The 71,282-nt window shown below is 34.2% G+C and overlaps 9 protein-coding genes across 10 annotated transcripts; 5 read left to right on the top strand and 4 right to left on the bottom strand.

The window, feature by feature from the left end:
* The first annotated feature begins 24,845 nt into the window (after positions 1-24,845).
* On the top strand, positions 24,846-48,829 carry LOC6642848. Of its 2 annotated transcripts, XM_023175906.2 has the most exons (15): positions 24,846-24,942; positions 35,454-35,549; positions 38,571-38,685; positions 38,817-38,911; positions 41,461-41,588; positions 41,655-41,866; positions 42,370-42,622; positions 43,729-43,842; positions 43,956-44,079; positions 44,148-44,262; positions 44,370-44,484; positions 44,570-45,633; positions 45,719-46,023; positions 46,268-46,388; positions 48,172-48,223. In XM_023175906.2, the coding sequence occupies exons 1-14, from the start codon at positions 24,913-24,915 to the stop codon at positions 46,337-46,339; spliced, it is 2,838 nt and encodes a 945-aa protein (XP_023031674.1). In that variant the 5' UTR covers positions 24,846-24,912; the 3' UTR covers positions 46,340-46,388; positions 48,172-48,223. The 2 variants fall into 2 exon arrangements, with proteins under 2 accessions (XP_023031674.1, XP_023031675.1); XM_023175907.2 differs by lacking the exon at positions 46,268-46,388 and having other exon boundaries at positions 48,172-48,829.
* Positions 36,600-37,532, bottom strand: LOC6642736 (lysozyme). The gene is made up of 3 exons (XM_002065172.4): positions 37,382-37,532; positions 37,171-37,320; positions 36,600-37,109 (listed from the first exon to the last, which is right to left on the bottom strand). Exons 1-3 carry the CDS (start codon positions 37,530-37,532, stop codon positions 37,048-37,050), a joined length of 363 nt encoding a protein of 120 aa, XP_002065208.1. The 3' UTR covers positions 36,600-37,047.
* Positions 48,830-56,036: 7,207 nt separating the features above from the next.
* Positions 56,037-57,751, top strand: LOC6642847. The gene has a single exon (XM_002065170.4). It carries the CDS (start codon positions 56,098-56,100, stop codon positions 57,040-57,042), a length of 945 nt encoding a protein of 314 aa, XP_002065206.1. The 5' UTR covers positions 56,037-56,097; the 3' UTR covers positions 57,043-57,751.
* Positions 57,752-57,804: 53 nt separating this feature from the next.
* Positions 57,805-59,760, bottom strand: LOC6642846 (equilibrative nucleoside transporter 1). The gene has a single exon (XM_002065169.4). The coding sequence runs from the start codon at positions 59,361-59,363 to the stop codon at positions 58,002-58,004; it is 1,362 nt and encodes a 453-aa protein (XP_002065205.1). The 5' UTR covers positions 59,364-59,760; the 3' UTR covers positions 57,805-58,001.
* Positions 59,761-60,006: 246 nt separating this feature from the next.
* On the top strand, positions 60,007-60,885 carry LOC26529326. Its single transcript, XM_015178446.3, has 2 exons — positions 60,007-60,234; positions 60,298-60,885. The coding sequence occupies exons 1-2, from the start codon at positions 60,045-60,047 to the stop codon at positions 60,825-60,827; spliced, it is 720 nt and encodes a 239-aa protein (XP_015033932.2). The 5' UTR covers positions 60,007-60,044; the 3' UTR covers positions 60,828-60,885.
* A 272-nt stretch (positions 60,886-61,157) lies between these two features.
* Positions 61,158-62,670, top strand: LOC6642845 (tRNA (adenine(58)-N(1))-methyltransferase non-catalytic subunit TRM6). The gene is made up of 2 exons (XM_002065168.3): positions 61,158-62,182; positions 62,248-62,670. The coding sequence occupies exons 1-2, from the start codon at positions 61,198-61,200 to the stop codon at positions 62,589-62,591; spliced, it is 1,329 nt and encodes a 442-aa protein (XP_002065204.1). The 5' UTR covers positions 61,158-61,197; the 3' UTR covers positions 62,592-62,670.
* A 23-nt stretch (positions 62,671-62,693) lies between these two features.
* On the bottom strand, positions 62,694-63,497 carry LOC6642844 (cytochrome c oxidase subunit 5B, mitochondrial). Its single transcript, XM_002065167.4, has 2 exons — positions 63,206-63,497; positions 62,694-63,145 (listed from the first exon to the last, which is right to left on the bottom strand). Exons 1-2 carry the CDS (start codon positions 63,378-63,380, stop codon positions 62,865-62,867), a joined length of 456 nt encoding a protein of 151 aa, XP_002065203.1. The 5' UTR covers positions 63,381-63,497; the 3' UTR covers positions 62,694-62,864.
* A 1,026-nt stretch (positions 63,498-64,523) lies between these two features.
* LOC6642843 (cytochrome c oxidase subunit 5B, mitochondrial) lies at positions 64,524-66,061 on the bottom strand. Its single transcript, XM_002065166.3, has 3 exons — positions 65,980-66,061; positions 64,949-65,122; positions 64,524-64,885 (listed from the first exon to the last, which is right to left on the bottom strand). Exons 1-3 carry the CDS (start codon positions 66,059-66,061, stop codon positions 64,779-64,781), a joined length of 363 nt encoding a protein of 120 aa, XP_002065202.1. The 3' UTR covers positions 64,524-64,778.
* A 154-nt stretch (positions 66,062-66,215) lies between these two features.
* LOC6642842 (intraflagellar transport protein 52 homolog) lies at positions 66,216-67,880 on the top strand. Its single transcript, XM_002065165.4, has 3 exons — positions 66,216-66,462; positions 66,523-67,165; positions 67,225-67,880. Exons 1-3 carry the CDS (start codon positions 66,350-66,352, stop codon positions 67,765-67,767), a joined length of 1,299 nt encoding a protein of 432 aa, XP_002065201.4. The 5' UTR covers positions 66,216-66,349; the 3' UTR covers positions 67,768-67,880.
* The last annotated feature ends 3,402 nt before the right edge of the window (positions 67,881-71,282 follow it).

Genomic DNA, 71,282 nt, shown 5'->3' with positions numbered 1-71,282 from the left:
AAACATAATTTTATTTTACTGTGGGAATTTTTTAAGTATTCCACATTTAAATGTGAAGCGGCTTTAAAGGATACTTAATAATCCTTAATCTTAGTTAAACAAAAATAAGTAGACAAGCGTATTTATATATATCCATATTATTCATTTAAATTTAACATGATACTCATACTTTAATTTTAGAGTACTAGGTGTTAGGTATTAAACATATTCTGTATTGTAATTACTGACTCCTGAAAGTAAACAACAATTAACAAACTCCCTATTTGGTTTTGTTAGGAATACATTTTTATATATTCTGCATTCGAAGTATGAAATAATTAACTTAATAACGTAAATAGGTAAAAAATTTAACTTGTTAATTGCCTTATTGAAAGATTGTGAAGTAAAGAAGGAAAAAGAATACACTTTAAAATGGTTGGCTTGAATCGCTTTGAAACTTTCTATTCTAGTTTAGCTTGACCTTGTAATCTATTCTTTCCCTTTGCCATAATTAAAGTACATTATTAGATCTAAGCAGCTTCTTTAATAGTTTAAAATACTCTTACGGGAAGTCTGACATTTATTTTTCTACCTCCAGCCATTTTATTATACATAATCAGTAACTGTAAAGTTATTAACTCTAGTGTTTGCAAAGTGTATTCAAATATTAACCAGAATACTTGGAAACGGTGAAGATGATCGTTGTAATAAGTTGGCTTACCAATACTCAAATAGTTAACACTTTCCAGTTGCTGACCATTTGAGAAATTGACTGCTTCTCAACTTTTTCAATCTTTAGCTCATTCTATGAACGAACTAAAGAATACAATGTAATTATATAAGAATTTCAATTTAATTTTAAATTAATTCAAAGTAAATTTCAGCTGCTCAGGATTGTAAAACTTATACTTAGCGACTAGTTTTAGTAAATGTTTAGTCTTAAATACACCGAGTCTAATGACACTCTACCTTCCATCCACATTCACCCATACACAACATTGATTCTCTTTAATGACAAGTTGTTTACAATTTTAAGTTTAATATGGGAAATAATGTCTATAGACAACTGACAGAGAAACAAGTTTATGTCTATTTAATAGCATCTTATTAGATATTTAAATCAACTTACCACACCTTTTTTTTCTTTTTGTTTAAAGTGGGGGGGGAATAGCAAATTTTTTGTAGACCATTTTTATTGTTTGGCAAGCCAAAGAAATTCCCTAACCCAAACCCAAACCCAATTCAATACAAAGCTTGCTTGGTATATGACAAAGGACCCACATTTTTGGTCACCTTCTGTTTTATACGAAATTTTTACGATTATTATACACCTTCTCCCCTTTCTCCTGCTCCTGATATGTCCCAAAATCAGCGGTACGAAGAGAGAATGTAACTTACACGTGATGTATTCACAATATGTGCGCGGCAATGTTCTTTTTATGTGTTTACTGGCCTAAATTGTTGAGGTTAAATTTAAACACACAAAGGCCCATTGACTGGCCTGAACAGGCCAACAAGCAAATTTTCCCTCCAATTTTCTTTTCAAGTAGCCGTACGCAAAAAAAAAAAACATCGCGCATTAATTTCCAACAGTCCTTATCTAAGCCTTGAAAATGGCCAGCATAAAACTGAACTGAACTGAACAAAAAGCAAATGGCAATCACTAAAAAAACGAAGAAGAACAAAAAATAAAAAATGCAAATGCAGTTCAGTTCACTTCAATTCGGTTCGCGATGCCACAACAGAAACAAAAACCAAAAATCAAAACAAGAAAAAAACAACAAAGAATTTCGGACGATTTTTTCATCATGGAATTTTGCTTGGTCAATGAAATTCTTTTAGGCTTATTTCGGGTCTGGCATTGCAAGTAAGCTGAAAAAGGTATCAAAAAGCCAAAGAAAGGAAAAAAACGAGAAACAGAAATGGGAAAATGTCAAAACGAGGCACCGACGCGATTTGATGAGTGAACGAGTAAAGTGGCTTTAACATCAAGCATACGCCAGGTTGAACAGAAAGTTAAGCCAAAAAAACAAAGAGGAAACAGATAGCCAAGCCATAAATTTTTAACTAAAAGTTAAGTTGATTATTCAGACCAAGTTTTAGGCCAACAGAGGACGGATAAAAAAGACCTTGAAAAAAAAACTTTGACTTTAACCACGCAAAGCCAAAATTATCAGATAAAATCACAAAAGAAGTCTGCAATTTTTCAAAAATTTGTCGAACTTTAGCAACATGTTGGTAGACAAAATTTTATTTAAAGAGAAAAAGTTTAGCAGATAGCCCAAGATTATGCTTAGAAAATCAAAGGAAATAATAGAAGAAAAAGATCGCAAACTAGGACTTTATCAAAATTATTCTTTAGTAAGTTCATATGACTTGAATTCTTACCCATAGACTAACAATTAGCTTTCACATTTGAAAAGAGGTAACGAAAGTAGGCAATGTCCTTTGGTTTATTTAAAGAGAACCCGTCAGATGGGAATCTTCTGCAATTGAAATGTTCGGGCCATGATGGATTAAATTTAAAGCCTGCCAGCCTATGCATTGGCCAAAGAGCTGACTCTTGTCCTTGTTCGCTTGGCCTGAGCCTCGCAAGTGCCATTATTCATAGGCCCCATCTGCCCTCATTTTTGTCACATTAACCTGTTGGCGGGCAAAGCAGCAAAAGCGGATGCGAAAAAGTAGTTCACAGTTCGAAAAAGTCACATACACAAATCAAATGGATATCTCCTCCTTTTGCCTTCCGTTTTCCTGTCCCTCATTCACTCTCTCTCTTTCTATCTCTTGGGGGCGTGTCGTCTTCACGTTTATCGCAACAAGGCAATAAATTTCCACAAAAATAACAACATTTTTATGGTCTCTTCATTTTCGACAGCTGCAAATGCGAATTGTCTTTGCACAATGCACAAATTTCATGGCATCAACATTATTATCTCTGTTTGTCAGTAACGCCTCCCCACTACTCCTCCAAAAGCGTCCCCCATTCTGCTTAGCATAATTTTGCTTAAACAACTAAAAAAAAAAAAATATATACAAGAAATGTAAGAATGAAACGAAGTGGGAAAAGTAGAAGGAAAAGCAAACAAACATTTTATTTGAGGCATTTTGATTGATGGCATAAGCTTGACATTTTTTGGTATTCCTTCCTTCATTTTTGTTTTGTTGTTGTTGTGTTTTTTTTTGACTACCAAGTGCTGTGTGGCATCATTTTAATTAAAGTGCTGGTGGGCGTGGCATGTAACAAACTGATGCTTAGCTTAATCAGAGAGAATGAGAGCTGTTATAGGGAGAAAGAAAACTTTTATTGAGGCTAGAGGGAAAATTTATGTATGTTGGTGTGAAGAGTTTGTTGCTGTTGTTGATTGTTGTTGAGATTAGTTGGTCTATGTCTAGCGGATGAAGGGTATAAGGGAATATGGCAGTTAGTTATGTTTTCCCCCCATGGCTTACAATCATTAGCAAAAAGTTATGTTTTTCCTGTTTTCGTGGAGGTCGAGGAAAATGATGGATTTTGATTGTGGTGAACTTGAAAATGTCATAAATGATGGACGTAAGGTTAAGGGTCTTTAAAGTATGCACTATGTTAAAAAGTAATCCCACAAAGGTTACTACAAACAACAAGAGAACTGGACTATTATATTAACTAATGCAGCTCTAGAGTCTTATAATTGTATACATGATTTATGATTTACACGTGTAGAAAGATTCACTTTAGATGACCAAATACTTAAGCAGTATTTAATTAATAGCAAAAATTATTGAAAGAAATGCAATAGACTGTCAGAACTTCTATATTTTCTGCTGTCCTCGGTAGATGAGTTATTAAGTGGTCCAATCGAGGATTTGAATGCAATTCCATGGATTTAGTCTAAGCCGATGGCTATTGTTGCCAATCCTTGTAAACAAATGCCTACACAGGTAGACACTTTTCAACTATATGCTAAACTAATTTTAACTTATTATAATAATAAAGGAAAGCTATGTGTTTTCATTTACTCTCAAAATTAATTTGTTTCCGTTTCCCGACATACATATTGTCTTTCTAAATTCAGTTGTGAAAATGAAGCAATTGTGGACAGTGACTTTGCTATGGTAATGAAATCACAAGTATCTATGAAAGAGGAGATGAATCGTTTTCAATAAATTGGTAGCTAGGCCAACTAGCAACTAGCAAAGAAATTCACACAGTTTCCTCCTTAAGAAAATCTTTGCTTGGCCACTTTTTACCCAGACAGTTGGCGGATTTCAACAACATAAATGTCGACTCACTACTCAATTAATTCAGTGGGGAAATGGTTTTCTAATTGACAGATCTGCCAGCCAATTTCTTAACGCTGGAAAATGAAATAGATGACTTGAGAGGCTATTACTTTAAAATGTAAAAACGCTTAATGCCGGTTTAGTAAGAGAAGCATATAAAAAAGATTTTTGAGCAACGAAAAAACTCATATGCAAAAATGAAAAATAAACAATTAAAAGTTATGATTCCACTATGAAATATTGCTTATACGCTTGTAGAAATGCTTATACAAGACAAAGCACATCTCTGTAAGGAATTACTGATTCTTTTTTTTTTGTAAATTCTTCCATTTGCATTCTTTTATAAAAATTTATATATGCATCCGTCGTTAAAGGCTTAATCTCTCAAAATTGCTTTCGCAAAACCCTTAATTGACCACAATCACCGAAATATTTTTTAATAACCGGATTATGGACTAAATAAAGTTCCATTCCTTTTTTTTTTTTGGCACAAATCCCAGCATTAAAGTTTGGGACTTGTCCGGTTATATTTATTAAGGATTGCCGACCATTAGGCAGGTGTGAGTGTTCGCGAACAGGTTCTTGTTTTTTTTTTGTTGCTTTCTGTTTGTTGCCTTTGTTGCCGTTGCCGGTGCTGGCGCTGCTGTTGTCGCTATAAAATTGAAGTGCCAAAGCCAGCGGGGTGTCAACACCGCAAAACTACAACACCAACAAGGGCAACAGCAGCAGCAGCAGAAGCAGCAAGAAGACCAACAACGGCAACAGGAGCAAAAGCATGAAATGCCTTGTTTGAGTTTGTGCTCAGCACAGGACCAACACGACGACTGTCGGCGGGAGAGTGAGGGGAAATACGGGCAAACATACATACAGAGAGACAGACAGACAGGGAACAACAAAAGGCTGCCAGTCAAAGAGATGGGAGCCAAAAAGAAGGCGGAAGAGTGGCAATGCAAAGCCCGCTCGCTGGCAGACCAAATTGCTTTTTGCTTTATATGTACCCAGCAAGGAAAAGCGGCAAAAGGCAACGGCCAAAACTGTCAACGGTAGCAGCAGCAGCAGCAACAGCAGCAGGTGGTAAATTAGAGATGAGCGTGGGCCGTGACTAAAGTCCACGGTAAACAAAAATTGCATAATCCTAGTGGCTCAGGTAAAATTAATTTACTTTTCTAGCAACTCGCCTTGATATGCAAATCAAACGGGTTAAAGGCCAAAGAAGTGCTTGTCAAAATCAATCAACAAAGAACGATCAAGTTTACAAGTTAAGCAAAATAAAGAAAAGTTTGTCTTTAAGTGCCATTTAGCTTTTCGTTAGTCACTGCAAATATACATCTATTAATACAATAAATAAAAAATAAGGTGTTATAATCAGTGTGTTCACTTTAAGTAATTATTGAAAATTTATTATTAGTAGTAAAAATTTCGCAAAATATAAAAAGAAAGTGACATAGCTGAACTCTCTACAACTAATTTTTCTTATTAATAATATCAAATGGTACTGGGATTTGCTTAAAAATAGTTTTTTGTTAGAAAATTATTTTCGATTAGTACCTATTATTAGGTGATACTTTTTTTGCCGCTTAAAACTAAGAATTATATATTAATATATGTCAATCTGATTGGATTAAAATAAGAAATTTGCCAGAATTTTTTGAAACGTTTTTGCTTTTGTGAGAGTTTTGTAAATTTTAATCAAATTCAGGGTTTAAGTTATCTAGAGTCAAATGAAACTTTTCGTAGATATATCTAAACATATGTCGCCAATGATCATAAACCTAAAACAATAAAGTAAAATGTTATCACTAAAACATTTTTGCAGAGACTTATGGCTTGTATATATAAAAGCCTATTTTATTCTCAATTACCATATATAAAAGGCAAATATTAGCAGCTTTTTATGTAGCTACTAAAAAATGTTCCATTGTAGTTTTTTTTTTTAGTATTTCAAAAATTTCCCCATGGATTTCCATTGGCCATCTCTATGGCAATTAAGTAGCAAGAAGCCCAGTATCGCAGAAATATATATAAAAAAACTTATATATAGGTAACCACCTATCTATGTATAGGTATAGGTATATAGGTATATATATGAATGTACAAATTTCATTTTTGGTGCTTTGCCCACGCACACTACGTGTTTGCATTGGGCATTTTAATTAAGCTAAACAAACAGACCAAACAATTATACATATACACACACACACACACACAGACACACACACACCTAAGAGAAGCACTCATAAAAGCCAGAGTCATTGTCCAAGTCATATTTCTATGTTGAAATTTTTCTTCATCTGCTTCATGCTTCATTTAATTTCAATTTTACGTTTTCCTCTCGTTTTTTCGTTTGTTGCGCCTTTTGCTTATGCTACAGTTTTCTCTCGCATTCTTGCCTTACCTTTTTATGGCGCTGCCAATTACGCCACCAAGTTGCTTTATTATACGGTGCTCCCCCCGCTGCTCCCACTACTCCATTTCTTCAAGCAAACACCTTTATCCCGATTCACTGTAGTTGCTCTCATGCCACTTCTTTGAAATGGCTGCCATTTTTTCACGCAGTTTCTCGTCATCGTCAACATCGTCTTGGTGTTGCTTTATTAAACCTTAGCAGCGCAATCACCGAAATGAGCGCACTCACACCCACACTTAGTCACACACACGCAGGCACACACACACACACACACACACACTTGAAGAGAGGCGCATGCATATACTCAGACTAAGATGGTTCCACAGAAACACCTACGAGGGCACGTGCAGCATTTGTATTTAAATTTGAATGTCTCTCCTCCTTGGAAGCTTCACCTTGCACACCTTGAGATTCATACGAATATCCAAATATACAGACACTTACACTCATTTATACATATATATATGTGTATGTATTCATTTATATATATGAAGCTACCCAAGAAAACGTTCAGAAGACGCAACAATGTGAGTTGAGCCTGAACCTTGAACCATGGGTAAACTAAAAAGTTTGTCAACTAAAAGTTAGATGAAAAAAAAAACAATTTTATTGAAAGTCTAACAATAGTCAACAATAGCCATTATACATTTATTTCCAAATCTCACAAATTTAAATGTTTAAGTAAAATGAATATTATCATTAAGATTTTCGAAGACTTCTTTCTCTGGTCTAATAAAGGTCTATTCTTTTTGAAATTTTCTAAAGTATTTATTTATATATATAGCTGTAGATATTTTATTTTTTAAAGTATTTATTTATAAATATATATATAAATATTTTATATCTAAATATTTCACCATAAACTATCTTTATTTTAATTTTTTTTTCCAAGTAAGAAAAAGTTACGAAAAATAAATTCCATTGAAAACCTACAAAGTCCACCAATTGCAAACTACTTGGCTTTCCCTTTCTTTTCCAATGGCATGTCCGAAGTTAACTACCTGCCCCCCCACCCAACAGGTCTTCAATGATTTCTAACCTACCATTTTGGCCGAAATGCGTTCGCATCAAACTATATAACACGTTCATATTTCTTACGGTTCGTTACACATTTAATATTAAAGCAAATTGCCGACTGGCTGAGTGAGTATAGTCTGCGAGTGTGTGTGTGTCTGTGTGTGTGTGTGTGTGCAGTCAGGTAGGTAGTTTGTCGTAGGTCCCTTCTTCTTACTTTCTGTTCATTTTTGTTGTTTTTTTTTTTGGGTACTTTGGAACATTCTTCAGCAGTTACGGTGGCTAAATGATATGCAAATAAAAACGTGGCTCGATGTAAACGTGAGAACCTTGGCCATGTGTGGCAGAAAAGAAAACTTGAAGGAAGCTTGGAATCAAGGAAGGCTATTTAAATTCAAATTTAAATGGTTTGCTACATTTGAAGCGGCTCAAATTGAGCGGCCAAGCCAAAGGGCCAAAACATATGTGCGAAAAGTTTTCGGTTTAATTAACATAATTATGAAGAAAGAACTAAGGGAAACCTTTATGCATTTCCGACTCAAACTTTTGCCATGCAAAAGTTATCCCGCAGAAACTTGCACCTGGCAGTTGAGTTTTTTCAGATTTGGTTTTGCTTTTTCACTCCTATTTCTTTTTTTTATGTCTGTGGCCCGTAGCTATTTATCTTGAGCGCGGCAGATCCTTAAAGTATGCAGCATAAGCACTGCACAGAGCCCCCTTACAAACACACACACACACACAACACCAGGACACTGCTGCACTTCTTGTTGAGTGCACTTTCCACTTTCACTTTGCGCTCGCTTGTTGACTGACTGCCAAGCTGCTTTTCCACTATCTCATCCTACCCCAATCTCCCTTTTTCTCACTCATTCTCTCTCCTGTCTCTATTTCTGTCTTCCTCTCTCGTACTTTTGCTTCGCTCTAGTTTTATTATTTGCGTTTAGCTCACGCAAGTCTCACATTACAAATACACGCACACACACAAACACTTATATACCCATACACAGATACAGACACTTCTGGCTTTTTTCATTGTCATTTGCGCCTGAACGTATGCTATGCCCCCTTATGCATTTGTTCGCCGCGCTGTCTCATGTCCATGCACTAAAAATTCCATTTCATCCAGCAATTTCATCTTGTTATACTCTTTAAATGGGCATTATAGTTAAGTTCTATGGTTTAGAAATGTATGCAAAGAATTCCAAAATGATGTTTCCTGCTGATGGCAAAATAATGTTGAATAGTTTTTGCTTCTTAATGCGTTTTATATTGCATAACTGAGATTGACATTGGAAACATTTAGGGGATCAGCCAAAACAGATTTCATTAAATGCTTTCATCATTACCAAAAAAAAAAATAAAAAATTGTCTTGTGCATTCTGCTCTTATTGCTTTCTAAAGTATATTTGAACATTGAATGAAAAGTGTTGGAATTCCATTGGAGGTAATGTGTAATAGATGAAAATCATGAAAATTAAAGTGTTGTTTGGTCTAAACATTTCGTATTTATTTCCTGCTCTAATACCGTACAATTCTGTGTTTGATTTAATCGAAATTCCCCTCTCAATTCAACTTCATTTCAACCAATTCTAGTTGCCATTCACAGTTCGCTTGCTTGATTGAAATTTGTGTCGTTTGATGACAGAAATTCCACAGTTTTTGTTTTAAAAAGGAGATTTTTATGTTAGTGTATATCAAGTATTTAAATCTACAACTTTTCATTTTGCAACTAGATGCCAACTATTGTTGTTTATTCTCTTAGCCTTACAGCATTTTGCGCTTACTATAACTGGTCAACTCTCATCCCCAATGGCCTGAGACCCCTTTGCTTTTTGTCATCCTTGACCTATGACTTGTCCAGTAGTGTATGTGTGTGTTTTTTATTTGTATTTGACACTTTTTTTTGTTGTATTTTTCTTGTTTTTAGGGCGTAACAGTTTTTGTCATGTTTGTTGATTGTGAAAGTTTGTTGAAGCGCTTTTTAACAGTTTTCGTGACACTTTTGTGCTCAATCTCGCATAGATGAGTGTGTGTGTGTGTGTGTGAGTTTGTATGCACGAGGGAAGGCAGTAAAGTACAGATGAGATGACCCCAAAGAGTAGTAACCACCATGGGCTTTTTACTATCTCGTCACAAACACCTTTTAAAGGCAGTCGCTAGATATCATGATAATTAATCTGTCCATTTTAAAGGCAACCCTCGTTTGTATGCACTTGATACTCCTGCATGTTATACTTTAGCATTTTTTTGTTGTTGTTGTTGCCCTCTCCCCGGGCAACAGGAACTGACATGGCCTGACCTTAATGCATATGCGGCAAGCTACCCCAATATGCCAGAAATCATTTTACGCTTCAAATTTTCCTTCCATTTTTTGTTTTTTTTTTTTACTTTTGGACGGCATAAACAATGCAATTTTCTGGCAATTTAACTGGCCAATTGGCAGCAAAATGCATAATTCATAAGGGCATCAATATGAACAGAAAAAAAATGCATATATATGTATATAGTATATGAAAACCATTATCGATAAATTGCAATTGAAAAGCGAATTCACTGTAAATATACGAGTATGTGCGGTTTTTTGCTTCACACATTTGATGCCAATACTTTGGTTTTGTACGTGGGAAAACTTTTGCTGCCAATGGAAAAATCAGTATTTTTATTTTTCCTTTTTTCTCTCCTTTTTTTCCCCCATGTTTCTCTCTTCTATTTCACTCTTTGGATATCTTCTTTTTGTACGCTCCTTTCGAATGCAATTGAATTTTCAAATGTAATGAGTTTTTGTGGTTTACTTATTAAGTTGCTTTTATTTTTTGTGGCTTTGCCTTAAAATGCTCTTTGGTGTATTCATTTTCGACCATTTGTACGTATTTTCTTCTTTTTTTTGAGGTCGTAAAGCTTCATTTTCAATTTGGTCAGTGCCAAGAACACAAATGTAAGGAACACTCAAATTTGAGTCTAGGAAGTTGTTAGGCAGACAACTAAAGTTATGTCTTCCAGCTCATAGCTATAAATTTTTGCTTAATTATCAAGAAAATTGAAATAAATACAATTCACTGACGATTCCTTTATGGTTTTAATTGAATTTTTCCACTTACATTTCGTGTGATTTTTGGCCCAATCACAAAATTCTCATTAATTTTTAGCATATTTACATTATACAGATTTCAACCTTGATCTATTTGATTACTCAACACTCAATCTAATCAATAAATTTCTATTGTATACCTTTGCTGAGAAATATTCTCTATATCAATCAGTTGGGCAAACTATTACGTTCAATAAACATCAATCAGTTGAGTATCTTGGCTTCAATTTTATTTCAATACCATTTGAAATATTTTCAATTCCATATGAATTGACTTCCATCCATGTTTGTATATATATTTTTATATTTATTGAGGTACATTTGGGTTTGCCATATATTATCTGCTTGATGTGGCCACAAATGGAAAAACATATTGTGTGGTTTAAATTGCTTTTTACGTATTTTGTTTATGCTTATTTTTGCTGGTTTTTTTCATTTTTATTTTACCATTATTAAAGCATTTTTCAATTATGCTATAAATAATTTTCGCAAGTATTTTAATTAATGAGCTTGCACTTTCTTTTTGTGGGTGTATGTATGTACCTGCCGCCTAAATAAATAATGTAATTTAATTTGAAAATTTGCGTTAAAAACACCTTAAATTTTGATTTAACTTTTATGCGAATTTAATTGGCGCCAGTGTGCATGAGGTTTTTTTCCTTTTTTGAGATTTTAGTTGCCTCTTGGTTTTTCCTGTCAATCTGTTAAAATATTGTTGAAAAATCTTTCCATTTATTTATGCCAAGGCGCAAAAATCATCTCAATAAGCGAGACACATCTGTCTTTAGCTCTTTGCCGGCGGCATCTGTTTGTTGTTTTAATGTAAAATATTGTTCATACGCCATGGTGTGCATTAAAAGCTTTGGCAAATATAATTCAGCTTATTGTTTATGTTTCGATGAGTTATTGCTTTTACCTATGAATACATATGAAAAGAATTATAGAAATATTGTACTTACAAAATATTTTTATATACCTACACATGTTCGTATTAATACCTGTCAAACTGCACAAGCAAACAAATGTTAAAGCTAAACTAATAACGAACAAAAATAACATCAATATCTAAGATATTCTAGCATTCAAATCCAGGCAGACTATATCAGAGATTGTTTTTATTGTTCTTATATATGTGTATTTCAAATCAGTTAAAACGGATTACAGTTTTATTCAAGCCAGCTAATTGGTTCAACATTCCTTTTATCTACATTTTTTGAATATCAATTTTTTTTACACATAACCTTTGAAAATTTATTTATATTAAACTCAAATTTAATAAAATAAATATTTATCCAATCTTATTTTATTTTCATTTCATGGTATTTCTCTATGAGTGAAAATATTTTATAAAAATATTTCCTTCTTTTGTTTGCAAAGCTAAATTTGGTATTTTATTTTATGAGAGAAAAAAAAATGTACGGAAAAACTTTTTAATTAAATCTCTTTTGAGCAATTTCTTAATGCACATAAATGAAAAAGCAAATATTTTTTATGTTTAGGTCTCTTAGATAACTTTTTCCTACAAATTAAGGAAAATTATATTATTTAACTTATTTGTAAATCTTTATTAATTATAAATTTTGCGTACTTTTTCCGTGTTTATCGATAGAATCAATTTATGGTAGCAAATAACTTATAGTATCATTAATATAAAATTATCGTGCTCAGCAAGATATTAACACACAAGCTGATGAAAATACAAATATAGTGATAAATTGTTGTTTAGCCCGAGGAAAACACAAATAGAAAAGTTATAAAAAAAAAACTTGAAACGAATAGGCAAGCATTAAATTTATATTATGTAGTCTTTGGGGCTTTTTTTTTTTCTTTGTTTTCGAAATTGAGGTACTTACCAAGTGAGCAAAAAATTCAATTTTCAATTTTCAGGGAATACCCCTTCAATGGGCTTACCAAGTGACCGACAGACAGAGCAGTCGGCCACTTGGCCACTCGACCTTCCTTATAGGTCATCATCATTTCAATTTCAACCTCAATACAAAAATGTTTGTAATCATCATTAACATCGTTGGACACGTTCCCCACATAAATTACTTTGGGCTTTTCCAGCCATTTTGCAGTCAACCGCATGTCTCTCTCTCCGTCTCTGTCTCTCTATCTATTATCTCACTCACTCTCTCGTTTTGGCCATGGCAACGGCAATTTGTTTATTGATCTTCGCTGAACTTTTTGCCGTCGAGTTTCTTTCAGTTCTCGATACGTTTCTCTCTTCTTGCTATTTAAACATTTTATCGGCCTGTTTATTATTGTAAAATATTTTCATGTCGATTTTTACAAATTTACATCTTGGTGAGTTATTTCCATTTGTTTGCTTTCATTATATTTCGCTGACTAGAAATTTGTGTGTTTCCCTATTGTTTTCTTTTTATATTATGTGTTTTTATGTAATTTTCTTTCGAATACTCTTGCAGAAAGGGGTATAACCATTATGTATTACATTTTTTAGGCAAAAGCAAAAAATGAGCGAATTCATTATGGTAGAATTGTTTTTTCTCTTTTTTGTTATTGAAAATCACTTCATGGAAGACTTTCAGAATAAATAGAAGTTGCAACAAATTTGGTTTCATTATTTTCTGAGTTTAATTTAATTTTTTGTACTTTACAAAACTAAATTTATTCACAATTTCGATTGTGTTCAATTACTTTTCTAACAAGTTGATTTAAGTTCCTCAAAATACTTTTATTTTTAGAAAATTTATGAAAAAATTTATAAGTACTTGAAATTTATAAACACGAGCTATATATTTTATATCAAAGCGAACATTAACTTATAAGTACATACGTCCATTTTGTTATATTTAAAACAATTCAAATTAATCACCTTAAATGGATTCATAAGAGGTTACTAGATATCTCTGAGTGAATAGCCCCAAGTTTTACTCCTTTTTCTAGTATATTATACTAAAACTAAATACATAAAGAAAACTGAAATTAAGAGAGTTCGAGACAAAACTTCATACAGATGAGAAATGTTGCTAGTGATTTTTCTGTTGAACTTAACTTTTAAAAGGTGAATTACTCTCCGTGGTACACCATAAATTTCAAGAAAATTACCCAAAAACAACAGAAAAAAAAACATAAAATATATTCAAACTGACATGAACATGAACTTGTCTTGTAGCACAGTTTTTGTCATTTGTCGTTTTTATTTGTTTATTTGCTTTGACTGAATTCCTCTCTAACAACCGACAAAGAGAAAAAAAAAATGAAATTTTTTTTGACTTTTATGCCTTTTGCTTTTTCAATTGGCAGGCGAACTTTTTCAAGCCCAGTTGTTAACTAGACTCGATGGGCTAGAAATATCGTTTGTGTTGCTGGCCCAGAACCCCAGACCAGACCCACTTTCTTTTGCCTTGTTTGTCTGGACAAACATGTCGAGCATTTTGTTTGCTTGACTGGCATTTTGGGCGACGCTCTTTATGGCTCGTAAGCTGACGCGCCTCTTTCACTTACTTGAAGAAGAGTATTTTTCGCTCTAGCCATAAAACGATGGCGCCGTTTGTGGATAGATGGGAGTGAAGGGCCACATAGAAAGAGCGAAGAAGCAAAGGAAAACAAGAACAGCGATGGCAAAACAAAAACAGCCAACTAAATCATTACGAGCGCTCTCTAGCCTCTCCACCCCTTCCAATCTTTTCCATCTTTTCGGTTAGTTGTTTATTGTCTTATAAGTTTGGACTTTTGGAGTTTGTTTCATGTATTTTAATTTATATTGTTTATGCAATAGATATAAGATAATTTATATATAAACAATTTTTAATGCTCCCCATGTCGCTGAAATAAATCTATAAAGATATATATTTATTACAATTCTGTCATGAAGTATTGAAATCTGGTTGGATTTGTATGAAATCTTAGATTTTAGATTATCAAACAATATAATTAAAAGCTGAAAGTTACTTTTCATATTACTATAGAGTCCAATCTTAAATGAAATTAAAACTTAATACCTATAATAACAGACGATTCTTAGAAATAAAAAGGAGATCTGTAAACAAGTATGTATATTAGTATACAGTTTGACCCCGATTATCCGGGCTTCCATTAACCGATTATCCGCGATCCATTAACCCTATTATCCGCGATGAAGTTGAGTTTGATCCATTGTCACTGTTAACCACGATTAACTCTATTATCCGTGATTTGAAACGAAATTTGTTTTTGAATTCGGGGCTTCCCTGATGTAGTTAGCAATCAATGAGAAACACGTATATATATGTATGTACATACATATTACATTTTCCTAAGGTCAGTGTGCAGGATTTAAAGATATATTTGTATGTAGGAACTTATAAAATTTCAAGTACGAAATACGTGGAAATTTTGCTCTCGATTTACCTGGTTTTGCGATTTCCCAGGATGGCTCTGGTCCCGACCGTCCAGGAGAAACGGGATCCAATTGTATTTAGATATGTAAATATATTATCTATTACAAATTTGGGGTCAATCTGAGGAAACTCAATAACTTTGATATACCAAGACATAATTTTGTATATGTATTCCTAAATTTGGTTAATGTGTCTCATTGGCCATTGTGTATGGATTAATGTTCAAATTATGCTAATATTTATTTTGTATTACGGCTATAAGTTACCTTTTATTACATCCAAGTGTTGTTTATCTGCAAAATTTTGTTTATTTGTGAAGTTTTCTTTTGAAAAGTTTATCAGTTTAACTATCAGCTCAATAAAGAAAAACTTTGTAAACGAAATAAAAGTTCAGGACGATTTTTTGATGTATGCCTTTTGATAAAAAGCCATTAGTAAAATTTAGATTGATACAAATGAATGATTGTCTAGAATTGTCTCGTTCTCTCATACTTAGCTACAAAAATTGTAAAGATTTCTATAGGTTATAATGCCATATTGCATATAAGATTTGCTTGCAATAATTGAACATGCCTCTTATGGCTTTATTTAAAAATATATTTAGCCGAATATACATAAATAAACAACATATACGTTGAATATCAACCAAAGACTAGCCAAGTGGGCATCTCTTGCTTCAGCTAGAGTGTTCCCATTGCCCCTTAAACAGAGTTCCAATAAATATGCGTGGGCGGTCTAGGTCACATTACGGCTACTGGCAATTGGTAGCAATGCCCGAGATGAAAACGAGATGGCCAAAAATGGTGAAATGGAAGAAATGGAATTGGCCACCTCTCTCGACCAGGCTCACTCAGTCAGATTCGAAACGACAATTTATTTTGCTTCTGTATAAGAGGATGTGTGTTGGTTGCTTTAAGCTTTACGCTTCGGGCCAAGCATTTATTATTTTTCTTAATTAAATCTTAATTTTTCCTTTCTCTATCTCTCTCTCTCTCTCTCTCTCTCTGCCTTTCTCTCTTTACGTTTATCTTTGTCTCTGGATATGACCTCGACAGGAGCTTAAAATGAATGTATGATGGCCACCGCAGGGCAGATGAGCCGACGATTTATACAAAAATAAAGTGAAAGCAAAAAGTGCAACTTGCAACGAAGGCAACATCATGCATGGCAATAATAAAATTGCATGCCAAACGACAAGTAGTTAAAGCCAGTATCAGCCACTCCCACTACCCCAGTCATTTTTCTCCGCCATTCCCCCTCCCCTCCATTGAAACTCATTAAAGTTGCCTGGATATGGTGAAGAGAAAAAGGAAGTGGGAGGAAGTGGGTCGAACACCACTAATTAAGCCTAATGGCGCATGAAACATGCATTAAAACTAATGTGCAAGCAAGGCGATGGCCCTGCTTTCATATCCACCTCCACCATCACAAAGCCTTCTCTCCCTCCCTACCTCCCTCCCACCCACCGTCTGCATGTCCGTTGTGTCGCACTAAAATCTCTGGCTGTGCCCCGTTTAATGATGTCTGCCTAATTTTATGCTATTTTTTGATGTTGCACAGCAAAATGGGAATTGATGATGTTGTTGTTGTTGCTGTTATTGTTGCTTATTCCCATTTGCAAATGGCGAAAATCAACAATGAATCTCTAAATTTCAACACTATTTCTGTACATCTTTTTTATATATTTTGCCCTTAGGACTGAAAAGCACTTTCATTTGCCAACAGAAATTTTATGAAAAGCAATGCAAACTTTTTAGTAAAAAAGATCAACAAAAACACAAGTTCAACGCATTTCCAAGAAATTTAACAGAAAATAAAACTAAACAAAAAATGCAGAGAACTAAATTAGGCTAATGGAGAGAGAAATTTGATTTTTGATAATAATTTTTTGAAAATGTTTAGAGAGAAGACAAATATTTGTTTATATTGAATGACGTTTTTCTAAAACTTTTAATTAATTTAAAATGGGTTATTGATATCGAGGTAACTTTGCTGAAAACTGTTTTTAAAAGAAGTCTGTTTATAAAAAAAAATTTAAATCTAATCCAATTGCCATTATAATAGTAAAAATGCAGTCATAATAAACATTACAAAAAATTGTAAAAGGTCTATTGAGATCCGTTAAACGTTTTATATTAATTTTCATGTGAATCCAAACAAAAGTCATAAAGTTATTTTTTAACAGCCGGAAGTGGCTGGAGTCCCCATATTTAGTCGTCCGGTCGCCATTTTGAGTCTTGCGGCAGCCATTTTCATTAAAAGTAAAAGAATTAAGTCTGTTAGCATTAAGTAGCTTTCTTATATTATTATTTCATATGTCCTCTTTGGTTCTTAATTCTCATTTTTTAATCGTATAAAGTATTAAGTCCAATCTATCCTCTACATTGCACTTGCTGCTTGCCCAGCCAGGAACGAATAGATCATTATAGCTTATTCTTTAGCTCCTGTTGGCATTTGCAGCATGAATGAAACTACATACTTTGGTGGCTCTCATTTCACACGCGAGTGGCTTGCACACGCAGTCAACTTGATTGCACTACACATTCAGACCCCCCTCCTCCACAAACTCAACTTCTATCAAAGCTGAAGCCAAGAGAAGCCTCAAACAGAACCACAGGCAACCCAATCCAACCCATCTCAACTGAACCTCCTGTCAAGGAGCAGTGAACCAGCCACTAATGAAACATTATGGCTGTCGTAACACCAGCCACGCCGCACAAATCCACTAAAAACGTTTACGGCTTACGTGCAACATGACTTTGGTGGACTTTTCCAACGTGCAGCATAAGTGGCACGTACCTACAACACAAAAAAAAAAAAAAAAGAAAAAAAATGTGGGGGGAAACACTAAAAAGAAACAAGAACCAAGCTAACTGCAACGCACAAAAGTGTCCCAGGCTGCAATTGATTTTTGAGGTCCTCAAATGTAGGCAACAGTTTTATATCCGTATTTCACTTATGAATATCTGATATATACGCCTATATATGTATACGTATGTGTGTGTTGGCATATATCGTATGCATATATATACATATATTCTCGCGTATATTTTGTTTTGTAGCCACTGAGGCAATAAATTTAAATTTTTCTATAAAACGCCATATAAACGATATGGATATGAAAGCCACTTGACAATGATATATGTAGCAGGATTTTTATATATACACAAGATTATTGTGTCCATGTATGTGTGTATGTGTTTGGTCATTGCTTTGCTCTCCTTTTAACCGGAAGCCGCTTACGCACGGCTGCTCCAGTATGCCGGAAGTCAGCTATAGAGACAAAAAGAGTACGAGTACAGGAAGGAGAGGTATGAGAAAGGGATGGAGGAATTACAGGGCCACTCTACCTCGAATGAATGTCAACATGTTGATAACAAAAAACTACACAGAGCCACCAAAAATGTACAAAATGTTATTGCTATTGTTCAGTATACACACGCATTAACACACACACACACCCCCATATACACCTACATTTATATAACGCCACCACAACTAATGCGGAAGGAGATAAAGTTTTCCCTTAATTGACTAAAACTGTAACAACCGCATAGTCTTTATCTTTTAAAGCTTATATAAACTAAACCCATTTAGGTGCTAGCAATAGTAAGTAATTGAAATGCTAAGTTCAGGCTAAATAATTATTTGATTTTAGCTTCTTTAACAAGGCCAATTTTCGGCAGGGACGATACCTTGCAACGCCTCTGATATAAAGCTATAAGTATTGAAAAATACATAAACTCCATTTTAATGTTGTATATAGAATATTTTCACTTAGCTAAACACTTTCTCAATGCTCTTGTGTAAACAACTTGTTATTCAGCCAACTCTTTTATATAGGACATGATGATAAAATGCTACCATCATAAGTTTTTCTCTATTGTTTTTGCAATTCTTTAGTGCCTGAGAGTAACTTTATGTGGGAGTTTGTTGCCTTTGGTGTCTAACATGGTCAACAGACGACAGCAACTGGTTGGCTGATTTTCGGTCTTTCGCATCCCTGAACCTCAGGCCATGGCGTGGTCAAAAATGCAATGGTATTTTCTTTATACTCTGGGTGAAATTTTTCAATGCTACATTGTCTTAAAAAATGAAAATCATTTTTATGAAAACAATAAGAGCGATGCTTGGCTGCTTCTACTAACAATTTCGGGCAACGTACAAAAAAATTAATGAAATTTATGTTTGGCTTTCGTTGCATAAATGCTTGCGGGGCATATGAATGAGTGGTAGAGAAGGAGAGAGAGCGGAATGGGGAGTTATAACAAAAATTTCTTATTGTTCTTCGTAGTGATATTTTGCAACCGCGATGTGGTGTATTTTATTATATTTTATTATTACTCCTCATACATACATACATACTCTAGCAAAAGGTACATCAAATTAAGCAAGAAATTCAAGTTGTAGAGATGATATTTGGATATAAAGCCTAGAGAAACCATATGTACTTAGATTTGAATTCAGCGTTATTTAGTTTAGTTTAGCATGTTTAGTTAAGTATTATAGTCAATCTGTTTTTCCCAAATGTTTTGACCTTATACAGTTCATACAAAATTACGAGCTAAAAAATTCTTCTATGTTTCACTAAACCCGCTAGATTATAGTGGATAACGAATTAAGTCATGTTATCGAAAAAAAAATCATCTCTATTGAAAGGAAATAAAAGCTTAGTCTAGCGATTACTAAGCCATGATCAAAGTATCATTCAGAAATACAGATCTCATTAAGCGAATTATATAATTAAATACTTTCAAAACGTACATTTTATTGATTTATAGAATAGTAAACTTTTTCTTGTTGGGAATTGTAGAAAAATAAGCCTAAAATATGATATAATAATTTTTTAATTTGCATATTTATAGTATAATTTGGATACATAATAATAATGAAGCCAATATCAAAAGCAAACATACTCAACCTATAAGGCAACCGCTATTTAAAAGAGTATACAGTTTTCGGCACCACGAAAATTTAACGCATGGTTTTTTATTTTATTATTTATAGTTTTGTATGGGGTGGAAGCCAACAAGAATGCCAACAACAACAATGAAAAAAGAGTCTGTTTCTCTTTTTTTGTTGTATTATGCATCGTAATTGTTGTTAAAAGAATTCTTTCACAACAGTGAAAGCTGCCTAACGATGACTCAGACGGCAGCATGAGTGCCCAGTCATATGGCTCCACAAGGATGTGAGGATTGGGAAGCCAGTCATCGCCCTTTTGTTAGTGGCCTTCTTCTCTCTTTTTTGTTACAGTGTTCTGTTCAATGTTAGTCAAGGCACTTAAATAAAACTAATGGAAAACTGGTAAATTATAATCCTTTCACAACATTAAGTAGTTTAGTGTTTTTTTTTCACTTGATGGCTTTGAAGTAAAAAGTTTAAATTTAAAGATTAGAAAAAGTTAATGGACAAGAGTATAAGTTTTTAAATGGCATTTTTATATATATATTTTATACAAAGATAAAGTATACATATACATATCTGTAAACTGTACTTTAAGCAAGCTAGTTCTCAAAGTTCAAACTGTTTTCCATCGAAGAGAAAAATATATATACCAAGTGATCTATGAAGAACGTATCGTGTGCTAAAGACGACACACATATCTCGCGCATTAAGATTCTTCAATGGATTAATCGAATACTTTTCAGTCGATATAAGAAATTGGAAGATCTGTGCTCTGGAGCGGCTTACTGCCAGCTGTTTCACATACTCAAACCAACTGACATCAATATGAAGAATGTAAAATGTGTAACGAATATTGAACATGAGTATGCACACAATTATCGAATACTTCAGAAGAGTTTTAAGCGAGCGGGAGTAACCAAAGAGATTCCTATTGAGAAACTTGTTGCAGGGAGACGCAAAGATACCCTGGAATTCGTTCGATGGTTTAAAGAGTTCTTTGAAGCTAATATTGTGATAAAAGTCTCCAATGATGATATGGTGCAACAACATAATAAGCCCATGGGAAGCTATAGTCAGTTGATCAAGAAAACTCCCCAATCATCCACTAAGAAACGAAAAATATTACCTACTTCTGTTAAAACGGATCCAAAGTTACGCAGACCAAGCAAAGTAACATTCAAAAATCAAGACAATTGCAGGGATTTAGTACCAAATATCTCTAAACGCAAAAGTCATCAAAATATCATTCAGCAAAGAGCTGTAATGAATAGTAAAGAAATTGCCAAGAATTTACCATTTGATCATCTGTCTCAATACGAATTAATGCAATCAACTCCGCTAGAATACTCAGAACAGAGTTCGGAGGAGATAGATTCTTTTGGAAGTAAATCTTCTACCATTTATTCTCAGCAAACTCCTGAAAAAAGTAAATCTAATACACACTTCTCATCAAATGGAAATGGCTTATTTAAAGAGCCTACCATCGAATCGAACCAAAAGAATCACCTTAAAGAAATGCTTCAAGAAGCTATTGAAATAGCTGCATGGAATGCTTTAGTGGATAAAGTTGCAAATATCACAGATTGTAAACTGCCTTATGAACTAAAGAACGTAAACGATTCCAAAATAGATACATTAAACCGTGGAGTCCAAAAAGAAAAAGAATCTTTAAAAAACAGGGAACCATTTAAATATAAAATGGAACTACCGACAATTATGGAACTATCTCCATCTACAAACATTAGTATACAAGACGATCAAGAACAAACTTTATCGATTTACTCATTAAAAGATGCTGAAACTCAATTGGATTTAAGTGATTTACTTGAAAATAAACTCAGAATTTATAGTTCCGAGTTAGAAAGGAGTAGAAGCCGTTCATTTTGGCACAAGGCCTATGAATGTGGTGCCATACAAGTGACACTCGTTTTCAATGATAATGCAGACATTGATTTTGATGAATTAATCAGATTTACTGATTTGCTTGTAAAAGATAAAATAGATTGTTTGCTTGGAAATTTGTATAAAACAGGCAAGAATCAAAGACACATTGATCTTTTATCAGAAAATATCAACGAGTCGGGAGATGATGAAATTGTAGATATATTCAGCACACCAACCTCTCCCCTTCTCAGGAAGTCTAAGTCATTACCAAATCTTGAGATTGACGAAAAGGCGAAGTTACAAGAAGAAAAGAAAAATTTGAATTGTCGTCAAATTGCAGTACAAAAAGATATAGATTATTCCTTGGCGAAAATTGCGCTCATTTATTTAGCCTGCAAGAATGAAACAACAGTAAATAAAAAGGAAATTCTTAACATAATCTATGACCAAGGGGAGACTGCTGCATCTACACCAAACTCACACTGCGGAGATGAAGAAAAATAAGAGTAACAAGCCATTTTAATAGGAAATTTAAGAAGTATTTATCGTTGTGCCAAATCAACTGCATGGAGGGAGCCACATAACTTGCCACTCGATATCGCACAGTCGAACAAGCACAAATTTATGACACAAAGAAATCTTTCAATGAAGTACGACTTCATAAATTTTTCTAAACTTATTAAAACTTATTACTAAAGTTTAAGCCCAAACTTTCAAATAAATAAAATGAAAGCAGTCCTAGATCTTAAGAGTTTTTAGTTTCAACTGGCTACAACGACAATTATTAACCTTGGTTCGAGTTTTTCTATTAGATGTATATAGGAATACCAATAAAATATTCTGTAAAAATGTCTAGGTAGTAATTAAAACAGGTGTGAAAAACTATTTTAAACTGTATTTAGCATAGAACAAAATATTTTGAAATAATATTTGGGTAGTAATGAAAGTTGTAAAAAACTGTTTTCAAATGTATTTAGCATTGAATTTCTATAAAATAAAATCGGAATATTTATTTTAATTGAATCAATACTAATTTCAGTATTTTACTATTTACAAAATCTTTTGTTCGTCTGTTCTAGGTGAAATAATGAGCTTTTTAAGTTTTTGGCTTGCTTATATATTTCCTTCGGAGATTTTCTTCAGGAGAGTTTTGAAACAAGTTGCAGATTGATTTCTTAAAAATGTTTAAAAGTATCTAAAATAAATGTTAAGCATCATACAAATAACTTTTAATGTAAAATGGTAACTACCTTATCAAATACATTGTTTAAAGTTCATTGGCAGAGCTTATTTTAATCTTTTGGGTGGGATTTTTTTGTGTTTTCTTTTTGAGAAAATGATTTCATATCTTCGAAAATATTAAACATTTGCCAATAATTCAAATTCAAATTCTGCCAATTTTCTTTAGCTTAGGTCTCCTTTTACTTCAAAGACCAATATTTACTATATAAGAACTTAATTTTTAACTCTTATTTATATGTCTAAAGCCCTATAAATTCTCCTTCTTTTTTATGAAATTTGTAATCTTTCTTCTAAGCATTCTATTTATACTATATAGATAAGAATTCCACCAATTACTCTTTGCTTAATTTTTCATGTACCACACTAACTTTACATTTTTTTTGTACTCTTAACACTGTCTTTTATTGCCACCTCTCTTAGGCTTGGGTGTATGAGTGTATTTTGCATACATTTTGCATAATAAGCTGCTTAGTAAGACGAGAAGAAAAAAACTTTACCATAACTTAAATTGAAAATGTAAACGTAATGCTATTAACACTCTCTCTTACTCTCTCTCTTGCTGTACTAAATTTCTTTCTTACACCATGTACACACACATACTTTAACAGGCAACTATGTGTGTATATGTTTATAGCAATTTGCATATGAAAACAGAAAATGTTGTCCCAGCTCCAAGACCAAAAAGCATGCAACATTTTGCATATTAAATAGATTATACATTTTTTTCCAAAGGTTACCTGCATGTTGGACTTACCCAAACACACACTCACACACACACACATGCACGAAAAACACAGCACTAATAGTGGCAACATGCCTTTGTGTTTGTAATTAGAAACTTGGCATTGCCTAGTTTTAGGCGCCCGCCCTTTGTTTATGCAAATATTTAAATACTAGACTACTTAACCTACATAAAATGCACACAAGTAACATTACAACACGACAAAATGTTGCATAAGCCATAAAAAAGGATGCACAACAAAAACAACTCACACACACACACAACAAATTGGCACTAACAACAGCAACAACAACAACAACAACAACAAGAAAAATAACACACAATTCCAACAATTTTGAAGAAAAAAGTTTATATATATGTGTGTCTCTTCTCTTTCTCTTTCTGAAATTTAGCGCTTGGCCTAAAAGTATACTACAACTACTGCATCATTAGTGTCAAACTTGCAACTCATACACGAAGAACTGAACTAAACAGAACAGAGCAGAGCAAATTGAAAATGTATGCTCATTAGAAAGGACAAAGAAGCAAAAGCGCATTACCGAGTTCCTAAGTCATAATAATTACCAAACAACAAAGCCAAAAAGACAGGCAAATGGAAATGTGATGCAAATGTAAATGCTACAACAGTTCAGTTCAAAAGTCAAGGACAAATCAAGTCGAATGAAATTTAAAAGCATGAACAAGACCAAATGTTACTCGTCCTTTGCCAACACTATACTAAAAATTAGCAGAAGGCCAGCAGCATCTCGAGCAGCAAGCTGAAGACAAATTTAGAGCTTTTTCAAATTATTGCCAACAACAGCAACAACAAAAGTATCAACGGGAAATTGATATATTCGATTAGTAATCTCAGTGAAAACGACGACGAAGACGAAGACGAAGACGGAGCGCAAGACAACAGAGGGCGGCGTATTCCTAATTTGTCAAACGGCTTGCGGCCACGCCTCCTTACCGCATCCCTCAGATTTAGCTGCTGCTGCCTTCCTGTGTAGCACAGCATTTCCGTCAAATTCGTCGCTTTAAGGCCAACAAACATCAAGTCATGGCTGAGCAGGATAATTACGATGATGAGGTAATTTCTTTTGTTGAAAGACAAAGCGAAAAAACAAACACATCACGGACATGAATATATGTTTTATGCACCAATATAATTTAAGCATAATTAATTTTTTTTTTTAAATTTACATATGTACATATTTAAATATGTAAAACAAATGGTGTGTGTGTGTGTGTGTGTGGAAAACCTTTTTCATTTTACAGAAAATGAAAATCATCAGCATATGTATTGATAGGAAGTAAATATTTTAAAGCATTTGCTTGAGTAAACAACAAAATGACAAATGAATGTGAAAATGGTAAGCTCAAGCTGATAATTTGAATTTAATTTAGTGAAAACTTTTATGGACAACTTTATGAAAATTAGTTAAGAAATTAAACTCACGTTGAGTTAACAGAAACTTAAGGACATGGGTTCATAATGCAATCAATTTTGGGGTTCCCAAATTTTATATCACAATTTAGGGTCGTTAAAAAACTATTAAAATACATATGTCTTTAATTCTTCGGTATATGGACCTTTTTTTTAGAAAGGATTACATAATTTGAAAATATGTCCTAATATGAAAAGATGTCTCAAACACAAAATTAAGTTTTGTGCGTGAAATGGCAAGTGTCATTAAAGATGGATATTTTAAAAAATTATGAAAATATTAATTAATTAGAAATTGTGCGACCACATTTTCAAAAAGTTTCCAATTCTAAAAGATTTGAAAGTTGTTTTATAAAAAGAAAAATTGTAGATTAAAAATTATCTTCCACAATTAATAGAACAAAAATGCAGAAGTTGGTTTAATACGTATTAAACTTCTAAGACTAGTACTTTAAAATTTGATATTTATTGACAATATATTTCTTTATTTAAGACTTAAACACTTTGACATTAGAACTAGCCATCAACAATTCATTCTATAACAAATACCTAACAAAAAAATTAACTTTTCTGAGACATTTTTTTAGAAGATAAAACTAAACTACTAAGTTCATTTTTCGTAGAATCAGCTAATCAGAAATTTAACTGAAACTCTTTCATAAGAAAGCTATTTCAAAACTTGTCGATGGAAAAGTATTCCAGGTAATTTTTTGCCATAATGGCTTAGTACTTAGTTTCACTTGCAAACATGATAAGAAAAATATTCTCTATTTAAGCAAATATCTGACTGCCAGCAGACATTTGCGTAACTTTTGCTTGCACAGTTTCAATGATAGTTTATGTACTCATCGTGTGTGTGTGTGTGTGTGCGTGTGTGTCGGAACTAATGACTCTTTTCTACCAGTTTAGTTTTTGTCTGTTGCTTGTGAAAGCAAGAATTTAGCTCTGTATACATTTGAAATGAAATCCAAATTGATATGTGTGGGGGCACATGACAGTTGAACCTTTCAGCGATTGTATGGCAATCTCTATAATTACCTTACAGTACAGTTGTGTAACACTTGATCCCTGCATAAATGCACCTGTCAGCAGCCATTAATTTATGAAAACACAGCCAACACACTGAAACTCCTACGCTTAGACCGACACGCACACGAATCGAGTTGTGTCAGGAGCAGGGGCAGGGCGAAAGAGCCAGGAAAGGGCAGTGTCAAAATTGATTGGGTCCGCCTAATGGATAGGCAACTCTTCTTAGGCCATGACCATGGGATAAAGGGAGTGGTTAGGGTTGGATTCAATGCTAACGCCAGCACCAGCAACAGCAACAGCTAATTGATTTCCGCTTGAATGGGTGATTGCCATTTCGACTGGCTGTTTATCTTACCAGACGTTTGACACTCGAAATTGAAATTGTGTTGAGATCACGTATCCGTTCCGCTGGTCGCTTAAATCGAAATCAGCTTAGTATGCAAAACGCACCACACACCACGCACACACACGCACACACTGTGTATGCAGTCCTACAGATACTTCTAAAGTTATATAAATGCGTGCACGCAACGTTTTGCTAATTCAATTTTGCAATTGTTGTGAGCTCTGTCAGCATTTTGCATTTGAATAACATGGGGAATTTATTTCAATTAGCCTCCCTCTTGGAGGCAGTCTGTCGCCTGTGGCTGCAATCGCGTCCAAACGCCGCAAAGTGTGCAACGAAGCATGCATCTGAAGTTGACCGTCAACGTCAACCACGATAACGATGATGATGACCATAATGATGATGATGATGATAATGTTAATGATGACGATGTGAACGACGATAGTGCCAAGGGCTCAAGCTCAAGTTGCTTTCCTGTTAGTTGTTGAGTTAACTTTTCCTTCAATTTTTTTTTTTTTTTTATTCTCTGTGAAAGTAGCAACGAAGTGGACGCACTTATCAAGTTGGAATCAAAGTGAGACGAGGTTGAAGTGCTGATGTAAGAGCAAAGGCAGCTCTTCTTACTAGAGTGAAGCTAATGATAAGCTTGATTGGGAGAGGTAGTAAAGCTCTTAGCAATCAAAGTAAAGAGGGTTTTTAGTATCAAAAAGTTAATCAAGTTTCTGGTTCTGATTTAAGTAATTAATTTTGGAGAAAGAGTACAAAAATTACAATGTAAGTGTAAGTGAAATACAATCGTTTTATTTGCTGACTTTTCTTTTATATTCTTTTTTTCGACTTGGAAAAGTTTGAATTAAATTCAAAACAATTATTATGAAATATTGCTTTTGTAAGAAGTGTTGGGGAAAATGGTTAATGAAATTTTTCTGCTGTAGGACATTAAAATCAACTTCACAAATCTGTTGCATTTCATACGATAGGAAATGTTTTATTGAATAACTTTCCTGAAAGGTAAAGTGAAAAATTAATTACTTAATTTCATCCCTAAGACTTGAGAGTCCATAGGTTATGGAATGGAAGTTCAATCTAATCTAATTCTGAATACCTTAACCTTAACTTATCTTCAAAGTTTCTTTCAAAAGATCTTCGGATAATTAACACTAAAGTTTTCAAAATTGTATGAAAACAAATTACAACGACATAATATTTCATATTATCCCGATCTAATGTCGAAAATAAAGGAAATTAGCTTCCGAAAGTATGCAAATAGCAGTCCAGGAATTTGCTTTTTGAAACATAAAAAGGAGAAGAAAACCAAAAAATAAATTATCAAAGTTAACATGGCAATCCAATTTTTGAGGCATATGAAAAGGTGTAAATTTGTTGCAAATAGTAAACACTTTTCCATTTCATTCCATACTTTTAAGAGCAAATTTCCCATGATTATGTATACTTAAGACAAGATTTTATATAATTGATATAGGGGTTTATCCACAACTATTTATTCAACTACTTTATCAACTTTAACTGATCCCAAACACACTGCAGTTTAACTTTCCTCTTCTATAGATGATAAATGTTTTAAAAAATACTTTGTATTTCTAAATTGAGAGGTTTGAGGGCTTCAATTAAGAAAAGACTTATAAGTGATACGTATATGTAATAGGTGGACGTTTATATTGTCAATGGTAAACCTTAACTAGAAGTAAATTGTTAATTAACAATTCTATCCAGTCTTAGCTTATTTGGTTGTATTTACTGTTTATTCTAGAACATTACAAAAAAGGTAATGCTTTTAGCAGTTAAGAAGATAATATTATACAAATTTGATTAACTTACATAGATATATTTGCTATGCGATGGTAGAATATAAATAAGATAATATTAAATTCAAGCTAGAATTTATTTATAGAGCTTGTCAAGGATCAAACCTACTTGCCCTTGAAGCCAAATATTGCAAACCTTGCCCTTAATCCTCTTACATAGACACACACACATACACACAATACAACTGCTACACGGAGACACAATATTGCATTTTTCGATTGGTGGGCGACATTAGAAACCAATCTTTATGGCTTGCTGCCTTCCTGCCAAACATCAAAATCCATAAACAGTCCTTCAGGCCATGCGAAAAAAAAGAAGAAAATAAAAATAAAAGGATGCAGCCGTAGACAGACGACATGGCATCCTTGCATGTGGAAATGGTGCAACTACAACTACAACTACCACAAAACTAACACTGATAGATGCATTAGGTAACGTAACATTAGACCTAGCCTCTGTCAGTCTGTGTCTGGCTTTCCGGCACACCCAACCGTATTTGTTGTCCCCTTTTCTACCTCCTTGTGTTCCACCTCTATGGGCCATGAGTTGGGGGTGCCTGTTGTCAACAGCAGTTAAGCTCAAGGCCATAACGGCATAGCATTTACTATAACTGTCATGTATGTGTGTGTGTAGGTGTGTCGTGCAGGTGTGTGTGTATAGGTGCAGCTTTGTATGTTTGCGTCTATGTCAACACATACTTGAGCTTCCATTACACGGCCATGATTGCTTATTTTTCTTTTACCCGCTCGCATTTTCCCTCCTGTTTTGCAGGTGTCGCGGCTGTCAGCGGTCGTTAAGTTACATGAATTTGTCAAAATAAAATGTAATATGGCATTGGCTGACAAAAATTGAAAACACTGTTTAAGGTCTTCAGACGGGTGCAGTGGGGATTATTTTTCAAGATTTATTGGTTTTACTTAGAGCTCTGATTGTTATTCTTCATGTTATTGCAAAAGAAATAAGTTCGAAAAGAATAAAAAAAAAACAATTTATTGAATTTCCAGACAAACTGTTGCCATTGAAAGTTGTCAATAAAATTAGTTATAGAATTGCACTTATACAAGGACAATTTTTATTGGTTCTGTTAGCATTAAAATTCTATGGACTTATGATTCAAGTTTCATCAGTTTCTCTATTTATTAAGTGCTTAAATATAGTTTTTATTTATTATATAAAAAAGAGACGAATTTAGTAAAGAAGAGACTGTATAGGTTTAGTTTAGATGGTATCAAAATTCGCTCTTATATAAATTCCCAGGTAATGACCTACCTATTCCCAAACTTAATAACTTTTACTTACTAATACCAAGCATGGAAACTTTTTTGTTGCACTTCGATCTGAGTTTTCAAAATACACTCCATACTAAATACGAGGGAATCAACTAGCTAACAGGAGCAAAATCCAAAGTAAATTAACCACTTCATAACGCAGGATAGGTAAATATATATATATATATATATATATAATCAGCAAGTCACATATCTCCATGTATCTTGGGTTCTTCAATCGGTAGCTTACAGATATATTTTCAAACCAATGTTCAGTTCCGTTACTTCCCCTAATTCCTTAAAAACATGACATTGATTAACCCGACTTAAGCTGGCTAGCTGGTTTCTCTTTTTTATTTAGTCGCAAAGAAAAGACGACTCATTAGTTGTTTTTAAAAATTGGGAGGATAAAACATATAAGAAAACATACATGCTTATAAAAATATTCAAAATCCAAACCATTTAGCAAAAGTTTTTAATAACTTCTACAACCTAAATGTCATACAAAACGATAGCAAGGAACTTTTATTTAAGTTTCATCTAATTTAAGTGTTTCTCCAATTATGAGTTTCATAAAAATAAAAACAAAACAAAACTAAAACTTGATTTCATTGTTTGCCATTAAAAGATTAACATAATAGTAAATTATGCATTAAATTTGTGTGAGAAATACATTTTTTTAAGTGTCATTAAAGTTTAATGGTTTTCGAGAAATATAATTTTTCAATAGATAAAATTAAAGCCTCTCTCGGCTATGGAGGGCACATGACGGATCTAATGCCATCTGCTGCTCATTTAATGCGATTAACTCTTGCCCAAACTTCTTTTTGCGTCACACTTTTATCCTTCTAGCTAATTGAAAATGACACCTTTGCTGCCATCAGGGTCACTCAGTCGTCATTTTCACATTTTTGTTCGCCCCGCTCACAGCTTAATAACTATGGCAACTTATGCAAATAACTGGCGGCGGCTTTCAGCTCTCAACTTTGAACTTTTGTGCAAAAAAAACAACAAAAAAATATATATATGAAAATTTATATATATATAAAAAATAAAAGAAAAAAGAGAAAACAAAAAGGAAAACTCTCGCTCAGCTCAACCGCAAAAAACGCAGCTAATACCCCAGTGTCGGGTGTCGGTTAGTTGGCTAGCTCTGACGAGCACTCGTAGTACATATTATCTCTATGAACCCCGCCGAGAGTATGGAATCCCATGAGTTTAAAGAGTTTTGTACCTACATTTAAGACCAGGTAAGCAGGAATTTAATCAACTTTCTCACAAATGAAAAGTAAAAAATTGATAACAATTGTTGTTGACTCGCCAAATCCCTCGATAAACCGAAACGAAAAACGGAAACCACCAAAGCAAACATCATTAAAAATAAAATTCTTTCTCAGTTCTTTCTCTTCCTCCTGCTCCTACTCTTTCACATTATCCTTACAAAGGGGTAGATACATTACGTTTTGAACGCGAAATGCAGTAAATTGAATTTCCAATTACTAAACCATTTCATAGATCAGAATGTGAAAAGTTTACTTTTTTCTTCTTATCTCTTACAGATAAAAAAGGAGTATTTTCCTTTACTAATGGCTGGATGTAATTTTTTTAGCCTTCCTTCTCATAGTTTGTAATTTCATCTGTTCTAATTACTGTCAATCTTTACCTTTGATTTCAATCAATTTTAGTCCTTACATCTACAAACATTTAATAAGAATATAGCAACTTCGGTGTAACCTGTGCATTTTATTGTCATTTGCATTTAACAGTCATCCATTTCAATTTTCACATGCATATGTCGAGTGTCGGATTGTGTGCAATGTCCTTTTACAATGCATTGTGCAGGAAAGAGCCATTAAATTTAATATGCTGAAAGAAAAACTCATTTAAATCAATTTCGCCTTGTGTGGAACTAAGAGTATGTTATTTGCCCATGTGGACTTAACTATTTGGCAGACTTGAGACAACTAAGACAAACATAAACTAGTAAAGTAGATAGAACATTTGAAGAATATTGACTCAAAATGGCAAAAAGTCGATGTATCAGACAGAAGTCTAGCTAAGCCAGCCTATTGAATGCTTTTAACATAAATTATAATCCTCTTAACAAACAAAAGTTCAAGTGAATACAAAAATCTATACCAATTTACTCTATTTAACACTGAAAGATAAGTTAAATTAAGCTGACCACATATATCCTATGTGCCATAAAGGAAAGAATGTGCCTTAGTTACCTATGTATCCCAATCAGCGAGCACCTAAATTTTAACTTTAGCAAAGTAAATTCTTCCGGTCTCAATTTCCCGTAGCTATGCCTAATTGCTAGACATTAAAAATTTATTGATATTAATAGCAAGTCAAATTCTGGCCCTAGGGAATATTTTCTAACTCAGCTGTTTGCGTTTAGTATACTTTTTTTTTCTTTTCTGTGAACCTTAGCCGCAAGTAAAATTGATGACTACCATTATTTTTAATTTCTTTAACGTCAACAGCAACTCATCAAGTTGAGTGTTTAAATTTCTTTTCTCCTTTATTTTAGCGTTTATTCCTTCTTTTTTTTGCATATTATTTGGTCTTTCAATTAAATTAAGTGTTTCTTTTCATCAAGACAATAAATGCAATTCAATTAAACGAAGTAGACACTTAACCAACTCAACCGACAAACAAAACCAAAAGCGTAAATAAAAAAAAAAATGCATTTATCCAAAAATTGCGGTCTGCGCTATTTTTACTCTCAGAATGTTTGTTAGTTTTATCTCAGTTGGTTTTGCACTTATTCGCAGCAATAGTTCAGGGCCATAAATTGTATGTGCAGTCATATGTGTGTGTGTAGTTGTGTGTGTGTGTGTGTGTGCTTATAAATAAACATGCGGGTACACATGTTCCTCCATTTGTCCCTATTTGTATTTGTATGCATGTGTGTGTGCAGGTTATTAATTAAGACTTCGCGTCTGAGATATATATTCAGATACCCTCATATATTATAGTAGATGGTCCAAGAAGGAGAATGAATATATATTTATGCGTTTTTAATTGAGCGTAGACAATGTGGCAAGTTAGGGTTGGCCAAAAACACATTGGAAAACCATTTTCTTAATATATTTTCTCTAGAAATTTGAGAACAGTGCGACATGTGACTGTGCCAATATAGTTATGTATATAAAAAGTGTCGTAAAAAGAAGTGCATCATTTATTTAAGAAAATTACCACTACTACAAAAAAAAATTACTTACTAAATAGATAGATATGTATTTATAAATATTCACAATATTACTTTATAAATACATTAGTTTTAAGTCATAAGTTTGTGCCTCTAATTTGATTATGCCTTATATAAATGAATTACATGCTAACTGTTTTTGGTAATCGTTTTGTGTTGTTTAAAAAGATATTTGACTCAAGAGATATTGGACTTTATTGCAAGTTCGCACAAAAGCTTAAGTAAACATTTAAGAGTCAGTTACTGTATTGCCTTAATGTTTATTATAAGTATTTTGACTTTTTTTGACTAACGGACTTTTTGTCATTTTCTTGCCAATATGATATTAGTTTCTGGTTGGTTGGCAGCTTCTTGTTCCTATACCTGACTATACATATGTACATATACATATACTAAAGGTCTACAAAGTCTTCAATGAATTCTCAAGTCTTTGAATCGTACTAAAGGCTTAGAATGCATTTTAATCATCTTCACACAAAGATGAGATGTTTAACAAAGATTTTTTATAACTTTAGTTGCAGTAACATTTATATTTGGCTTTAAGTGTCTAAAAGATTGATTCGAATAACTTGAATTTCGACAATTTTGAGTTGAGAATGTAAAATTAAACTTCGTTTTTGTCTTTGGCCCTTCAATCTATTGGATAAATAAAACTACTTCTGGATTTTAAATGCCTTTGATTTGCAGATGAAATGATGTCATCATAAGCAACTTTTATGCATATTGAAAATTTGTTGTGTATATATTTCACACGGCGTATACGTTATTTTTAATTAGCAAGCGTGTTGGTAATCTTATTGCACAATATAATATGAACAGACTTATATATTGATTTAAAGTTTTTACTGTTATGTATTTATTGTGAAATATAAATTATATTCCAGTATTTATATTTGAATTTATTGCATTGTGGCTAAATTATCCGAGCAAATTGCATTTGTTTATTGTCGAGCAGGAAAATACATATGACACAATGAGTAAATCAGCATTGGACTTTCTCTTCAAGCCATATAAAATATAATCCATAATAATCGGTAGAAATCTCTTTAGACATATTAACCATTGTGAATGTTGTGTATTGAAGCGCTGAGCAAACTGTCAACCAATTAATTTTCGAATGTTTCTGTATTTGCCAGCACGCAACATTAAATAAATAAATAAACGAAAATTTATTTTCATCCCCTCATGGGGGCGGTCGCTTCCCATCATTATCTCTTGTACGGAAAGCCGTAACATAAATATACTAGTCGTTAATTAATTATACAACGGCAACGGCAATTGTATGTGTGACATGATTGACTGACTAACCAGACCAAACTGATTACACCACCCTAACCTCCAGGTCCAGGTCCAGGTCCACCGCCCTCACCCCCCAGCCCCACCCCAAAAAGCCGTGACAAGCGTATCAACTTGTACGGGTCTGCGTGAGTTTAGTTTTCGCTCTTGTTGGGCGACGACTACATTAAATATGCATTAAGCGTTGATTTCCAAGGGTTTCGGATTTGGGTAAAGGCCCTCCTTAATTTGCACACATATTATACATACATAGTTGTCGTCTAGATTTAAGCAATTTCTGTATACCCATATAAATTAGTCAATATATATTTTGATAAGCTTTAAGGTTCAATAGCCTTTAACCGGCGGGCAAATCGCCACATTCACCGGACATGACCCATTACCTTAGTTAGACACAGGAGCGGATTAAGGACTACAATACACTAAGCTAAGATCACAACACTTACAACTATAAGAATATGAATTTGTAACAAATAGGTTGTTACTCGTTTATTTTATTCAATTTTATTCATTTATATTCTTATCCCAATACTTTTTTTAGTTTAAATACAAGTTCAGTATTTCATGGCGGCACAATTTATACACTTATTTAAATAAGATCAAACCGATTATTTCTTAGGAGACTTGGCTAATTTCATTAGTTACATTAACAAAATTCGTTTATAATATTTATGTTATCATCGCACATGTTTAAGCCAAACACATAAGAAGGGAACGGGCAAAGCTGCTTAAATAAATGAGTTGATCATTTGATTAGAATAACTAATTAGACAGAAAACTTTGCTTCAACTAAGTTTCTGATGTATACATAGCGCATCGTCTTGAGTTGTTCATAATTTTTTTGGTTTGAGGTAAACAGCAAACAGCAAACAGCAAATGAATCTATCTAAAGAGTGGATAAGATTGAAAATTAAGCAAAAACTAGGAAATTTCTAACAATATCTTGAAGAGTCAAAGAATTGAAGAATTAAACTTAAAAAAAGTTGGCATTGTTTGATCACATTTCACATCTTTTCGCAAATAATTTTGGGGCCTCTTTATAACTAAATCCTTACTTGTAATGGAACAGCCGTCTTCAGGAGTAAACATAATGAGCCACACGTGCTATTTATGAATGTGCAATCATTGTGAAAGTTTTGTTAAATTATATTTTCTCGTTTCTCTTTCACAGTTGGTATCCAGCAATCCCAACCAGCGCAATTGGCGCGGCATTTTTATAGCACTTTTGGTCATCATCATTGTGTTGGCCTTGATTGTTACCTCGGTGGTAAGTCGACAAAAAAAAAAATCGGGGTATAGCCATTAAAATACTACATAAGGCCACATTGTTAGTTGGTTATTGTTTAGGCAATGCTTTAAGTATACATTTTAGTATACAAATAACTTAAGTCGACCATTTAACAAAGCAATCAAAAAAGTTTAATTAATATAAATGACAAGCTGGGATTTGGTACAAAATTAGCATTTAACAGACAATTCAAAAAACAAAAAATTGGAGTAAACAGCAACAACAACTGCTGTAGAATACAATTTCGCCCCAAAGCCGAAACAATAACCAAAATGAGTCAAAACAAATGTACAGTTTACACAACACACACACACACATGCATAGAAACCACGTACACACACTCAGACAAACCCCTCCCACACACTGATGTAAATACAAATAACTAAACAAAGCAGAAACACAATAAAATGATTCCATTTACCTTCCCCACCCAACCAACTTTACACCCTAAAAGTATGCACTGAATTGCAATGTTGTTTGGTTTCCTTCATTTTTCGTTGGTGGTTAACAAAAGTTTTTGTTTTTGCTGTTGTGCGTGTGTATATTATTTCGAATTTATGCTAAAAGTATATTTATATATACATATATATATGAATATGTATATATGAATATACTTTAATATGTGTAGATTTTTTTTGCTGTTTCTTTCTTTTTTAATATTTCAAAATATGTGTATAAATTTTAAGGTTTTTTAAGCAAAACGCATTGTGTATGAAAAATTGAAACAAAATTTAAATCAATTTTGTGTGCAATTCCAATTTTGCAATCATGATAAAAATGATTTATTGTGAAGCGTCCGATGACATGAATCGAGATAATAGAATTGAATATTGAATAATGCTTTATTTTACTCATTATAATTTAGCTTTAAGTTATTTGCCAAAAATGCTGATATTTATCGCTTTATTTTTGATTTGAACAAAATTACATTTTTATATCATTTGCATACTTTTTAATGCTCTTAAATATTTATTTAACACATAGAAGAATGAATAATAAATTTTATTTTTAATAAATTTTTCTTCTTAAATAGAATATAATAGAAAGTTCCCATGTGAACCATATGAATCATAGTAGTAGTTTTCAAGGGTATCAAAATAATTGGGCTAAAAACAGGCAGAGACGCCAATTAGCGCTGTTGGCTTTCTAATTTCTAATTTGGACCTTTAATTAGTCACATTAAATAATATAGAAAAAGTTTATAATATGTTTCAAAATAGTCTCAAATTGCTGGGTTCCAATTACAGTGCTTATCATACCCCTCCACCGTTTTATTAATAGGTATTCAATAATATTAGCTCACTCTTATCATTAAATCAGCAAACACGCGTCATTGGGCAATCAATATTTCTGACTTACTGACAAATATCTCAAATAATAGTCATGCGGGCTTAACGAAATTAAATTACAATATAATCGTATCAGCACAATTTTCTGTACTATATGCCACATATCACTTTTAGATTGGGTAAATTTTTTAAGAGATTTGAATACGTTTGGCACAAATAGCTGCTTCGTGAATGTTTTCATCGAGAAGATCTAATAAAAAGGTCAACTTGTATTAAAATGAACTTTTCAAATTGCAAATTGTTTGCTTAACCATCGCAGTCTACGTTGCATGTGCCACCACGTCTGCCCTGCTGACAATATCGCCCATTGATCTGAAATAGACCATAGTTCTTTGATCCATTCGGGTTTGTAGTCACTTTTGCAGTGTTCAATTCACTTTCATGTTCTAGCAGACAAATCCCTGTAAATTATGGTTGAAATTCACTAAGATTATGATCTTTAAAAGCCTTTTATATACCCACAATTGGATAGCAAACTGCGTTCAAAGCCATGCTGATTCAGCAGCTTACGGGCAAGTTCACAGCGTAGATACAACTTGGCCCACACATGACTTCCCGTTGCAATAACTAGCAGAAATAGCAAATACAGTCGACTAAGCTTTGTTGAATTCATTTTAAGACTGTCTCAACATCTGAACCCGTCAAGTAATTTTTTTGATTATCAGTTGGCGCTTATGAAATGAAAACTGATAAGCCTCATTACGTTGGATGAGATTAATATTATCAAACATATACATATTCATTCTTCGAATAGATTAGAAAATAATTGAGTTTTAGGTTTTCCAAACATTATTCATATAGCTAAGTTTGTTCAAATCAGTTCCTGAAATCTCCGTTCATCATCGTAAAACCAAGATCACTCATTGGCGGAGCTCTGCATATGAATTGGGACAAATTTGATCCACAAAACTATGCCTTAGTCATTTGAGGTTTAAGTTTATTCACAAAAACAAAAAACTTTCGGTATGATATGTATGTAGCTGATTGAGTTGTTGATACTTTTTGAACTACAGCAAGTTCTAATAGCTTTTTAGAGTCATTATTTAAATTTATGCGTTGATTATTAATTGCTTACTACAGTGGGCAGTTTTTGCCACGCGTAACTTTTATATATGTCTATATGTTTATTAATCATGTTGTCAAGCTGATTAAAAATCACTTAATATGGATTATGCTTTGTTAAAAAAGCTTTGTTATATATGTACCTATAACTTTTTTCCCACCTCTCTATTGAACCTGACATGATCCATTTTCAATTTTTACTTTGGGTCAAAACTTAAACAAAATTAAACTTGATATTCAAATTAAAGACTCACTTGTGTAATAAATATATGTACTCCCCCCTGTGAAACAACAAATGAATTACACTTACATACTCCTGCCTGTAAATATGTTACGCTCATTTAAATTGTCTTTTTTGTCTGTTTATTTTATGTGTCTGCTCTTCCTCAAACCAAAAAAATAAAATAAAAAAAAAAATATATTTAATAAAATACAAATGTAATTTCAATTTTTGGTTTTTCTGTTTATTGTTGTACATATTTGTATGTGTGTATATGTATATCGATGTGTTTGTCTGTGTGTGTGTGTGTGGGTGCGTGTGTGTGTGTGTAGAAGACAACATATAAAATTTCTGCATTTATCAAAAAAGGTGCTGCTCACACCCCCCGATGAGGGACCAAGGGTCAAGGGGCAACGCATCAAGCTGCAGGACATTGTCGATGGTCTCTATATGCCACAGCGTGCCAATGGCAGTTGGATCGATGGTGAGTTTCAAAATGTTTTTGTGTCCTTTGGGGCAAATCGCTTTTAATTTCCGTTTCACGTTTATATATTCTCCTCCACCCCCCACTAACCCACATCGCCCCATTCCAACAATTTTATGTTTTTCTTGCAGCCGAGGAGTTTCTGTATCAGGACCATTTGGGTCGCATCTGTCTACTAAATGCAGGCAATCGTTCCGAACGTGTCCTCATGTCCAATGTGACATTTGTAAGTACATATACTCTTACCTTGCCTCCCTATCGTGCTTGCTCTGCCCCTCTATTACCATTATTGCTACCATTTATTGCTTATCTCTTTGCACAGTATAAATATTTGCCCCCCTCTATCGTTATTTATGAGTTGAATGGAGGACAGAGGCGCACTTATTAAAGTAGCAGGGGGATAGCAACATTTTCAGTGCATTGTTTGCCATGTAAATGTTTGCCTTTGAAACATTCTATGCGTTAGACGTGGCATTGTTATTAGGTAGTTTGAATTGGGTGAAATGTAAGGAATGTCATGAAATTTTTGTGCCATTTCGTTTATGAATTTTCCAAAATTCAAGATCGTACAGCTCGACAGCAATAAATTAAAGCTGTTTTAGTTTCCCTAAGGAGTTTTTTTCCTTAATTTACTAAGCTACGACGACGTCTAAGAAAGGATATAAGATTTCAATATCAAAATTATTAGAACCTTAGTAATTCTACTGACAAACTAACCGCAATAGACACTGCACAATTCAGATCCGTCCCTGTCAAAGAAAAAGTGGGTGGAATAACTGGAGAGCCTCAAGGTGGCTATCTGAAGTGTACACACTCGACTTGGCAATGTTTAACTGATATAATACTTCCCTCCTACACACCAACACACACACACACACACACACACACACAAGCACACACGCATAAACACACTCAGATACTCATAGAAGTAATACACATGCCCAATCACAGACATAGAGAAAGTAGGCAAAAACAAATGGCCCCACCCCAGTCCACAGTTTCGAAGCTATAAAGATTTCTTTTTTTATGTCAATGACTGAATAAACATATACACACACACACACACACACATAGATAGATATCTCCCTTCTCTTAGGCCTCTGTTATTTTCTAATGAATACGCGTAGTGAAATTGAAAAACAAACAAATAAAAAAGAAAAGACAAGACAGAACAACGGGTAACAAAATGAAGAGGGGGTTAAATTTCTTTTTGCCAACTTGCCTTTTGCATAATATGGCAACAAGTGGATGTCATTGCAACAAACACACACACAGACATACACATAACACACAGACACATGTATTCTCAGTCATGGAAAAGTCATGAGTTATGTCAACATTTTCAGCTTAGTCTCTGAGAGAGCGAAATAATTAATGTTTGCCAAAGAAAATGGAGAAATGAGCAGTCAAGTACATAATAGACATATCCCCCCCATACAAATGGAATGTAACAAGAATCTCTGTAAGGACTTTGCTGAACTAGTTAGCTTCTTGTCAAATAAAGTCTAGGCGAAAGGACTAAATGAATATGAAAGGAAAAGATTTAAAAATTTACTTTTAATTGGTGAATTTATTTCAAATTTTTCCTCTTAAGTCGCATTCAGTTTGTTTGCAAATCATTTAAATTAAGAGAAAGCTTGAAAATATATTCCTAGTAAAATGAAATGGCTTAGGAAGCTTGTCTCTTATTTGTAAAGATCTATTAAAGGCTTACAGAACTTTACACAACATGTCAAGTATTGTTTCATTGCTAAAATTAATGCACGAAAGTATTGAAAAGACAACTTTTCTACAAGGTTTTTGTGTAAAATTATATATTGCACTGCAGACTTGCTTTCAATCCTTGTGATTATAAGTTTTTAGTATATCTATTATAGACTTTCCTTTTTTAAAGGGTCACAAGCGATCCATCTGCAAAACTCAGAAGATAACGGCTACTTCTGCAAAAGTAAAATCTTTTAGTTGACTTCTATCTTTAAGTTATAGTTAATAGATATAATTGAAACTTGTCTTATTAATTGCAGCCAAACTCTCGAGTAACATTTCATTCTAAAATTACCTTAATGTGGTTAAGTTAATCACCAAATATGATTACTTTCTGAAACAATTAAGATCCTAACGTAAATTCATCAAGTGCTTTTTATGTCCAACCCTTACAAACTCCTTTTCTTCAGTCCAATAACTATGCCAGACTTCTGCAAAATCTAGAGACCACATTAAACGTTTTATAATATACCCCAAATAGGCCCAATTGTATTCTGGGAGATTTATATTTAATTTGGGTTGCTTTTCAGTCAACTTCACAACATATTTAGCTAATTTAGTCGGAATATCAAAAATGTAACTCAATTTATTTCATCGCATTACCTCGACAGCCCACAAAATTTTAATATAATTTAATTCAATTAAAAGTAACTGAGGCAACTGAAACACTTTCGCCTTTAACTGACATCTTTTGTATTCAATTCACAATTCCCCTTCCCCTTGCCAAAAAAAAAAAAAGAAAAAGGGATAAACAATACCACAAATTGTACAATGTGAAATTAGAAAGTATATTTACATATTTACAGGAGAAACTTTCAAGCGGAAATCAGAAACAAAAGCGCAATTTAAAATTTAATTAAAATTACGCATACGCAATGTTGCCGGGTTGTCAGCCCGCTCAACCCAGTCCAGATGACGCCATTATTTCTCGCACATAATTCTCAATGAATTTTAATGCTCCAAACATTTTGGCAAACACAAAAATACATTTATATATACTTATTTATTCAGAAAACCCTGGCCCCATTCACCTTTACCATATCGCCGGATAAACGTTATCTGCTATTAGCCCAAAATGTTGTCAAATTATTCCGCCATTCCTATTTGGCTCAATATACACTCTACGATATACAGACAAGGTAAGTAACTATTTAATGATATCTTTCTGTTCATTTTGTTACCCACTAAATTGTGTTTCTTTGTAGCGAAAGCATTAAAATGCGCCATAGCATGCATCAGGATGAGTGGCCATATTTGCACTATGCCCGATTTGCAACGACTGGCAATGCTCTAATTTGGGTATACAACTATGACATTTATTATAGACAGGAAGTACGTACTGCCAATGTCTATAGGATCAGTCATGATGCGGTGCCGGGAATTGTATACAATGGAATACCCGATTGGTTATATGAAGGTAATAGAGATTGATGACAAAATCTCTTAAACAGAAATCTAAATGCGTTGGTAGTTTACTAAAAAGACTGATATTATCATATAGTTCTATACAAATGGCTGGTTCAACTTCATATTAGGTGTTTTCAAATATATTTAAGTATTAGTCTTTAAAAAAAAAAACAATGTTTTAGTAAGATGAAAGTATTGGCTTCAGTTTAAGGTTAGTCTTAGCTGGGTTAAAACACAAGTCCCGAGGATGATTAGAAGTTGGAAGAAATAGAAACGTATGGTTTATTTATTTTCTATACAATAATTACTGACTAATTGGATCATCTTCAGTGCACGTCAGTTATAAGAGAGTCATTTGATATATATGAATATATTAACTAAGCTAATAACGCAGCCTGTAAAATGAGCAACTACATTTAATATTACCAAAAAAAGTATTTTTAAACAAATTCCAGCTCATTGTATAATCTGTTATTGACATTTTGTTTTCTTTTATTTTAACCTGATTTTCAGAGGAAATATTGCATACAAATAATGCGATTTGGATATCGAACGATGGCCATTTGCTGCTCTATGCCAGCTTTAATGATACCCACGTACAGGAACAGCATTTTGCTTGGTATGGCACAACAGGGCCATCGGGTGGAGCAGCTGCCGCTGCTGCAACTGCAGGAGGAAATGCTGGTGGCACAACCTCCACCTCATCGTCCTCATCGAATGGAAATAATCCGCATTCCAACTTGTATCCGGAAATAAGATCATTACGGTAAGTCGTGACTTGAGCCATGCTGTTCTTTTTTTTTCTTTTTTCCTTTCGGGGTACATTACTTTTCGATTAGGTGTTAATGATGAGGTGCTCGTGACTGCCATTAGGCACTCGAAATACAAGTAGAAGAAAGATACTAGAGCAAGAGCGACCCTTTTTCGACATGTCAACCTAAGGCTAATGTTCTCGGCAGGTGGTAAACCTTTAGTTCGCTGTGGTAACATTTTTGGCATGTTAAATTAGTTTTTTGGTTACGGCAGAGTCATAGTCTGTGTTAAGGGCATGTTAAGGAAGCCAATGAACCATCTTTGAATAGTCTACAAATATAAACATTATGCATATACGGGTCTAGTCCCCTGTTGATCCCCTGTCAATTTGCTTTTGATAAATTGCCCAAAAATATATGTATATGTATGCAATATGCTTGGCAAAGGTGACAATTTAATTCTAATGTTTGTGCCATACATAAAAATGAGTCAAGTGATTATGTAGAAAAGAAAGAAAAACACAAACCAGAAAGTCGATGAAAAAGTAATTTTAAAAAATGTTTTCCCAAAACGTGCAAAAATTAACTGATTTTTACTTGCAACTTTTACATTTTCTCTTTGTTTCTATTAAGTCTACAAGTAAAACATAAACAATAGTTAAAACTCTTTAGTTTGTTTTCAAGTCAATGGCTTTGAAATGACACAATTATGTTAACCAAATGCTAACATTAGCTTTTCTTAGCATACTTTAGGGAAAATTCAATTGAATATACCTAATCTATTATTAAGAACCTATTGTAAACATTTTATTATTTTGATCTAAAAAACAACTTAACAAATTTAAGATTTGTAAAAAGTTTTCTACCAACTATGTCTAAATAAAAAAAAAAAAAATTCTTACTAATCTAGTATGAGGTACTTCTTAAGCGTGTCTAAAGTTGTCACTTTCATAAAGTTTGCTTTTGCTTATTTGCATTTTTCCCCTTGTTTCTAACCGCCCAGTTGTCATAATTATTTAAACATTTCTTTATGTGAAACTTGGCCAACTGTTGTCCTCTTTTTTCGCTTTGCTCTTGTTTTAACACTTTTTGATTATCGGGGACTATAATTCATTTGCAGTTACCCAAAACCTGGCACTCAGAATCCCACAGTCACTTTACGTGTGGCCGACTTGGCAAATCCTCAAAAGATACAAATCAAAGACTTGCGACCGCCAAAAATCCTAGAAAACGAGTAAGTACACCAAAAAAAAAAAGAAACCACAATTCGTCTCAAGTTCATAAGCTGTGCCGTATTAAACCCTTTGTTGCCTCATTTTCCTTTGGTTCTTTTTTTTTTGTGGACAGAGATCACTATTTTAGCAGTGCCAGCTGGGTGAGTAGCACTGAGATCGCTGTGGTGTGGCTTAATCGACCGCAAAATATTTCCGTGGTCAGTGTGTGCAAAAGTCCTTCGTTCGTGTGCATTGAGGTAAGTCGCATTGGCCTAATTAGGCGTGTCCTTTCCCATACCTATCTAAGCTGAAATCTCTTATGCAGACCCATCGGGTGAGCGGTGATGGACGTGGTTGGGTGGACACTGTATCTGTGCCGTTGTTTGCCTCCAATGGCAGTTTGTATGTGGCCATTTCGCCATTACGCGATGGTTCGTTTGGTAAGCTCAGCCATATGTCAAATTGGTCTTTGTTTCACTTTGCCTTTCACAATGCCTTGCCTCCCCTTCAATTTGGTCCCCCAATGGATTCTCCTTGGAATCGACAGGCTATTTCCGGCACATTGTGCACGTGGACATTGACAATAATCGGGTTCTGCCCCTTACCCATGGCCCCTACGAGGTGAATCGTTTGCTGCACTGGGATCAAGTGGATAATTGGATGTAAGTACCAAGACGGATATAATGATTGAACGCAAAAGTTTCATTAAGCAAACGTTTATTATGTATTTGGGGTAATTTTTTGTAGCTACTTTCTGGGTACACCCGAACGTTTGCCCTCCCAGCAGCATCTTTATCGGGTGTCTGCATTGCCAGCCCGCCAAGGTCAGGCCTTGCATAAGCCCGATTGTATGACATGTCCAGCTCAAATGGAACGAAACGACGGCTATGAAGAGGGACATACGAAATCACCACCAAAATTGGTAACAGCCTGGGATGATGATTGGGAGGATTCGGAAGAGACGGATTCTCTGCCGCCTCCGCCACCTTTACCCGTGGAACAAAATCCACGACCTGGTGGGCGTGGAAGTAGCTCACCCCTACCACCTCCACCCAGTGATTGTCTCTATCATGAAGCACAATTTCCCCTCTCCCAGCAGGCTCGTTTTGTCCTCATAGATTGCTTGGGTCCGGTAGTACCGAATTCCATTATGTATGCCCTCAAGGCGACTGCAACGGGTCCCATGGCCAAGAGACAGCAACAGAGTCAGAGTCAGGAGCAACAGCAGGAAGAACCACCAACGGAAGCACCAATTGAACCAAAATCAGAGTTTCTAGATCTCTTGTTTACCGTGCAGAATAATACGCGACTCAAGGAGAAATTGGCTAAGACGGCATTGCCGCAAGTGAAAACCTTTCCAGTCATGATCTCAGGTGGCTACCACGCCCAAGTCCGCCTCTATTTACCGCCTGTCCTGCGTGAAGATGAGATAACTCGTTATCCCACCATTCTTCATGTATATTCGGGTCCAGGCACTCAATTGGTCACCGATCGTTGGCATGTCGATTGGAATACGTATTTGGCTGGCAGCAAGGATTACATAGTCATTGAAATCGATGGCCGTGGCTCATCTGGTCAGGGTTATCAACTTCTGCATGAGGTCTACAAACGTCTGGGCAGTGTGGAAGTGTCCGATCAATTGGAGGTCAGCGAGTACTTACGGGATAATCTACACTTTATTGATTCCCGTCGCATGGGTGTCTGGGGTTGGAGTTATGGTGGCTACACAGCCGCCTTGGCCCTGGCCGGACAACAATCGATCTTTCAGTGTGGTATCAGCGTATCACCAGTGACCAATTGGAAACTCTATGGTAAGTTTGAGACTTTACCTTTCCTCTGAATATACATACATATGTGATTAACTTGATGTGATTTTTCTCATCAATTTACTTTTAGATTCCACCTATGCGGAGCGCTATTTGAGTTTCCCGAATGTAACCGATAATTACAAGGGTTATGACGAGAGTGATCTATCCAAATATGTGGACAATCTGCGAGATCGTCAATTCCTTTTGGTACATGGCACTGCGGACGATAATGTCCATGTGCAGCAGTCAATGGTTCTAGCTAGATCATTGACCAGCAAAGGTGTCCTCTATAAACAGCAAATCTATCCTGATGAGGGACACAGCTTATCAGGTGTCAAACGACATTTATATCGCTCAATGACCGCTTTCTTTGATGATTGTTTCAAAAAATTGGTAAGTGAACTTTCTTCAATGTATCTAGAAAAAACAAACATTTTTTCCTCTCCTATCATTTGTATAACTCTCTTTTTCTCCTGCTCTCCAAAAAAACAACCAAAAAATTTAAAAATTTAAAAAAAAAAACTACACCTCCAATCAAACAAAAAAAAATATTAATGTCTGTGGCTTTTGGTTTTCAATTTGTTTTTGATTTTTTCCTTGGTATTTGGTTTACAAATTGTTCCCTTCCTTCGTGTAGATCGATCAACAACAGCAAAATCAATCAGATTCAATGGATTTCTTGGATTTTCATAGTTTCTATGGCCGTTAAGAATATAAATAATGAATTTCAGTTTTATCCAATAAAAACCCAATACTAGGTACAGTCATCGTTGTTGTTCCTTATTAATGTTGATGGTTATTCCCATCATTATCATTGTCATCGTTTGCTGTTATTGTTATTATTGTTGTTAAATCATTGTTGTTGTCATTTAGTTAGAGATTCTAAATAATTGCTAAAAATTTGAAATGTCTTGTCGTAATAGAACTTTTAATTGGGGACCTAAATATATTGCATAATTTTTAGGCACTCTTAAAATATTATTATTAGGTTATAACTACTTTTGCAGAAGATTTAAGATATTAAGAAAGAAATTTTCGATCCACATTGCCAAGAGATAACCAATATGTCTGAAACTAACTTGATCTCCTTAATGTGGGCAATCCCCTAGAGAAATAAATTGAATTGGAACTTTCGTCCTCTTTTCTTATGTATGTATATGAGTTTAAACATTGAAAATGATCCGCATTTGGTTTTTTTGCGGGCTTGAATATTGTTTTTTCGCCCTTAATAAAGTAAATAGTTCTGAATACTATTTGTCTTTTAAGAACTTCATATATAATATCAGAATAAGTGATAGCTGCTATTTCAGTGAAACAAAAAGTTATAGGTACCAAATGATTATATTTTCAAAGAAATTTTAATTCAATTTTAGTTTGCGGTGCAATTTTATTCAGTTTATTTCAACCTAGTAGCATATTTTTAGGCTTCAAAATAGTTAAACAAAGAGTTTTTCCCTTTAAGAAAATATCTAAATCGATGAAAAAAATATACAATCTTAGATTCACTCCATTCCTAAACATTTGTAGCCCACATAGTATAGTTCTAGTAGCTAATTTTGGGCACGGGCACTGCAAGGGTATACAGACTTCGGCCAACCGAAGATCGCTTCCACGTATGTATTTGTTACTTTCTTTCATGTCACACTTTCGGTTTAACTTATAAATCGCATAATCGTTAAGGTCCCTGTCAATTTCATTTTTTTGTGGTTAGATATTCTTTTTTATATTTTTCTTGGTTAGTCTTGATGGTTGGCTGGCTGGAAGTTTGTGGGGAAGCTTGGCTAAGAATCGTTGTGCGAGTTTTGCGGCTTTCTAACTTTCAGTTTAGTTTTGGCAAGTTTTTCTTTTTTTTTTTGCCCTCTCTGTTTTCTTTTATTTCTGTTGGTTTAGATTTTTATTTTGTTTTCTTACTTTCCACTACTACTTGTTGTTTGCTTATGAGTTTCCATTTTACCTACGTCGTCTTCCTTTTCGTATTATTATTATTCTACTTCTTTCTCGTCTTTTTCTTGATGCAAGTTTCATACAAAACTTTGATTCGTCTTATATATTATTACATATATATATATGATTTCGGTTTTTCTTCTTTTTTTTGTGTTGTTGTTGGTTCCCTGTGTTATGATTGTTGTTGATTCAAACAAATTGTTTGGCCTGTTCTTGGTACATACAATTTACTGTATGTATGTCATGTATGTATGTGTATTTGTATGTTTTAAATGGGAGGGGTGCTAGATATTTGCAGAGCACACACACACATACACACCAACACACTATTACACACACATCTTGCTACTTTTACCTAAATGTTGCTTATGCTTTGATTGTGTATCTTCCTTTCTCTATGACTTTTCTTACATACAATATTTATCCTTGAATCTAAATCACTCTGTTGCTCCTTGTTAGTCATATATATATATATATACATGTACAACTATTATAAATGTGTATATGTATATGTGTGTAATCATGAAATTCAATTGAAAAAACTAAATTTGTAAATTTCATTTTCCCACCCATCAACAACAACAAAAACAACAACAGGTGCCGCCGGAGTCAAAAGCTGGACTGGGCAATGGCGGCGATATGCAACAGCAATAAAAACATTTCAAATGAAAATGAGAAAAATAAAATACAAAAACAAAAATTCACAGAAATTTCGATAAAAGCAAACGTAAATGTTTACGTAAATTGCATTAAATGTAATTTATCATAAAACACCTTTACACCGACAAACAACACTCACACCCACACACACACACACACATGGACTCACACACACACACGCAACCGTTTAAATGGCCAAAATGGCATTTTGTGTAAAATTAATAAGCAAACGAAAAAAAAAAAGAAATACAAATTCAACTTGGTTGTGAATACAGAACTCACGCACTCACACAAACAAACAAATACACACACACACACAACACTCAGAAAGTAACACGCACAAAAGTATGCCATAAAAATTTACACAACCAGCAGAACACTTTTTTTATACTCTCGCATAAATGGGTATATTAAGTTGAGCTAAAAGTTTGCAATGCAGAGACGGAATAAATAATAAATATATATATACTATATATATTTTTGATCGGTAGAGAGACGCGACTATTGATATATGTAGTCATAAATTTAAAAAATGTAATGGTTTTTATTTTTCTGTAAGCACAATCATAAGAGAGTATAGGGACTATATCACAGATCCAGGATTTTTTTGTTTTTCATAATAATTTATGCATTTGTTGCATGAAATTTCAATAAATTTGTACTTTTCAGTTTGATAAAAAAAAGCAAAGGTGAAAATGTATGCTTTCCTTCTTTATTTTTGCCAATGAATCAGCAAACGGGGAATTTAAGCATAAATCAATTTTACTTTCTATTTTGAAATGACATTTCCTTTTTGAAAGTTTGGCAGTTATTTTTATCTGGAGACAAAAAATTTATGTTCATTTTCAACAATTGAAAGCAAAAATACTATATAGATTTTGGGTTAAATTGAAAGTTCATACAGAACAATGCCAGCTTATCAAGGAAATGGCTTCATTTATCCTTTGAGAAGAGTCTAATGTGTTTGCTTTTTAAATCCAACCTGCCCATGCTTTAAGCCATCTAAAGCATTGGCCAAATCGTTAAGCATAATTGTTAAAAGTTCAGGTTTCCAAGGAGGAGGTATTCGTTTCTATTTAAAAGATTTAAACATTTTTTTTTCATTTAACTTTCTGTGACTGGTTTGGAAAATTTCTTCAACACTTTATCACCTTTTTTGCAATGAAATTATATACATACAATAATATTGGCATTTATATATTTAAAAAATTTACAGACAATTTGTTTTCATTAAATTGATTTTCATTTTATTTATTTCGCATTGCTCGTAAATGTTCTATAATAATAAAAAACCAAAAATAAAATTAACTGCACTTAAAAAAGAATTTATTTGGCAAACATGAAAAAAAACCATTGAAATGAAAAAAAGGAAGCCAGAAATTTTCGTTATTTTAATTAAAGCAAATGAAATAAAATACGAAGCAGAAAATGCAGTCATAAATAAAATGAAAGCAACTCACTCAATTTATTAAATTCAAGAGTCGAATAATAGATACCCTATAAACATTTAAAGACAAAAGTTCTTCTAAAAATTTCTTATTACTTATTCATTCAATAAATTTCTTTAGTTCACTATAAGATAGCAGGATACAGATCAAAAATATATAGCATTGCAAACTTTTTGGCTGCCTTAATATACCCCGCTCAACGATCGTATAGGTAAATGGGTATTAAAATGAATTACTATACGGAAAAAAAGTAAACCCAATATAATTGAATATCCAAACAATAACACACAAAACTGAAAAAAAACAACAAAATTAACTAAACGATTAAATGGCCAAAATAAAATTTAATTAAAACCAACTGCAAAATTACTAAGCAAACAAAATGGAAACTAGTAATTAAATGCATGTAAGTAGCGCAAAATGTTTCAAAATAAACAACAAAAAACAAAATATGAAATGCTAATATTCAATAGTTATAAATTAATAATTATGAATTTTTGTTAATTTTTAAAACCACAAAAATGCAAAGTACAGTTCTAAATGAGCGTAGTGAAAAGTAGTAAATTAAGTGTGAAAAAACGATGAAAACAAAAAACAAATAAATACAAAAAAAAAAGAAAAAAACTAACGAAAAGGTCAAAAATAGCTGCGATAAAAAATACAAACCAAAAAGTGAAAACGAAGGAAAACAAAATTCAAATGAATGCAAATTGCGACTGTTGACAATGAGGCAACATAAAAGCAAATGACACCGCAGAGCCCCTGCCCTTCCCTTCCCCCCTCGAACTCCCACACACTTTAATACCTTCGACGCCCACCCTCTTTGCAAACGAAATTGTAAAGGGGAGTCCCCTATATACATACATACATACACCTACATAAATATATGTATATTTTAGTGTAACTAGAGCAATATGCAAAAAAGGATTAGCTTTAATTAGATTTTTTGGCATAGCATACTTTTGGGTTTGATGGCTGGCTGCCTGGTTTGGCTGTTAATTAGCAACACAGCCGCATAGCAATTGTGGCAGGCAACATTATGATGGCAGCAGCACCAGAGCTATAAAAGTGACAAAATGTAATTTTATAATAGCACGAGAGCGAGAGGTTACACGAATGAAAACCGCGAAAGTTTCGAAAAATTTTCAACAAGAGAGGTTAGTTGAGATTTTTAGTGCTGCTTTAATTTATAAATTACTTAAGTTTATATCTATAATTAATTATACAACCAACAAAATTAGAAAACCAACCAAGACGTATATGCCAGTTAGATTTTTACCAAACCAAGATTACATTTTCGTTATATATGTAGATAATCTAAATGTATTCCAGCACTCAAATCGATCGTAAACCAAATTTCCCCAATGACATGTGAGTGCCATGATGATCTATACCCTTTATCCATTTCGTTACGCACTCCCAGAAGTAGGCTAACCTTGGCAACAATTTTAATAATAAACCTCCAGGCTGCGCGCCTCAAAATAGACCACACATAAAAAAAAAAGAATGAAAAAAAAAACAACCAAATTCAAACACAAAACTCATTCCTCACGGTAACGCCCCCCATTCCCATTCGAGGTTCAGTCATGTGTGTGCCACACACACACACACACACCTGGACTATGTGGTGTGCGTGTGTGTGTGGTCGGGGTAGGTTTTGTGTGTTGTAAAATTGCAAGCTAACATAAATTTATGCCTACCTGACACTTTTATGTCTGTGTAGACTGGGCTGGGTTTTCCTTTTCCATTTCAGTATTCTTGTTTTTGCATTTTACGGCATTTCGCGAACTTCATTCTTTTTTTGATGCTAATGTTTGGCTAAGCCCCCAAACGAATTCACAATTAACTCACACCTGGTCCAGGTGTTTATTTTTCCTAGTAGGCATGCAAAAACCAACAAAACAAACAAAAAAAATGAAGTGGTCGTGAAAAAGGACAGTTTGTGTGTGTTTTGCCGAAATATGAAGCCATAATGGGTTAAAGTCCTCCACCCCAAAATGTATGCTATGGAAATTTAAATTTCGCTACTGAAACAAAAGAAAAAATATATATGTAGGTACATAAGAGAAACATATTAATTTAAATGCTTTCTATGTAGTGTACTTAAGGACCAATTACCAAAGAAATCGTAGCAACCAATGAAGAAAAATGTAGTAAGAACATAATATTGACTCAACCAAATGAAATACCATTTAGTAATTATACACTACATATATATACACATACGATTATACATATACATATAGAAGAAAATTATATATACATACACATATACATTCATATATATATACATACAAATATATATATATATAAAGAGCAGTTTTAGTGGATCAAACGTTTGCATTATTCGCGTTATAACCCACAAAAAAAATAAACGGCCACTAAAATAATATTGAATTGTAATTACTGTTAAAAAGAAAATCGAATGGGCTAAGCGATTTGAAACTATTTAAGTAGTGACTTTTCCGCTTATCATCAATTCACAGCATACAAGTTCGATAATGAACTTTTTCTCATGAACTGGTGGAAATAAATCCTAGATGAAACTATCCTTAGCTCAATTGAAACTAATGAATAAAATATATGCAAAATATTATAACAAATCAAACCGACCCAAAAAGACTCCCTGAAGAGTTGCTCTGTAAAAAATACAACAAAAAAACAAAAAACAAACAATTCAACTGTAATATACGCCTAATAACATAATAAAATAAAGAAAAACACAAAAACTATATAATTTACTATAAATAACTATACTTTGATATATGATAAATATATTTTATAAACAACTTTTACTCTATAACAAATGAAAAAAAGAACTACAATTTTAATACTCTGTCTTCAGCCTTACCTACATACATACAAAATTATAAAAAAAAATTAAAATAAAAAAAACCCCAAAAAAAAAAAAACAAAAATTTAAGTAGAGCCTCAAGCATGTTTAAGCAAAAACCAACGAATAAAACAAAATTACATTTAAAAATCAATTGTTAGTTATGTTTGTAATGTAAATAAGCTTTAAACAAAATTGTTAATTAAAATTTTTAATACTTTGTTTTTGTTAGAAAAGCGTTACACAAAAACCAATACACACAAAAAACGAAAACCAACCTTTGTGATCCAAACAAAATTTCTTCTCTTCCATGAAGCAAACATAAAATATATTATGTATTATTAATAATGATATATAAATTTAAACAAATTATGTAATATTATAATTGACTTAATTAGCTGAGACGTTCAATAATTTCGAAAGGCATTTAGAAACCCAACAAAAAAAACAAAAGAGACAACCAAAATTAAGTAAACCAAAAGAGAATATTCGAGAATATGATGACCTTAAAAAAAACCAAAAAGCATGTGAGCCAAACAACAACCAAAAAGGAAGAAATAAAAACCAAAAATTATAAGTATAAATAAAGAAAAGCAATAATCTATGCGTTTTATTTAACAATGAAAATGGTAATTCAATAAATAGGTAAGTCAATTAAAAGTAAGTATAAATAATAAAGGCTTAAATTAGTCAAAGGTAATGAATTTGCTTAATTTATGTACGGGACCCAAAACAAAACTAAACACGTAAAAGAAGGAAGAGAAGAACTCGCATCCTAAAGTATGCAATTCTTATAAAAATGCATTGTTATTAAAAATGTAAGCAACCTTTATAGTTTAAAAATTGCGTATAAAAAAATATTTGCATAGAGCATTGTTTTTGATTCACAGGACATTCCCAGAACTCTTAAGTGGTTTTCAAAACCGAAATTGCATACTTTTGGGGTACATTTCCCTCATTTTACATGCCTAGGTCCTTCCTGACTAATCAATTGGAGTTAATAGTTAATTGTGCAACTTGAACATAACCAAACAGCCAGAAATCAATACTCTAGTATATTGGAACTCATATAGTCATTTGGAATTCCTAACTATTTTACTATTCTACAAACGGTCGGTCATTAAAAAGAAACCACAATTACTGTTATTAAACAATTACTATTCCTGTTACGATTGATGGTCTTAGACAATGCCTGTCATTCATAAGTCATAAGTAAATTGCCCCAGTTGACGTTTCTTTAATAAATGGTCAAGGAGCCCGTTCATTTGTGTTTCACTTCTCAGGTTTCGCTATTTAAGTGGCCTACAATTTGCGGTCATTGTCGGTGGGAAACGGTGGGTGGAGCCAAGTTGAACTTGTAATTATAAATGTGATTTGAGGTAAAGTCGATTACCGATTACTGAACGATTGTGTGAAATTGCCAATTAGAGGCTAATAAATTATTTTCTGTAAAAAAAGGAAGAAAGGCTTTTAAAACTTGCCACTTTTAAATCAAATGCGTCAAATAAAATGGGGTAAAGAAACTAAAAGCGCCCTGAAATATGCAACACTTTTTCTTGTTGAACACCTTTGCCAAAACAATTGGCCAATTAAGTCAAAAGTTTGCCTGCTTGTAACAGAAATCCCCTTTCACATTCACATCTCTTCCCCATTTTCCGTAATTCTTCTTTGCGGAGGCAATGATGGCCATTGCATGCCAGGCTTACATTTTGTGGCCATTTGCGTGCCGCCATTTGGTCGCTGTTTGCCGTTCGGACCCCTGAATGGAGGATTGAAGCAATGGGGAACTGAGGTTATAAGGTTGGTCGGTCATTGAGGGAAGAGGATTGTGCAGCTCGTTACGTGTTTTATGCAGATTGCCAAAGCGGACTTTTTCACGGTTTACATTTTGTCGATTTTTGCATTTGCCCACAAATCGCAGACATGTTGGCATTGCAAATTCAATAGCATACACTGAATGCCATATTTCATTTTTAATTCGGCCCCCAGAGGTGTGGATTTGATTTAGTTTAAGCTTACTTTGAGGGCTTCTTTTTTGGCAATATAGCCAATTTCCGTTTTTGGCAATGCTTTAGAGGCTATTGAGAATGATAAAATCATATATAAAATCAAGTTGTGGTAAATATTTGAAATATTATTTTGTTATACTTCAATAAATTACTTCTACTATAAAAGAAAACACAGAACTTTAACCACAAAGTAAATAAATTTAATTTTTATTCTCAAATTTTTCTCTTTAAGTTCTAATTTTAACTTTCATACTGTGTTCCTTGGCCTATAGAGAACAATTTCAACATACTTTTGTATTTTAAAGCAAAAAACTCCATTATAGTACCTTTAACTAAATCTGTTTTTTTTATCTCCTTATACACAATTTTTAAGTTAAAAGGCATATGAAAATATATAAACTTTTTGCATATATTGAACACTTGCAGCAAATTGCATACTTAAAGGAGCTAATTTATAGCATTTCACAGTCCCAGAGCCGCCCATGGAACTAACAATAGCACACAGTATGCCAAAGTCGTTGCCCCAATTTAAACCTTACTGAAAGCGAAAAAAGAAAACTTTCCCTTGTCTATTCCGGCGAGTGTTCTGCCTCTCTCCCTCACCCTACATATGTATCAATTAACATTTTGAGTGAGTTTCCATGTTAAACTGTCACTTTTATACGCATCATGCGGCATTCTCGGCTCCTCTTATTCACAATCACTCTACCAATTCCAATCCCTATCCCATTTCCAGTGTCTGGGCCTCATATGATTTGTGCGTGACCATGCGAAATGTAAATTATTTATGTATTGTGCGTCTGTATATAAAACATTTTTTTTTTCTTATTTTATATTTGGTTTGGAACTGTATTGAGTTTTACTACGGTTTGACAGCCCTGATGGCAGTCGCCTCATCTGAACAATAGCGCAAAAAATAGCCATAGCCAACTGTTGGAAGATGCTCAAGCACCCTTGTCATTTAGACAGCAGAGCAATTGATTGGCATTAGGATATACAGTGTATGGTGGGAACGGGGGGCGTTTCCTGTGCAAAAAATAACTTTGTGTGCTCTGAATAACGAATCACTAACTAAGCATTAAAGCTAAATATTTTAAATTTGTCTTTTAGTTATCATTAAAGATACAGATATGTCATTAAGCAATTTGTATTAAGTATGTGTTGACGTAAATTTCAGTCTTTTTTTGGGTATTTAACTTTTTTGCAATTAAACTTATCTCTTATTTTTAATTCTTATCTTATCTTTATCTTCTTATTTTTAAAGACAGATTAAACATGTTTTACTTTTGATTAAATTAAATTCTTCTTAATTAAAAAACGTATGCCAAAAATTAAAAATAGTGAAATGTAAAGAAGAAAACAATAGAACCAAAATATTATATATTTTTTTTATTCATTTGAATGCGCCGCCAACCTAGAAAGTGGCAACCCTCTTGAATTGCCATTAAACTATCGATAAGCGGACTCTGCTGTGCGATATATTTCCAGCCAATCGAAATTGTCAGCTGATTGATTAAACGAAAAACAACAAAACGAAAATCTAAACATTAAAAACTGTCCGGTTTATTTCACAATGGATCAATTAAATGATGATTGTGTGTGCCATATACTAGAATATCTAGCTCTCGTTGATCAAATTAAGATGTCACGCCTCTCCGAACGCTTTCGAGACCTTCTCTGCCTTATTGTATGGCGTAAACCACGATATCGAAATGTTTCCGTTTCCGACACCATGCTCGAGCCTTTAAGCAAAGCGGATTACATATATTTCTTTGAACTCACCAGTGAAGCCATGGAGGAGCTGTACGTCTGGAATGTCTATAATAAGGCTTTTGACTCATACTTGGGACGACATCTCTTAAGGCCTGAATTGGCCTTTTATTTGAGCAGAGATTTTGGTAATCTTCGCAAGCTCTGTATTGCAGATGCTAGTATGAACAACAGTATGATACATACAGTAGCCAAAAATTGCATAAAACTAACAAGTCTAAGTGTATCCAGTCCCTACATAACCGGCAAGCATATGATTGGCTTCACAAAACTGGATACCTTGGTGGCCAGGGAATGTTCCATTGAACCAAATTTCTTAGAAGAACTACTGGATCAACGTAAACTAACCTATTTGGATCTCACATCGAACAGACACGATGTGGAAGAAGTTATATTAAAAACGTCAGGCTCAAAACATTTACAACGTTTGGGTCTTTCCAATGCACAGGATTATGGATTCCATTTAGCCCAACAGCTCTCTCAGTTAACGACTCTAGTGGTTAGCTATCATGACATTGAACCAGACCAACAACTTGAAATGCTAGAACGAACTCGAAAATTAGTTGAAAATTCTAATTGTAAAAAATTTCCGCAACGCTTGCAATCGATTTTATGCAATGTTGTTGATGTTGAAGTTGCGTTAGAGCTAATCAGTGGCCTCGAAACGCGTCAACCCAGAGAAGCACCCAAATATAGTGAGCTATTGAAGATAATGTACTATTTGTCCAAACCAGAAATGATTGCCTGAGAATCTTTTTTATGTATTTAGGTTTTTCTTTTGCTTACTTACACTTGTGTGAATATTCCTTCAACTCTTTATCTCTGGGCTAAAGTCTACGACAGTTGGTGATAAGATTTATATTTTTCTTTCTTGTATAAAACCTTTTGAAATGTTTTTGAAATCTACACTCTTTCTTACCCTTTGCCAAGATCATTTAATCTTGTATTTGTAAATACTATCGTAATCGGAGATTATTTAGTTGTAGGCAATAAATCAATTGTGATTTTGTATAAAAATGTGTTCTACGTTTATGTTGAACATAAAGTTATTATAATTGATCAGATCAACAATGGCAAACGGCATATATGTATTATATGTACAGTCATAATCAGAAGAGTCAGAGAGTCTTATACATATATGTATATATTATCGGTGCATTAAGTTCTCGCTTTTATATTAATATTATTAACGACCTCTTGATTCTGAGAAAAAAATAGAATAAACTTAGATTTAAAGCGTGAACTCAAATTCTAAGTTCAAAAATCCTATCGATTTGCCCAAGTTTTAGTTTTAACTACTAATTTTTTCAAAGCCTTAACTTCTTTTCTTAATTATCCATTTGTCAAATAGTTTATAAATCTTGTTATTGACTTAGTTATATCCTAACATTATGATATGGTCGACCACTTTTCCAGACTTTTGAGCAAAAATATTCACTAAATAAAAATTACATTACATTTTTTATTTATTGTATATATAAAAATATAGTCATAAATGCCAGTTACTGTCTTTTGTTACAAAAAACTAAAACTTTATTAAACAAAAATGATGATTTTGATTTATGAGTATGTAATGTGACATTAAAATTAAATTCAATATGGGTTCCTTTCCCTTTGTTATTGTTAATGGTCAATCCATGAATATAATTCAATGTTAATTGGTAAAATAAAATTAATAATAATAATGTAAAAATGAAGCATGTAATATTAAATTAATAAAGGGCAAAGATACGCGAACATGACACCCGAAAAGATGCCAGTAATTAACATGGCTGATGCAAACATGCCGGCGGTGATCTGATATTTAGCATTAACAGTCTGTGGAGCATACATCATGCCCAAGGAACTCAAATAACCCGATGAATATGACATTACAACGCCAAAGGACCAATAGATCCATTCATTGTCAAACCAAACATCGGCTGTACGCTCAACACTACTGGGTCTATAATTGCAGAGTAACATCAGAGGGATAAAGACAACACGTAAAACTACGGGAACTACAAGGAATTTTGGACTAGGCCATTTGATCCATGAGGTGGTTAGACTGCCAAGCATAGCAAATACATTGAATGTGAGGAAACAGGTAAAAAGACTGAAGTAGTCTTTAGAAATGAAGAAATCGTCATTCGATGGCTTGATATCAGAATAGACGGCAGGAAATACGGCAAGAGTTACAAAGAAAGTAAAGAAAATGTTGAAGAGCTGTGGCGATGCTTTTTTAAAGACCTGCCAATATGGTACCCTAGCTGGTGATTTGGAATCAGTGGATTTCTTTGTGGCATTTTGATTGAGCTTCTCGTAATGACGATAGAATCGATTCAAGGGCAATGCAAAGTAGGAATCAAAGCAAAGCAATAAGATCAATATAGCAGTCACAAAGTAATATATAGCCGAGGTACGTTTCGATGTGAATACAGCTGTACAAATAATGGACATAATGGTAGCGAAACAACCGGATATATTAGAACCAAGAACTACAGCCCCGGTATACTCAATGGGTAGTGATGCGACAAGGCCATAAATTGTATTCTGATAGATTCCATTGCATACGTTTAAAAGTACCACACTGACCATGGTTATCCAAAAGAAAATGCCCGTCCATGCGATCGTGTCAAGCATGGCCATTACAATGGTCACCAGTAATATGATCATTTCGAATATTATGCTATATACTATTCTATTTGTTAGATCGCCACCCATATCGACAAATATATTTAACCAATTGAAGAGAAGATTAGGTATCTGTGAGGCAAATCCAAGATTCTGCATAAAGTTGCCTTTGTAGTTCATCTCATCGGGTCCCGTTGTGACATTCAATTTGAAATCCTCGAAATAACTTTTGGCAGTTATAAACATATTCCATGGCATCAGGGTGCCCAGGCCGTGCAATAGGAATATAAAGAACACAATTCGACGCTTATCCACAGGCGCAATTTTTGCCAATATCGAGGATCCATTACCATTCGAACCATGTGGCGGCAATTTGGATTCCCACGATGGGTTTAATGTAACAGGAGCTATGCCCGACGCCGTCTCTGGTTTCAGCAATCTGTTGGCCTCCGCCATGCTGCCGATGCAAATGCAGTGCTAATTGGGGCGTATTCCTCACACAGACACACACAGAAACACGCGCTAGCACACCAAAATTGAAGAATGTTGCTTGGTCAGTTATTCTTAATTGTCACACACTTGAGTGACGCCGAAATCTTTTTTATGGTTTGTTTTTATGCCGCCGGCTGGGCTTTATTTTGTACTCTATAGGCCGCTCTTTGATTCTTGTTGCTGGCTGTTGCTACGACAACCAGGCCTCTCCAGTGATACTTAACGACTCTTGAATGGACTTCAAGAAAATCGTTGCACCCACGTTTCAAACTGATTACGGAACAGAACAGAAAATTGTATATATATACACACAAGGAAAAAGGCACGCGTTTCTTGTAGTTGTTATCGCAATCAAACAGATTATCGCGTCTTATCGTTATCAGCAGTTGACTACCCGATCACAAATACAGTAGAGTTGCAAATTGGTTGCAGTAGGTCAAATGCTATCAAAAATTTAAATCTATTTTAATTTTTTATGCTCGTTTATTTCAACGAAACATTAATCAAGCGGAAAATATACCGATACAAGTGCAACAGGTTGAAAGCTTGTCGATAGATTTTTCATAGTTTATCGATAATATTTCGTGAAAAATTGAACGGAAATTATTTGTTCCCAAAAAAAATTTAAGAAGCTTCTGCTGCCTAATGGGAACAATTCCATATAGTGTGCTTGGAATTGTATGTCAAAAAATTTTAATCACTTATTGTATCAGTTTGAAAACAGTAATGAATTCACAAAGATCCAACATGAACGACCAAAGTGATAACAGATCAACAGGATCTAGCAAAAATTCAATCAAGAATGAATCCAATACACCGTCTAGTAGTACTGAAGGTAAGTTAAAAGTTTACATAAATATACATCCGTGTTTAATTCATTTTTACAATGTATTAATAGATGAGTCTAAGGACATTTTAAATAACGATCAAAGCAAAATGACTCTTACTACTGATTACCCGAACACGTCTGATTCTTCCGACTCTCTGGGAACGCCAAGTGACAAAAGTATTGATTCATCTGACTCTGAAACGGAACATCAATTTGAAGAACACATAGTTAAAACACAGTTTGAAATATTCAACATTATGCATGATTTCAATTTTTGCGACAATTTGATCCAGCAGTGTCATGAAGCTAATGTCTGCGGCTATATCGTAATTAGCCAAGGAAGCCGATCTGCTTTAGGTGAAATGGAGGGAACAGTACGGGAAATAAATAAAATTAAAAATTACTTGTTAACATCGTATTTGCCGGAACCGTTTATACAACGTGCTAAGTTTTCAACATATGAACGTGAAAATTCCCCCAAAAAATTGAAATTTAGCCAAGCCTATACCTATACGATAGATAACGACAAAATTTTGGGAAAAAATCAAAAAGAGAATGTGAAATCAGGCACCGATAAGGCAAATGAGAAAGCTTCTTGAATCGATGAGTCGATACTAAAAATAATTCAAAGGTGTTATCTATAACTAATTTTTAATAAAATATTCTTCTTCAATTTTATAACCCGCAAATTGATTTGAAAATTTAAAATCTTATCGATGTCGTTATTATCGATTGCAGCTACGGCATTTTTAACGCTATAACATGGACCTCTAATTGAATTGATTTAATCTTAGTTTTCGTTAATTTAATTATTTTAAACGTTTGCTTACCTTTCTTACGGCCCACGAATTTAACGGGTTTAATAAATAATTCTTTATACCGTCATCGCTAATTATCGGTTATAAATCGATTCTTTCAAAATAATAGCACATTTTGCACTTTCCCACCTCTTTGGAAGTATCAATACAAATGACTGCATTAACGACGCCTAATATTCAATTGGGAGACTACATAGTCATCCAGCGGCAAAAGTATACAAAACTACAGAAATTCGGTAGTCTGGATACCACAGCAACATTGGGCAAGGAGACACTGGAGTTGAAATCTCTGCTAGATCACCCTTATGGCTCAACGTTCAAGATGTGTGTTAAGGAGACGAAGGCCGGCAAACGTGGAGCTCAACGGCAGCATACATTGGAATTGTGCAGTGAGACGGAGCTGGGTAGCACCAGGGAGAATTTGGGAATCTCCAGCAGTGGAGCCGATAATCGGGATATTTGTGACAATGGCGAAGCGCAGGCATTGAAGTCTTCGGACATTGAGCAACTGCGTGAAGCCTGCAATGAGTCCAGCAAAATCATTGAGAAACTTGTAGAGAATTCCAAAACATTTCATAATCGAACCGAATACTCACAGGAAAAGTATTTACTGAAAAAGGAAAAGAAATATTTCGAGTTTGTCCAAATAAGGCAGCCAACAATAAGATTAATGGCTGATATATTCTATAGACAAGATGCTGATAAAGTAATGGGTATTAGAGTGGATACCCTATCACAGATCATATCGTATTCGGGTGTTTGCGGCTTTGGTAATTATCTATTGTACGAGAGTGGTACAAATGGTTTGCTGCCAGCTGCCATGATCAATGCAATTGGGGCCGACACAGAGGGAACATTGGTGCACATGCACCCGGGAAATGTGGCCCAGAAACAGGCTCTGTTGGCGCTTAAGCTTCCGTTTGAGCAGCAACAGCGGTGTATCTCAGTAAATTTATATTCAGTGCTTAGGGAATTCTATCAAAATGGAACTGCTGCCGTAGACGCGGTTGAAGCTTCGCCAAAGGAAGAAGTCAATGAACCAGAAACGGATCAGCCGGACACATCAACAGATGAACAGAGCGAGACCACTGAACCAAGCACTAAGAAACCCAAACTTGATGGCGAAACACAGTCGAGTATGATAAAATAAAAGCTATATTTATTCCTTATGGTAAATACATGCTTCACCTTTATCTTTCAGATCCTAGAACTCCTCCTCGTTGGCAATTGGAAAACAAACGTGCCGCTTCTCTTATGCATGCCAAATTCGATAGTCTTGTTATGTCAGCCAAAGAACATCCTTCTAGCATTTTACAGGCTCTTATACCATTAATAAGACCGTCTCGCCCCATTGTGATATTTAGCACATGCAAAGAATTGCTATTGGAAACATATATGGAGCTTAAATCTACGGCGAAAGTAACAAATCTACATCTTACATCCAATTGGTTGCGCATGTATCAAATCCTGCCAAATCGCACACATCCAGAGGTCAATATGAGCGGCAACAGTGGATACCTGTTGACAGGCTATACTTTGCAATAGTTACTCGACTTATTTAAAAATAAACAATATTCAACATGCTAATTAAAATTATTATTAGTCATGGGATCCCGCATTTTAACACACTTTGTTTTTATACAGCCATTTCCCAACAATTATTATTCGAACATCTTAATGAAACCATAACCATAATTTGAACTAAAATTGATAATATCATGCAATGTTTTACGCATCTGCCACAGATACACAGTGTAAAGTGTGTGTTGTATTGTGTAGGAGTGTCCTTAACTTAAATGTCGTTTCGATCGCTCCATCCTAAACAGGAGGAACGTTCTTGAGAACGAAAAAATGGCCGCACTCGCAACGTTTGGGTGCGCCCTTCTCCAGCCACATCCATTTGGCAAAACGATCTCCCAGGCAAATGCATCCCACCAGACGTCCATCAAAGGCTGAAGGAATCACAGTAGGATCATTCTCTCGGCCAGAACCACGTCTCAACGGTTTACGCATGGCCCAAGGATCAGCGCAACCAGCTGCCTTAAGGAGCAACTCACGTTTCTCAATACCAGTGGCGTGCTCCAAGGGGTCGGCCATTTCTGTTTAAAACGCGAGACATATAGCAATTTATATTAATTTCAGTGTGAACCAATACTTACCCGCCTTACGTACTGGAGTCGTGGAAATAGCTCGTGGAATGGGAGCTACCACCTTTCCGCCCAATCCCAGGCGACGCAGAAAGGCACTTACTTTTCCTTCACGCTGGGTCAACTGCGATATGAGCCGTTTGGAGGCGGACTGCGCGGCCCGGAGTCGGGATATATATGAAGACATACTGTTAATATTTGTAACAAGTATGTATCATAAATATCTGTATATTTTTTGTTTTATTTTTTTGGGGAGCTCCTCTCCGATTCAGATATTAGAATCGAATGAGAATTGTTGACTCGTTCAACAAGCACCTAGAAAATTTGGGGTGCTCTGAAAAAATCATTGCCTCCTTGATATTAATTTTTTGCCTCTACAATTTCCTACTGTCAATATATGTATGTCAAATGTATCCCAGATAAAAGACAGATATCTCCAATGTCAATATCGTTAAAGGACTGCTGTCGAATAAACTTTATAATACGAAAACATAAGGATCGGACAGAGGATAGGCCACTGTGGGTGACTGAATTAGTTACATAGACGACCAATTTAAAGATTTAAAAGCATAGATCATCAAATTAAAGGAGTACAATGTCACTGAATTAGAAACCAATCATAGGAAACTATTTCCATATAATAATTTGAGTGAATTTCTTATATGGTAGAAGGCATATTTTTACGAACTGATGCATAATTTTTTTAAATCAATGAAGACTAGTTTTTACTGTCAAAGTTTGTTTTTTTTTTTTTTGAAATTTTTCTAAAATATAAATGTTTTTCTATATTTTTATTTATTTAAAGAAGTTTCAATTCATGAAATCTGCTTTTTATTATATTAGAATGAATTGCAAATTAATGACCAAGCACAAAAAGGGTTTTTGATTCTTGGTCAAAATTTTGCACTACTTTTTCCGTTTTGATCCTGTTTCAGGAGGATATTGTAGAACATAAAGTCGCACGACCGATGTTAAAAAGTATTCGAAACCGACTACTTTTTTTGTATCATCTTTTTCAGATACTAAACGACAGCATAGATGCAGCGATTAGGAATTTAGGATAATCCAAAAAGAAAAAAAAAAACCCATTAGTATAATGGTGGTTAAAATTCTATAGCATCTAAACGCAGCAAGAAATCGCACATAAGATCAAACTTGACAACTCATAAGATAAACAACCATCACACTAATAATACAGCTTCAATACAAAACCCTTTTTTACGACAGTGGAATTTCAATTTTAAAGTTTAGCTTAAAAATTGCAATTTTTAATTTTTTAACTTGCCATTTTAAGGCAATTTCTTTATATTATCTTTAACTCGCTTTCTAATCGCTTCAAATCACTTTATTGAACTACTAAAATGTATATCAATTCATTAAGCATCGGTATCATGCTCCGATTAAATATATATATGATTTGTACAGAAGAACTGAAAAATGGAAGCTAACTGCCCGAGATATTTTTTTTTGTTGGGTTTGATGTATTTATTTGGACAGCTCTAAGTTGGTTGACTTTTAGCTTAGTAGTTGTTGTTGTTGTGTGTTTTGTTATTAATTGGTTTATTTTAATTAATTAATAATAACTTTAAACAGCTGCCTTCTCCACCAGTTTGAACCAGTGTCCGCATTCACAACGCTTCTGGTTACCCTTCTGCAGCCACATCCATTGCACGTAGGTCTGGTCCTCTTCGCCTAATTTGTAAGGAAGTAAACGTAATTATTTCTGATCATAATATAAATTGGGTTTTTACTCACAGATGCAGCCAACAATGCGAGCATCAAAGGCCGATGGAATCAAGTTGGGGTTCTCCTTGGTGCCGGCACCGCGCTTGAATACCTTCATGTCGAAAGGATTATCATTACCAGCTGCCTTAAGGAGCAATTCACGCTTCTCAATACCAGTGGCGTGCTCCAAGGGGTCGTTCATCACTGCAACCAAAAATAGAACATATTAATAAGAATTACGATAGTTGATAAGGCAAAATGAACGCAGAATGAAATTGCGAAGTTAATCGCATTTTGTATGTTGTATGGCAAACATTGGAGTTGCACAATTAGCGGTTTTTAGAGAACTTTTAATATCTTAAAATTTTGGATTTATTTCAAACTGCTTCCTCTTTTAGTAAGCCACTGATTGCAGATGAGAATGTTTGGAAACCTTGCAAGTCTGTTTAGACTTCATCCGATTCGAACACATATCTATGACAATTCTGTCAAATGAATTTGAAATAACAACCTTCTTGTTGACTCCTCTCCTCCACTTTGCATTGTTTTTCTCATTCTTTTTTGAAGGACTTTGTAGGTGGTTTCTTTCACAGGCAAAATCATTTGCTGGGAACAGTTGGCAACACTGATCAGCTGTCTGTTAGGCCCGCCTGGGTTACATAAACAGCGGCAGCACTGCCGCAGTTGACGGCAACATATTCGCACACAATTCATAATCATCACTTAAGTATTTATTGCTAATCGCCTGCGTTTATATAGTTGAGGTGTGAACTGCGTTTCGCTCTGCCTTGAGCACTCGTTGCTGGTGAACCATAAAAACACATTTTCCTGTATGTTTTGGAGTTGTTACATAACCTCCGCGAATAGAATGCAATTTGACAATTGCAATGCAATAATGTTGCTGTTTTATTTTTTTTTGTAGGGGGTAGCAAGCGATGAGTAGGCAGGATTAGTCTGGAGCTTAGTTTCCTCTATTATGCAATCCTTGTGGTGGTGCGAATGATTTTGCTACTGGTGGACGTGACGACAACGACAAGCGAGGCAAGCGATTTTTGACTTACTTTTGCAAAAACGCACGGGCGTGTATTTAACATTGTGTTGAGCGGCAGCACGCAGCGCCATGCGTCCACAGATCGATGCCATTGTTCGGATTTGCTGAAATTTCTTGGGCCTAAACGAAAAATGAACACAGCCGAAATTTCTTTCGTAATTTTTCCTCCTCAGCTTAGGGATAGTGTGACCGAAGCGGGTAAGTTGTCGTTTCTGGCAACTCTAGCAGCACAGGCAGGGTAACCAGCGGCCGATAAGATAATCGATATTTATCAATTAATTTAAAAGTTGCCATCTTGTTGATAAAAAGGTGATGCCACCAGTTGCCCGGGCAACGAACAAATCAAAACAAATATTATTCTTTATACCGCAAAAAGCAATATGTCCAATAAACCAACAATTTGTTTTGATATTTCTAAAAATGAACGTTTTCAAATTACTGATAATTATAAAATGATTCATCGCAAGCTGAAAATCAACTGGAATGTTGAACAGTGCGTTTAAAAATGCAGTTCAAATTCAAATTGTTAATGTTATTTCTAAAACTTTTACAGAAGCGATTCGGAGCTTAAAAAGGAACGCTTATCTCGAGTCAAGATATTTGTCTTAGCCGGACCCCAGGATCGTTTCACCGAGGATGAATTCGAGGTTCTCAAACACTATATTGAAGTGGAAGGTGGAAGCATGTTGGTCCTCTTGGGCGAAGGTGGCGAGCAGGAGTTCAATACGAATGTGAATTTTTTTCTCGAACAATATGGCATTTATATCAACAATGACAATGTAGTTCGACCACATTACTATAAAAATTTCCATCCCAAGGAATGTATTGTGGGTGGCGGTGTAGTATGCGAGTCCATGTGGCGTCACTTGATCAAATTAGACATCGAGAAGGTCGACTACGATTTCAGTGATGAGAAGTATAAGATTCATTATCAGTATCCTTATGGTGCCACATTGAATGTCTCGGAACCGGCCAATGTATTATTAACCACTGGACCAGTGGTTTATCCATTTAATCGTCCTCTGGCCGGTTATTACACCAATGGCAAGGGTGGCAAAATTTTAGCTTTAGGTTCGGGTTATATTTGGCATGACAAATATTTACAGGATAAAACAAATGATGCCATTTTGGAGTATATGCTGCAATTGCTCGGTGGCGATATAACATATACACATTTGGATTTTAATGATGTGGAGGTAAGTAGATTCATATGGTTCTTTAATACTTTCGCTTTCTAATTTTTAACCTATTGCAGCTAAGCGATAACAAACACTTTACGGATCTTGCTTTCTTGGCCGATATGCCAAAGGCCTGCCTAATCGATTCCATTTGCACCGAAATGCCAGCAGATTTTAAGCAAATGTTTGACATGACTTTATGTTCGTTGAGTAATCGACTGCTGAAAGAAGTTATTGACACTTACGAACACTTGCATGTTAAATACGAGCCTTTAAGAATCATAAAACCACAATTTGAAATACCTTTGCCCACTCTACAGTTGGCCACATTTCCTCCGATTTTTAGTGAGCCACCTGCACCGCCATTGGAACTCTACGATTTGGATGAAACCTTTAGTCCGGCACGCTCTCAATTGGCCCATATGACCGGACAATGTCTACAAGCCCTACAGACTAAGGAACCATCACGACGTGCGCTCAATCAACGTGAGCTGGAGAATTACATAAAGGAGTGTGCTAGGATTACGGCCATTGTGACAGAAGAGCAAGATATGCCAGCTCGTGAAATCCTCAATATTGTGGCACGTCAGATTATGAGCTATAAGCCATATGCCGACTAGGACAACCAAAACACAAAAAAAAACACATGGATCCAGTTACTTGAAAACTGAATTCCTTTAATCAGCATAAAACAAACCAAAAAAAAAAAGAGAAAACAAAAAAACAATTTTAATGAAAATGCATAATTTGAATTAAAAAATTTTATGAAAACCAAATCCAATTTATGTAAACATGTTGGCGACTTTGATTTCAATTTTATACAGAACATTTTCAATACACAAACACACATAGTTGGAGTAACACAAAACCTGTGGGAAGTAAAGTTATATTTGGTATGAACAACCAAAAATGATATTGTTTACTTCGCACAATTAATTATAATTTATTAATATTTTCACATCTTCTTCATAAAGTGGATGGGGGAACATCCTCATAGATCAGAGCAGGAACTCAGCATTTAGGTGTCGTCACACACAATTTGAAAATTTCATTTCATTTTGAAGGGTCGCTGGTAATTAGCGCTGCCGATAAGTAGGGGAGCATTGTGTGAAACCACTAGTTAATGCTTGTCACAACAAATGTTGTCATCAATCCACCACTTACTCCACCTCCTGCTCCATCTTCTGCCGCTTAAACTTTTCCTTGGGGAGTTTTCAGCATAAAAATTCAATTCTTCAAAGTAGAACAAGAAGTGGAAGCCAGGGATAGGGAAGTCCTGTAAAAAATAAAGATCACACCAACTGTCGATTGTAAATTTGTTTTTCAAGGTAAACTAAAATGTTCATCGGAGGTCCCCGGAGCTTTCAAAAGTTGTAAACAGATGTTGTCTTCTTGGGATGCTATAAAAAATGTTTAGTTCCCTACAAAAAGGTGCCACAATTTATAAATACTAATTTACACATTTGTTAGGTCAAAAACATAAGTTTTTTAAATTGTTGGTTTTTTTTACATTATCTAGTTATATCCTGACACGACTCAGAGCAGCAAAGTCAGTAATAAGATGCCTCTAAAATTACTTAAATTTTGCAATACAAGATATAATAATAGAGACTTTTTGGGGTACTTAAATTGAAGCACCCTTAGGTTTTAAAAAATCTTTTAAAAATAGAGTCTGCCTAAAATTCAAACTGATTTAACATGATTAAAATTATTGGTACAGTCGTGTGTGTAAGGGTCAGGCGAGGAAACAACGGAAGGAGCAAAAATAAAAGGTAATATGAAATGATTTCTATCTTACATTCTGTAACAAGACTTTTAGCAAAAGGGTGAATTGAAATATTTACGACAGGCTCTAAAATAAACTATTACATTTACGTCTACGATAGAAGGTAGAATAGAGTATTAATATCTTTGTTAAAGCTATGTTTAAAAGTTTCACTTATTTTAAATTCCGTAAATCAATGAATGGCGGAACTTTTACTTCCTCCTTTTTAAAAATAACAATAAGTATCTATAAAGAAGTTAAAATGGGATATAATTTCACTTAGAATAATAATATAATTCATCAAAGTTAAAAGGGCGATGCAAATTTATAAAGATAGCATAGGATAGAAGACAAGAACATTATTTATGTATCCATTAAAGTGTTGAAATAATGATTTAAAATTGCAAAGACATAATGAATTTTTTCTAAGGATAGGATACGAGAGAATAGTATAGGACAGAACAGTAAAGAATTAAGACAAGGTATAATAGGATAGAATATATTAGACTAAAGCAGCTTACCATATGAGGAGGATGAGATAGAATATTAAAAATTCGAATTGATGTACTTTATTTTGTCATCAAGCAGACTTACAACTTTCCATTGACCTGCCAAATGAAGCCGCCAACTGTTCATGTTTCCTTGTCCTCTCGCTGTCCCTTTGCTCGCCATGTCTGGTCAATCAATCAATATTGAAAATTCCCACACTGCCTGGAGGAGGAGGAACTCCATCATCTGTTCCAACATTGGTATGTATTCGCCATTTTCCACATGGTGTTTCTTTCTGTCCTCTTCTTCTCCTTTCTCTGTTGACCGCTAAATGTGGCCCAGGAATGGCTTGTAAGCAAAAGGGAATGGGCCAATAATCTGCTGCTTGCTGGTGCTGCTGCCGCTGCTGCTGATGGTGGCGGTGGCTAGTGGAAAAAGAGGTTAGGTTGAAATACGATCTGAACAAAGTAGGAAGTTACCTTGAGTGCATTTCTACATATTGACAGTGACAATGCCCGTTGTTCGCTGTTCATTCATGGTTTCAGTTCAAACAGGTTCGCAGGCTCTACAAAACAACAGCAAAAACAACAACAGAAAAAGAGAAATTACAAAAAAGTAAGGGAAAAAAATGGAAACCAACACAGAAGCCGCACAAGTTTTCCCTCGTTCGGCCCACTTGAAATACAAACTTCATTTGCTCATGTTTAAAAATCAATTTTCCCTCTCTATATGCGGCAAGGATCTTTCGCCTAACAGCTGTATTTGCCGCAGGACATCCGTTTCTATATTTGCTGAATGTCTCTCCGCTTTGGCAAACACTCAAATTGATGAGAGAGTCAAGAGGTTTGTTTGTGATCCTTTTAATGAGCCAGCTGAAAGTATTCCGAAACCAACAACAACAACATCAGAAACATCTCTCCAGCCACTCTCTATCTACATTTGTCACCTGTTTTTCTAGGGAAAACCCCCGCAATCATTTTTCATAGATGCGGGTAGCGGGCAACATCATTTTTTAATTAAATTACAGCATCCAAAAAACGTGCGACATTCTAATAATTTTCATTGTCAAAAAATTTGGACAATCATAAAAAACCACACGTCTACATTGTGACCCCCTTCTCTAACTCACACTCACACACGCACACACATGGGAGCTCTTGGAGTTGGATGAAGCCGGGGAGGCCAGGGGGATCAAACCCAAGACTTGGAAGAGGCACACACAAAGAATGTAACAATCAATTAAACTGACCAGATAGGTTAAAAGATTAAAGCTGATTTCAGTTTACCATTAACCCTTGACTGGACATGCAATTTTATTTTAGAAAGAATACGTACTTTGTTTTTCAAATTTAAAGAAAAATTTGAAAGTGTTGAACTCCGTATCGTGTAAAAATTTATTTATGTTTGGTAATTTATAAACAATTTTTATATTTGGCCCCTGAATAGGGATTCAATAGAGTTGGAAATATTTTAGAAAAATTTAAATCGGAATCATTACTATTTGGATTTGACAAAAGTCCAAAACGGCGTCAAAAATCAGGAGAAAAGTATACATATTTTTAAGAAATTTTTTAATTGAAATGATTTTTAAAACATTTTGTAATGTTTTGTCAAACATAAGAATTGTTTTTTTATTTATAAATTCATATACTAATGTTTTCCTAAATATTTCTTTAGTAAGCATATTCATAAAGAACATTTTAAATGAATGCCTTACCGTCGTTTATTCATTAAAATCTCTTTTTCGCTTTACCTAGTTGTAATTCTCAACTAGGTTTAGCAGTGAAAGACTCTTATGGCTTTGTCGAACCTGAAGTTTTTGGCAACTTTTGAGAGGTCTTTAGAGAAACTTTTCATCTCACAACTGAACTAGAGCCAAGC

Source organism: Drosophila willistoni (assembly GCF_018902025.1).
Source record: "Drosophila willistoni isolate 14030-0811.24 chromosome 2R unlocalized genomic scaffold, UCI_dwil_1.1 Seg167, whole genome shotgun sequence".
NCBI lineage: Eukaryota > Metazoa > Arthropoda > Insecta > Diptera > Drosophilidae > Drosophila > Drosophila willistoni.
Note: the sequence above shows the minus strand (reverse complement) of the source record. Positions and strands in the feature narration are given on the sequence as shown.

Coding starts and splice junctions, on each gene's coding strand:
- LOC6642843 (XM_002065166.3), bottom strand. CDS start 66,061: ATGGCATCGATCTGTGGACGCATGGCGCTGCGTGCTGCCGCTCAACAC. Junction 65,123..65,979: donor GCCCGTGCGTTTTTGCAAAA/GTAAGTCAAAAA, acceptor TTTTGGTTGCAG/TGATGAACGACCCCTTGGAG. Junction 64,886..64,948: donor TCGCATTGTTGGCTGCATCT/GTGAGTAAAAAC, acceptor CTTACAAATTAG/GCGAAGAGGACCAGACCTAC.
- LOC6642848 (XM_023175906.2), top strand. CDS start 24,913: ATGGCTGAGCAGGATAATTACGATGATGAG. Junction 42,623..43,728: donor CCGGAAATAAGATCATTACG/GTAAGTCGTGAC, acceptor ATTCATTTGCAG/TTACCCAAAACCTGGCACTC. Junction 44,263..44,369: donor ATTACGCGATGGTTCGTTTG/GTAAGCTCAGCC, acceptor TGGAATCGACAG/GCTATTTCCGGCACATTGTG.
- LOC6642736 (XM_002065172.4), bottom strand. CDS start 37,532: ATGAATTCAACAAAGCTTAGTCGACTGTATTTGCTATTTCTGCTAGTT. Junction 37,321..37,381: donor ACGCAGTTTGCTATCCAATT/GTGGGTATATAA, acceptor CATAATTTACAG/GGATTTGTCTGCTAGAACAT. Junction 37,110..37,170: donor ATGCAACGTAGACTGCGATG/GTTAAGCAAACA, acceptor CCTTTTTATTAG/ATCTTCTCGATGAAAACATT.
- LOC6642847 (XM_002065170.4), top strand. CDS start 56,098: ATGGATCAATTAAATGATGATTGTGTGTGCCATATACTAGAATATCTA.
- LOC6642845 (XM_002065168.3), top strand. CDS start 61,198: ATGACTGCATTAACGACGCCTAATATTCAATTGGGAGACTACATAGTC. Junction 62,183..62,247: donor TGATGGCGAAACACAGTCGA/GTATGATAAAAT, acceptor TTTATCTTTCAG/ATCCTAGAACTCCTCCTCGT.
- LOC26529326 (XM_015178446.3), top strand. CDS start 60,045: ATGGGAACAATTCCATATAGTGTGCTTGGAATTGTATGTCAAAAAATT. Junction 60,235..60,297: donor ACCGTCTAGTAGTACTGAAG/GTAAGTTAAAAG, acceptor ATGTATTAATAG/ATGAGTCTAAGGACATTTTA.
- LOC6642846 (XM_002065169.4), bottom strand. CDS start 59,363: ATGGCGGAGGCCAACAGATTGCTGAAACCAGAGACGGCGTCGGGCATA.
- LOC6642842 (XM_002065165.4), top strand. CDS start 66,350: ATGTCCAATAAACCAACAATTTGTTTTGATATTTCTAAAAATGAACGT. Junction 66,463..66,522: donor ATCAACTGGAATGTTGAACA/GTGCGTTTAAAA, acceptor AAACTTTTACAG/AAGCGATTCGGAGCTTAAAA. Junction 67,166..67,224: donor TGGATTTTAATGATGTGGAG/GTAAGTAGATTC, acceptor AACCTATTGCAG/CTAAGCGATAACAAACACTT.
- LOC6642844 (XM_002065167.4), bottom strand. CDS start 63,380: ATGTCTTCATATATATCCCGACTCCGGGCCGCGCAGTCCGCCTCCAAA. Junction 63,146..63,205: donor GACTCCAGTACGTAAGGCGG/GTAAGTATTGGT, acceptor CGTTTTAAACAG/AAATGGCCGACCCCTTGGAG.